This window comes from Agelaius tricolor, unplaced genomic scaffold (genome assembly GCF_023055355.1).
Source record: "Agelaius tricolor isolate 1412-34295 unplaced genomic scaffold, bAgeTri1.0.p SCAF_9, whole genome shotgun sequence".
NCBI lineage: Eukaryota > Metazoa > Chordata > Aves > Passeriformes > Icteridae > Agelaius > Agelaius tricolor.
Window position 1 is genome coordinate 6,087,555 of NW_027269269.1, and position 66,894 is coordinate 6,154,448.

The 66,894-nt window shown below is 41.5% G+C and overlaps 1 protein-coding gene across 6 annotated transcripts; it reads right to left on the reverse strand.

Moving 5' to 3' along the window:
* Window positions 1-29,368: 29,368 nt before the first annotated feature.
* CUNH11orf87 (chromosome unknown C11orf87 homolog) lies at window positions 29,369-57,691 on the reverse strand. Of its 6 annotated transcripts, XR_011680256.1 has the most exons (5): window positions 57,351-57,691; window positions 52,116-56,598; window positions 50,492-50,561; window positions 48,646-48,744; window positions 36,980-47,988 (listed from the first exon to the last, which is right to left on the reverse strand). XR_011680256.1 is itself a non-coding variant. In XM_071434131.1 (2 exons), exon 2 carries the CDS (start codon window positions 35,093-35,095, stop codon window positions 34,619-34,621), a length of 477 nt encoding a protein of 158 aa, XP_071290232.1. In that variant the 5' UTR covers window positions 35,096-35,243; window positions 57,351-57,590; the 3' UTR covers window positions 29,369-34,618. The 6 variants fall into 6 exon arrangements, 4 of the variants coding, with proteins under 4 accessions (XP_071290232.1, XP_071290233.1, XP_071290234.1 ...); XR_011680257.1 differs by lacking the exon at window positions 52,116-56,598; XM_071434131.1 differs by lacking the exons at window positions 36,980-47,988; window positions 48,646-48,744; window positions 50,492-50,561; window positions 52,116-56,598 and adding an exon at window positions 29,369-35,243 and having other exon boundaries at window positions 57,351-57,590.
* Between the last annotated feature and the right edge of the window lie 9,203 nt (window positions 57,692-66,894).

The window sequence follows — 66,894 nt, forward strand, 5'->3', positions numbered from 1 at the left end:
GAATAAAAGGAAACCTTTATTACTGTCCAGGGGAGATGAGCCCATTACACAGTGTTAAAAGCAGAGAAGTACTCAGAGAAGCTTTGCCAGTGTTTGCTGGCAGATCCATACCCATTTGCAGGTGTACCTTCCCCATCTCCCCACTGGAGAGGCTTCAAGTTCCCCTTTGGACCACAGAAGTAATTTCTTTGGTTATGTTCATGCAGAAGCACAGCTGGGCCGTGCAAACCATCCCCTACACCTGTGCATGTCCCCAGATCAGCCCCAGGCAGGACACACAGCCTTTTGACACTGCTCTGGTTCATGACTGACTGCAAAGCCTACTCAGCATAAAGAGGGCTGCAGGCCCCTTCATCTTCAATTTTAACCTCTTTCTCATCATGCCTACTGTGTCCAAGCATCCAACACCAAGGGACCCACTCACAGCCACTGTGTGTTCAGGAGGTGTGCCAAGCAGAGAGCACGTGGGGCACAGAGACCAGATACACCTTCCTCTGCTCCTGCTTCATTTCTGCACTCAAGGAAAGGAGAGCTCCCTCCTTACCTGGCTGCTTCACCCAGTTTGCTCCAAAAACAGCCCCAGAAATAGTTTTGGCTCTGTCTAATCTCCCCCCTTGTTATAGTAGCCTCTTTGAGCTAGGTCTAATAAGCTCTCAGAGGTCTATAACACACCTAAGATAGCTTAGCTACCCTTGGAGGCATAAAAATCAGCAGGATGGCTTCTGTTGTAGTGTTGGAAACAAAAAGGTTTAATAAAAGGCAAAATAACAAACAGAGAAAAACCAAGCAAGGTGTTAGAGGTTCTTGCTCTTGATAAAACACTTTACAAAAGCAATTAATGTCTTTGTTCACTTCTTTTTCTAGTAAATTGCCCAGGTTGGACTTTTTGGCTTCTGTCCAATTAGCTATCCTTAAGTTTGAGGTGAAGTTCCCTAGGCCTATGAGGTGGCTTTTTCACCTAATCAATGAGAGAAACTTCTGGGCTTCTTTCCTTTTTGAGGGGACAAAGGATAGTTTTGTCACTCCGTCAACAGGGGGGACATTCCTATACCCCCTGTTCATTAGCAGGGTTTAGTGGGAAACACCAATGCCACAAACACACCCCTTCACAGCCAGCACAAGGAGCAGCACCTGGAGCCTTCAGGGCTGAGCACACACCACAGCACCCCCTGCCCCACCTGTTCAGCCCTGTGAAAAGGTACAGGCACAGGCCCCTCTCCCTGCCAGCGAGGGGGATTCGCCTTCCTCTGCTGTGGCTACACATTTAGCCAACACTTTGCACACACAAACAGTCGGCCCACGAGCACAGATGGTGCATGATTCACTCTGGGGCTCTGATCACTGGCTGCTGCTGCTGCTGCTGCTGCTGCCTTGGATCAGCCCCACAGCACCAGGAAATCACTGCAAGCAGTTGTGCAGCCAAAGGCTCCAGCTGCCCTTCCTTGAGTGGCAGCTTGGAACAAGGAGACCAGTACAGGACAATAGGACTTCAAACATCTCCTTACTTCGGGCAGTACCAAAAGTGAAAGAAAATGCCCAAGCTGTGAAGGGCTACATGCTGGATCACTGCTGCCATCCTTCAGCCCTCCTGGTGCCTGTGGTCCTGCTGGCACTTGGTACATCCCACTGGATCCAGGGACAGGCTGGTAGAAGCAGCCAGGTCAGCAGCTGGGACACTGGCCCGTCTGCTCCTGGAAATGCTCAGCATAATTAATTGAGGGACAGATGCAGCTGGATGATTTACCTATACCACAGCCAGTTGGAATTTGTGCCTTAGCATGTAGATGCTTTTCCCTGTTATTATTAACAACTCTAGGAGAAGGTTGCTTTCTTTAAACACCTATAAAATACTGCAAATCCTGAGTCATCCCTCCAGATGGGATGCCCAGACTATCACAGGTCAGATTTTGTGAGTGTGTTGTCATGGCCACTCAGTGACATGTATTTATAGGTGTCTGTAGGGATGTTATCCTGACACTGACTTTTGAGAACAAACTTTTAGGTAGCAAAAGGGGTACAAACAAACACCTCTCTTTTGGTGACACATGGCCCCAGGGCCTTTTCAGGACTTTGCAGACAGAGCATTTGGCTTAGTTCTGAAGACCCTCACCCAAAGGCCATCAGTCAGCATTGCAGGTGGAGGACACCCTTTACCACACCAAAAGTGCTGCCTCTGTGCTGCCTAAATATATCTCCATGGACCAAGGAAGATCATTGATTTAGGAATGACCAGGCACTTCCCTTTGCATGTGTTGGCACAGTCCTTCAGACTTCTCTTTGTTCATGAAACCAAAATAATTAAATGCAAAACCAAAACAGCTGGGAAACTGCAGTGGACATCACTGACCTAAGAGCAACCAGCATATGGACAGCACTGGGGGACACATTCCCTTAGATTAATGTGCCAGCTTGGTGTTGTGAAAAAGCTTCCCCGATACTTTTTTTTTTGTTTGTAAATAATTACAAATATTTTGCCCAGATGGTGTTTACATAACTGCCTAAAACACTCAGTATTAACATAATTTCAAATTTAAAAACAATTGTGACAAATACTAGTAATTTCAAGATAGCTACCTCTAGGTACTAGTTCAGAGCCTAACTCTATGAAGCATTGTTACAAATAGATTTGTATGGGAACTTTTTAAAATAAAATTTTAAGGTAGATAGCAGTTTAAAAGGTTACCCCTTTTTAGTTTTACTTGCTTAAAATGGAAATCATTAACTAACAAAATCAGTGGCTCTTATTCCATGGACACTGGTGGGATCAGAGTTGTGCCTGCATTGTTATATAGATAGTTAAACTGTATTATTTAGCCTTTAATTAAAATTTCTACAATAATCTGGAGGTCAAGAAATATTTGTCATTTCCAAATTGTGAGAAGAAGGAAGAATATTTACTGAACAAATTTTTTGAATGTTGATTTACAGACTGTAGGGATACTAATTTAATTTTAAAATAAGCTTTCTAGATGTGTTTTTCCATTAAAAAACCCAAACACTTTTTCATCTCATTTGACTGTCTTAACACGTCCTTAAAATAATGAATACACAGTTATGCCTACACACACAAAATAAACAGTGCATGCAGAATAGCTGTGTGTTGTGAACCTTGTTGTTTATTAAAGAAAGCACTTGCTTATCTTTGTAAAAAAACTGGAGAAAACAAAAAGTTATTCACTCTATAAAAAGTCTGTGTAATAAGTCACTGAAGTGCAAGACGACAGATTTATTTCAATGTATTTTTATGTTTTGAAGCAAACAGTAAAAACATAAATTTCACATGTTTAAAAAGATATCTTCACTGTACTTACTAACAGTCAAACACAGACCACTTGTGGCAAAGCAACTGCTGATTACAAGATAGGAGCAGAGCTGGGCTTTGTGTTTATTACAGGCAGAAACCAAGGCTTTTTGAGAAGGTAGTGTTAGCAGTGTCACAGCATAGGTTGGAGGTGACTGGGTTGGAAGGGACTTCAGGAGGTAATACAGGTCTGTCTCCAGTTCCAAGCAAATGCAGGTCAAGTATGGAATACAACAGGCATGTGTTTTCAAGAATTTGAGTCAAGGAAAGAAGCAATAGTAGCTGAGAAGGAGAATAGCCCAATCAAAGCCAAGTTTCTGTAGTGTCCTGACGTGAATCAAGCACTTCTAGATTGTACAGGAGGAAACATCTTTCTTTTAAAGACTAGCATCCATGACTTGGTTCATGTTTTGGCCAGGCAGAAGAAGTTTGGAGACACCCCACGTGAGCTGCCCCCCCGCAAAGATGAGTTGCTATCTCTGACTGTCAGCTGGGCACTGTTCATACAGCAGCTGCTGCTGAGGCCATATTTTTTGCAGCCCAACCATTTCATCCCAAATAATCAGCTGTAATGCCATAGCTAGAGATATCTCCTACAAGGAAATAACAGAACTATGCTGTAAATTGCACATGCAACACCCATCATTTAGGTTTCCATTCTGGGGATTTCACATTTTGTTTTTTTTCTGCCTTCATCGAGTCTCCTGAAAACTAGAAAAGAATGCATATCCTTGTGTGCAGTGTGCTGTATGTAATGTGAGCATTTTCTGTACACAAATTGAAAAAAACCAGCCACGGATGACATCTTTCTGGGATGGGCACTACCACTCTCCATTCCAAGAACTTTGCAACAAACTCGCTGCTCAGAAAGGGGAATGGATTCTTTTCAGGCCACTATACCACTTCCCTGTCATACCTGGCCCTACTGCAGGCTAGGAATGATTCAAGAATGACCTTCATTTGTACCCAGCTACTATACAAAATTAATTGAACTACTTAAATTCAACCAGCTGTGCTTACCCAAAGCTCAGTAAAGTTCAAGAAACTGATAAAACCTCAGAAAAAATATGCAATAAAAATCTGGAATTAAACAGTGAACTCTAGACACAGAAATAAGAAAGGAGCAATTGAGACAGTTATTCACTCTAAGATATGCTGAAGACAGCAGCTGTTCATCTAAAGACAATAAGGGCAGAATATATTTTAATTCCTAAAGAGATTAAATAGGGAACTTGAATGTCTGAATATCAACTGAGCAATTTGCATGTAGTCACTGGTGCTGCTAGGTCAGTCTGGTGGGGAGCTCAGCATGTGAAAAGCTCATTAAATGCTGTTTGGGGCTGCACAAGGCTTTCTGATCCAAAAGGTCCTGTTCCTTCATGAGGCTTGGTTATGTTCTCTACTATATTTGTTCTCCTCCTACTCTATCTTTTCCTTAAGAGACACAATGCACTTCAACATGGAGCTACTGAGAGCCAGAAGGCTTCTCCAGGAAGGTGCAGCATCCATTAGAAGCCTGTACTAATTGCTACTCCCAGACACCCTTTCCAGATCTGTAAAAGAAGCAAACTGATCCCAAGACAATACTGAGCATTTTACAGTCTCATGCAGTAAAGAAGGGATAGCAGAGAACAGTCACTGTGTTAAAATAGAAATTCATTGTTTTGTAGGGTCAGTGGTATTTTATGGGACTTTTCATGCCAGGAACAATTTAAAGACAGATTGCCATATTTATTCCTTACCATTTTCAAGTTTACGATCAATTGCCTCATCTTTTCAGGCCAGCAGCGTTTGCCATATACATGAAAAAAGATGTACAGGGGCAGCCAGAACCCTTGATATGTACTTAGAGGCTGAGGGTGGTTCTGTTGTAACTATGTGATGGAATTATCCATCACATAAAGTGAGTAAAGGTATCCCTAACACACAACCCTGATCTGCAGCCACATTTGTGCAAGGCAGTATAAACACACTGCAGCCATTGTCCTGACAATTTATATCAATAAGAGGAAATGTAGACTTTAAAAGCAAAGGGAGAATGAACACACAGAGCAATTGCTTTTTGGATATTTGGGCCTAATTCTTGCTGAATTAACTTCACCACTCCATAAGCTCTGCTATTGTCAGATGTATAAAGTCACTTCAGTGATAGCAAAGAGATTTTAATTTCTGCTGAATTACTGTAATTTCTTGAGCTCACTTTACAGACAATGTTTTGAGGCACACAAAACTCACCTTTGCAAAAACATGTCTAGTCAAGTTGGGGGATGAGAAGCACAATCTGAGAGGCTTTCTCCATCCCTGTCTTCCTGCCTCTCTGGGGAGACTCTGCCTCAATCCCTTCCGTGTCCCAGTGTGGGTACTTTGGTGCAATGTTTTTGAGAGATAACGACACCAAAGTCGATTTTAGGAAACAGAGAATCAAAAATATAGGATTCTGTGAATCCTGTGACATATTTCATTTCTGATTCAACTATGTGGCTAATCCCAGTGAAGCCTCTGGAAGTCAGTATATACAGGCAGCTGTGATATACTGAGCACAGAGGTCCTGCATCTAACACGCCCTCTAACAGCAATGCACAGCTGAAATTTTTGGTGAGTCAAAATCTTGGGACTTCAGGCAAATAATGTGCATTAATCATGCACATTATTCATCTTTATCAATTGAATCAGCTAAAGGTGAGCTTGAAGCAGTCCTAAAATTAGTGGAGAAGGGAGGTAAAGAAAATTTATTGATATTATTCTCCGGGTCATATAAATAAATTAAATTAGATTTGTGATCTTTTTTGCTGTTTCTTAACATTCAGGCCATACCCAAAATGCACTTGAATCAAGGGTGGATTACCCTGACATGTTTTCCCAGCAGTATCACATGACAGTTGCTAGCGGGGAAAGGAAAGAGAAGCTAGAAGGAATTGCAAAATGTTTGAGAGCAGGCTTAGAGGAAAGGCTGACTTTCCCACACTGCAGATATCCAGCCATTCTAGAGCTGCTGACTACAAATTCCCCTGTTAATCACAGTCCCTTGTGTTGTTACAGACTCCCTTGCTGAGATTAGCAACTGTTATTTATCTTTGCTGAGTTAACTTGTACATTAAAAAAGGAAAGGATAAACTAAAGTTAAATAATGAAGGCAGGATTTGCCCTAAATTAACAGATAAAAATTAGATCAACAAAACTTCACAAAAACAAACAAACAAACAAAACCAAACAAAAAACCCCCCGAACACTTATTTTCCATGGAGATTTGGCTTTTAAGATTGTTACAGCTTAGTGTAGTGTAAGCTGCACAAACATCACAGCATTTTGTGTTGCATCATCCTTCAACACCAAGTGCAGCCTAAGGCTGCCATAAACTAGCAGGCATGACCAGCTGTTCATTGTCTTGGATCAATCATTTCAGTGGAGAATGCAGGATGTTCTGCTGGCACAAGGACCATTACCTTCAGTACAATTAAGGGTGACTTGGCTGTCCTCTGGGAGAACCCTGCTCCAGTGCTTATAGTAATTTAGAATCACATAAAGCAACCATGGTCATTGTCAGCCGAGCAAAGTGTTTTATATAGGTCATTTTCCCAAATTTAAATGGCTTAAAATTGAAAAAAGAAGAAATCCAAGGTTGCCAAAATTAGTTGTTTGTACTGGGATGTAGCCCTGATGTCAAGAGTCACTAACAGGAGTGAGTTCCACTGGTGGAAATAAGGCTTTTCCATGACTCTGCTCTAGGATTGTACCAGACATTATCAGTAGGCCACCCACTGCTGAAAGTGGGGTTAATTTTTACTGTTGAAAAGGCCTTAGGGGGTCCTTCTTTCACTGATTTCCTCTCTCTGGAAGTAAACCCCACTGCCTTTTATTCTCTTTAGAGAGAGAACATAAAAGACAGCACTCTGTCTTCTCCTCTACAACTGTATTTTCCATACTTGAAGACTACTGTCATATCATCTCCTTGCATTTTCTTTTCTGGCATAAACTATAGCAATTCATTCATCTGTCATTCTTAGGCCACATCATTCAGAAGCCTTTTGCAATTCCTCCACATCTTTCTCAAAATACAGCTTCCCAAACTAAACACTATATCCATTCTGAATAGGAAGATTATTTCCAGGGATCCCTTTTTATGTCCCAACCAAATGCTTGGTTTTCTTATTGTCATAGCTTAAAAATATTGACTTGTGGTTATTTTAGAAACCATAGTAAACCCCAAGTCCCTTTTTTTTGTAAACAGTATTTAATCCGTGTTTTCCCCATTCAATTTTTATGCAACAGATTTTTCCTTTCTGAATACAGACACTCCATCAGCTTCAAGAACTTTTCTCAGTTTTCTCCAAAAAATTCCAAATTCCATTTCCAATTTGCATGCACTTTCACAAGTCTTTGTCATATGAGAGTTTAACAAGCACATTCTCCACCTCATCTTCCTATTACCGTTTCACACAGATCTAGAACCCAGGACCAGTCTTCAAAGATATTGCTCTTATCTTGGCAGCAAACCTCAGGTAGCTACTGTTGGAGTGCAATTGGCTGTAGCTCACTGTCTCTCTGGATGTTCTCATTTATTTAACCCAAGTGCAAGGCCCTTGGGGAAAGGTTCATGATATGAACTTCTCAGTTTTATGAATCTCCATGGCCACACTGTCTTCTTTTAAAAGGGTAACACTTCACACAATCCAAAACAACAAGGCCTACATATAGTTGTATTCACACCAGGCTTATGGAACTATCCTTGCCATTTCTTTGTTGGTCCTACACATATTTATTTCCACATTAATAGGCTGGCTTGAGCACAAGGCCTTCTATTTCATAAATGAACATAAAATCTACAGGACAGAGCCATGACAAAGAATAGCTCATTGCTGACATGCTCACTTTTTCAAACAGCAATTAAATCAGTTAGCATATCTACCAAACCAATGATAAGCCTTGACATTTCCCCATGTGAGTGGCACCCTCACAGAATATTTAAACGTACACAGCTAGAATTATAACATCAGCAATAAGTTTGACTCAGTATTATTAAACAGAATAAGGATAATCTCTGTGTCAGAAAGTGTATAACTGTGTATATACTAGACAGGATTCAATAAGAAATGTCAAATGAGAATAAGGAGATGTTTTTCAACCCACATCATTATCAAAATCACCTCACAGTCCTATTTTCCTTCTCTCAGACACTGCCATGAACACAGGATGCTGCCTGAAGCCCAGGTGTTACCAAGGTGTCCAGGTGTCAACTTTCCATAAATCAATCTAGTTTTGGCTGTGTATTACTGAAATACTTTGGGAAACAAACCTGCACCAATATGGGTCATTTCCTGGCAGGGGAACTGGAGGACAAGGTCAAGGAAACCAAAATGATCTGTAAGATGAGAGTTTGGTTTTCAGCACATGATGAACAGAAATGCCCTTGACGATTTCCCAAGATGGACCTCTCTCCAAACCACATGATCATTTTTATTGCTAATAGTTCAGTGTATTAAATAGGAAACATCAACAGTTTTTTTGTCAAGATCTGATAAATTCCCTCAGTCTGTTGGGGTTATTTTCTGTCCATTGCTTCCATAAGAAATTAGAGTCATCTGCCTTGCCACACTGGCTGTGGCACTCCAGCTGGACTTCAGGCTTGTTTATGCTATGTACATTTAAAACAAACTTGGCAGATGGAACAGTGGGTTCTTCCAACATACACCTGCCTCAGGTCTCCCGAGCTGTGACATATGGCCTGTAGGTAATTGACTGCCTCAGAAAATGATCCCACGCAAGCAACAACTTGGCCTTGAATAGGCCCAAATTTTTTACCAGTATTTCAAAAAGCTTGTGTAGGAAAATGGCATCTTTCCTATTTCAAAAAACAAACACGCCAGAGACACTTTCATCAGATGCTTTTAAATTTGCCATTCACAGTCAAACCCTGCTGCATTTGGGCAGAGGCTAGTTTTCCACATCAGGTGGCCATAAATGCTAGCTAGAATTAAGAAAGATAGTGCAGGAACTCTGGCCTTGATTCATCACTTTGTGATCCATTTAATACCAGACAAATTTCATCAGCGCTCTACAATAACCTGCCAGGAATTAGTGATGGGTAATATTAAAGTGAAAACTGAGCCTTGTAAAATTAATCAGTAATTCATTCATGTGTTGCCAGAGGAGGGGGGAACCATAAAAATTTTAATAATAAGCCTAAATTTGAAAGATGCCCCATTGTTAAAATGCTAATGCAAGCACTGATTTTCCAGTTCCCCCTGGATTATTACAATTCCACGAGCTGATGACCAGTGCAGAAGCTGGTGGCAGGTTACAGCTCTGCTGGCTACTCCTACTGATGCATGTGCCACGAAGTGGGCACACTCCCAAGGACCAGAAGAGGGCCAGAAAGGCAACCCAGCATAGCCCCTGAGGAGAAGCAGAGACAATGTCCTGGTCTTGCATGGCTGAGCAGCCTCTGTGCAGCTTTTGCAGTGTGCTCAGCATGAGGTGCTGTGGGACATCACCCTGTGCCTCCACAGACCCACACTGCACCTCTGCTCTACACAGTTTATTGCTAAACAAATATTTTCTAACAGCTCAGTGCTCGGATTTGGTGTGTGACTTTGGGGTGTTCTTCTCTAAAGTTATCTTTTTCTAACAGCAATCAATTCATCTGCATCAGCTTCATAACAAGACTCATTCTTATTTTCAGAAGGTCTTGTGTTATTACTGTATGTACTACATGGACTGTGGCAACACACAGATATTCTAAAGGGGTTGTAAATTGAAGACTTTGCTTAATAAACCTTTACCCATAGCACAGAACTGATATGAAATGGCCTAGTCCTTTTTTTTTTTTTCCCCTGGAACTATTTCATGTCTCCACAGCCCCAGCTGACATAGTGATTGGGAATGACCCTTCTTTACTCACCGCATCAATTCACTGTCACCACTTCTGTTGCTTTGTTATTTTCCCCTTAGCTGTTTGTCTTTTCTAGTCCTTTAGTTCACTCATGTGAAAGTACTGGGGCATTCATTCCAAAAGAGAAATGGAAAGCTGTAATCAAAATGAGTGGGATGTAATTTATCTATCACATAGATTGTCATCAGTGGTTTTGTGCAAGGAATCCACAAAAAAAGAGCTTGTGCTGATACACACAGATTTCTCAATTCTAAGACAGTAATGATTATTGGGTTTTGACCTCAATTTGGATTTTCATTTTCCTCTTGAGGAAAAAAGCCCTCTTCATTTTGTTTCCAACATACTCCCTGCCTTGCTCATGAGGAGGAAGGCTGAAAATGTAAATATGTTCAGTTTGCTTGTTCTTGAAGGTTTGATGTTAGAAAAAACTTGCTCATTAATGTTCTTCTTCTCCAAGTATTTTAGATGAGTCTCACCTGCAATGCTAGAAAGCAGTGTTTGGAAAGCTTCATAAGCCATATAAAAGATTGGCTTCTAATGATGCAGAATGAGGCTTTTTTAGCTTTCTGAAGGACCACATGTGTTTGACCTTCCTGAAACAAATTACTGCCTATGTCCTTTGATGCCACCTTTCTGGAAAAAAGATAGCTCAGCTGTGTAAGGAGGTCCTTGGTGTCAACAGAGATGGCTGATTGGCATTCCCAAATGACCCTAATGTGCAGTTTTCTCCCCTTTTTCGACCTGAAAAATGCAACTGAGTGACAGGAATACTCACAAGCAAAACTGTGGCTCACATACATGGACATATAGATACATATACAGACATCTATAAACATATACATATTTATTGCCAGGGGCTGATGAATCAAGGAGCTCAGTAGAGGTGAGGCTGCTGCAGCCCCATGTCCCCAGAATACACAGTCCCTGGACCAAGAAAATAGAAATAAGGAAAGGAGTTTAATGAGAAGTCAGCCAGACAGTGCTGCCCAGGAGCAGGGCACAGCCAGACAAGTGTGCTGACAGCCACTGTTCACACAGAAACAGCTCCTTTTGCCTTCACCTTTGCACATTTGTTCCTGCCCAGACCACCTTGATCCTTACCATTCCTCACCTCCCTGAACAGCCCATAAAAAGTCCTGCACCATCTCCTAATGTACTTCCTCAGCATCACACAGTGTGTGATACCCACCCCTCCGACAGCGAGCCTGTCAGTCTGAAGAGTGCTTTTGAGAGCCTCCTCCTTTGGCTGTTTATCAGCCCCTGGGGCTGAGAACTCCCTGTGGCAGCCTGGGAGGGCTCATATCTCTCACTGGTTTACTGGGACTCCCTCCTCTGCCATTTTGCCCAAGGACACTAACACAGTGCACATCTATAGATTTACCTGCTTTTCCTGTAGGCTGCTGCTGCCACTCAGACCATGTGCAGTACAGGAAGAGCAGTCCAGATCTTCCTAGTATCAGGAGAACTGAATAAAATTTGTAGTGAGAGAAGTCAGCATTCTCTGATTCTGCACCTCCTTTAGAAGCTTACCTAAACCAAATTTTCAGAGTTTTAAGTTAGTTCTATGATAGCAAATAAACCTTAGCAACAGTAAGTTCACCTTCACTTTGCTTCACTTATGATGTGCTTATCTTCTTTTCTGAAATAAACTTTTAATTAGCAGAGTGACCTTGTCTAGGTCACTTCATCTCTCTGTGTTTCTCTTCTCCCTTTTGCTCAATTAAGACAATAAAACAATGCACCCACATGGGTATTGTGAAACTTAATTAACTGATGTGTGCGGGACGCTCTGAGGTTCTGCAAAGGAGAGCACCGTAAGCATAGAAAATTAATGTTAGGATGAGTGTTGCATAATAACCTGACACAGCATCTGTAAGTGAACAATTTTTAAAAAATCACTTCAGATTTTCTTATGCATTGAAATAAGTTCTGCTGCAGGGCCTTCAGTGTTAAGTGGCCAAAAGTATAAAAGAGGGGAGTAACTTGCAGTCCCAGGTTAACTGCTCAATTAAACAGAATAGCTTATAGTTGGACTTGGTGATCTTGAGGCTGTTTTCTATTCTAAATGAGTCTATGACAAGTTCCACTCAGTTTAATGCTTAGGTTATGTATTCTCGCTTAATATTCATATAAATCTTCACATTCTTCTCAGCACCACTACTGGAACAGCAGCTGGAAATTGACCCTAAAATCTGAGCAAAACAGAGCATCAAACAACCTGGAAAGTTTTTTAAAACTGGTTTCTTTTACAAATCTGGTCAAGGTATAGGTGATGATCTAGGTACACCTGCTAGATTTCCATTTCAGGAGTACCCCTGCCACAGCTTCTGTCAATGCACTTTGTTCTCAGTTCTTGTCTCGTGCAAAGCTTGGGTGAAGCTCAGTAGGTGCAGACATAAGAAAGAAATTAAATTCCACACCACTCAGAGAAAGAATGGAGTTCTACATAGTAAAATCAGAAAAAGAGTGTGTGAAATTTCCGTATTTTAAAATAAGTTCATTTTATAGTTTACTACATGTGTTCTATATTATTTTTTACAATATTTTAAATGACTTTAGCATGACTATCTAGCTGTGTAGTTGAGTAACTTCCCTGATTATGACAAAAAAAATCACAACCAGGAAATGAAGTTCAGCTTTTCAACGTAAGGCATAGCAGATGCCAGGATTCTAGTGATGCCATGGTCCTTAGAAGCCAGGTGATGCACAGTTAATTTTTAGACAGTTACCAGGCAACAGTTGGGACTAACAGAAGGCCACAAACAACTCCCTAATTTTCTTTCCTGAATCTGAGCTGCTGGATTTATTTTTCAACTATTTTTCCATCAGAAGACTTAGCCATTGAAAAAAGATCATGCAGTACATTGGTTAGATTAGATAAGTGATTTTCTTTAGCAGGTCTAAGTACTCAATAAATCTGCTCCTTTGTAAGTATAATATAAAATTGCTCTTTCAATTTTCATGTGCTTAGAGCTAAGAAATTCTACCTGAAAGAAAGAAGTGAAGAAAAATCTCAGAGCCATTCTGTGATATTGCAGAAAATATAAGCCTGCGATTTTGCTTTTTGTTTGGATTTTCTTTTACCTGTCATTTCTGTTTTGACAGGTTTCCCAAACTGCTGCTATCAACCTTTCTAATAATTAAACATTAAAACTTGAATGATGGTTTAACACACAATGAAACATTTAGCTATGCTACAGTTTTTCCTAACTCTCCCCCTTGCTTTCACCAACAAACAACTGAGTTTGATATGCTTACAAAAGAGAAAAAATTGCATATTTGTGTGGAGTAGGAGAGAACTCAACTTGAGGATCAAGATGTACTTTCCTCTATTATTGTTCTATAGTAGCACTAATTTGTCAAACTGTCTTTTGCATGCCAAAAACCACACTTCACACTCCAAGTCATCCAGAGTCTGAGCTCAACATACAGAAGAAAAAATTAAATAGGAACAAATGGAGGTTTCCTTCTATTTTAGCATTTCATGATTTTAAAAAATGGTATTTTGTGCAATCTAATCGCTCTTGCACTTTTAGTATATAATCATCATCACAATATCTGTCTCACAGTACAGTCAACAACTGCAGCTCCTCACCTGACGAGGTTTCTATATCCAGCACTGTGATCTCATCTCTAAGAGGAACCGCATTAAACCACTGCCACAAAACAAGGTGAGCCCAGTGTTTCAGAGATGAAAGACATGAAAATCCGTATCATTGTTCCTCTTGAGAAAAATGGAAGATAGGAATAAGGAAAGGCTCTAACTTCCCTACTTTACATACTGTGTATTACCACTCTGCTACGTGCCACTGTCTGCAGGTCCTCAGTACTGTGAGTTTATTTCTACTGTTATCTATGACTGTTACTGCACTGGCTTCTACGCATAAGCTATCCTGTTCAATTGCAAACCCAGCGTGTTCAGCACTGCAGGAACACAAAATATCACGTTGTCAACTTGTGGGGTTGAGTCATTGCAAAGGACTTTGAGAGCCTGTACCTACCTCCCAGAGGTTCTTTTGAATGTTTCTGTCATTAGTGTCACTGTAAAGCCTAACCCACTGTACAACACGTGGGTTGCTTGAAAGGCTTGAGTGCTACAATACATAAGAATTGCATGCTTTGCTAGGCATCTTATTCAAAGCTAAGCTGAGATGGTGCCTCTTACTCCAGTTTTCTGTAGCATCTGGCATTTTACAAACACTGATCAACTATGCCTAACATTTCTTTTATATAGGGACGTATTAGTAACCCCACAATGTGTGGGGCAAAACTGAAATAGGCAGTGGTTGAAAAAATTATTTTACTGCCTGGAAGTCAACATCCATGAAGCTGATGGTGAGTCCTTGAAGATCAAGCTCTGGCTTCATAACTGGTTTGAGCTGACCTAAATCTGGGCTCTGTGATTTAAAGGGATAGCTCTACCTTCTGCTCTCTGGCCCCAGCCACATTTTCTCACTAGTGCCAATACAAGATCTTGTGTGGATGCACAGAAGGTTGGAGCAGGTAATTTACCTAACTGAAAATACAGAAAAGAAACAACCGGGCAGATGGTTTAGTCGCATCAAATGGACCATGGAACTGAACCCTCAGGTTCAATGCCCCTGCATTCCACTTTGGAAGAGCTGCACTTGAGGTAGCAGGAGGAGAAAAAAAAATGAAAGGACTCTTAGCTGTGCTGTGCCTGTTCAAAATGGGTTGGATGAGCAAAACCCTTACTGTGCACAGAGGGCTTGGGCTGTCCCTGCCAGAGTGGCCCAGAGCTCACAAACAGTGCACTCTGGAGAGTTCCCTTGTGCACTCTCAGCAGGAGCACAGGCTCAAACTTGGCTAACAGCAGCTGTAAAGGAGGCACTGGTTGCATGTTGAAGTGGGGGAGAGTGGGGGTAAGTAGCCCTCCATCTTGGCTGGAATGGCAAAGAGACCCTTTTGCCTGCTCTGCTCTTCCTCCTGCTCTGTGAGATGGTGTTCTCCCACTTCTGCTTCAGTCTATCAGCACTGAGGTGATACTCTGTCTTCCCTCCTCAAATAATCCATACTTCCTACCACTCCCCACCTTCCTTTCTCTGGTACAAGTAATACAGGTGTTCTCCTTTGCCACAAATATCCCCTAAGCTTCCACCACTTCACCCCTTCTTACCAAGGCCCCCCAAGCTTCTGTGCCTGGGGATGCTCAGCCTTCTCCACCTCCAGACTGTATTTTTGAACTGCCAAACTCAGTCAGGGCAAATCCAGAGCACCTTCCAAATTTTTCTATCTATGTTGACTTGAATGTGCTCAAAATGCTTGCCAACATTTTGACTCAAACTCTAAATGACCACCCAAGAATGGAAGGGCTTCAGCCCCCCCAATAAGTCACAAAGGAAAGATGACAACTTGAATAAAACTTCTGTGGAAAAAATTGCTTTGCCCTATTAAAGCAGATTTCAACTAATTGGAAACAATACACTGCAGGGTTTTTAAAATAGCTTAACCAAAATGTTCCCCTTTGGCTATGTTTATCATTGAAACACTGCCATTTTATGAAATAAAGACAGCACTTGCCCTGGTTTGCAGCCAAATGCTGAAGGCTTCAGAAACAGTTTTATCATCATTTAAATCAAATGACAATGCTGAACATTTTAAGAAAACAAAGGGGAACTATGTAGGACCCTTTTGGTAGGTGAGTCCTCTGACCAGTTCACAAAAATTTTATGCTCAAGTGGATCTGAACTAGTTGGTTGTTTCCTTTATTCTTATACTACTAAGGAAGATCAGCTTGAGGGGGAAAAAAAGGATGTCATCAATCTTCAAATTTTTTTTCTCTTACTCGTATAGAATGTCAATGAATATATTTCATTTCTACCAGTCTTTAACACTCTATTGTGATAAGCATCTATTAGTTTTTGGAAGTGGTCATCCCTCTCTTCACAGTGCAGAGGTGCAAAACATCCTTCTTAGGACAGAGGCCAGATTCACCTTTCCTAAATTGTAACATTTACTTAAGTTGCCTCCCATCTGAGCCTGAATCTGAATTCTGATGGTTATCTCCTTCCATTAACTACAAAGAAAACACAGGTCAAAAGCAATCAAAACAGACATCTCACTGCAGCACTTCCTCAGGTAGGAGGCACCAATGTCTGTGGGTTCTCTCTTCAGGATTTGTGCTCTTGTTTTTGTGTGCTTGTGTTAGGTAGACTAAACCTTGGAATTTGATGGTAAAATGGCAAAGTCTGAGTTGGGGAAATCATGAGAACCTAAGGGGTCTGGGAAATTATTTTCCAGCAGAAAAATGTTTTTTAAAATGTACTTGATGTTTATTCAACTTCAGAAGCTTTGGAAGGCATTCAGCATCACCTACACACTGGGAAAGGATCTTATTCTTTTATTCCCAGTTTTAGCACTGATCATTTGTGTGACCTTGGACATATTACTTCCCAATTCCATGTCCTGAGCCCCTGTTCACCTTTTAACTCTTCTGTCTGTTTAGATTATGAACTTTCTGCTACAAGGACTGCAGTGTTATATGGTAATAAAATGTGACAAGACAAATCTGTGTCATGAAAACCAGGGTTCTTCAGAGGAATTGCCCTTTGCCAAGGCTCTTCCTGTAGAGAATGTAGACAGAGAGAGTTGGTTGGGAATGTTCTCAGCAGAAACAGAACAAGAGTTAGAAGGAATTCAAGAGTGAAAGCTCTCTGTGGCCCGAAGGTGACTTGGAGGCAAGGCAAGCTTTGGGTAAAGGTACTGCAGAGGCTTAGGGGCATGTATTGCACAACATCCCATGTAGTCCCAATGGAACCTATACTACAGGATTGGGAAGCAATGAATACCCACTGATTTGCAGAGAAAAAGTCAAAAAATGAGGACTTCAGAAGCCTTCAGATTCAGTTAATGCTTTTAGAGCCTACCATGGGACACATTAAGAAACCACACGTGTGCTCTGTGTGTGTCATGCACAGGCGGAGGCATCACACCTGATCAGAGAAATTCCATTTACATTAAGTCTCTACACCTGTAGCATTACCCATTAAAGCAACACAAATCCAACTTTCAGTCCAGTCCCCTGAAATCTGAATAGTCTTAGTGTCAATGGTTTTGGAGACCTAAATGTCAGTCCCCACCCCTTATAATCTACAAAAGTGAGATGATGCCACCAGCTGTCCTTCCCCTTCCCCTCCAAAGCTATGCAAAATCTATCACTTTTCTGGTGAATTTCCAGACTTTGGAAATTCAGAAACTGAAATGAGAAATAATATTTAAACCCTTCCTATCAGGAGCTGTACTGATCCCAGACTACAATAGGAAAGTCTTACAGCTGTGTTGACCAGCTCTGACAAGAGCCTGTAACACTTTACTCTGAAATTGGTTTCAATTCCCCAGGGACAATTCCGTAAAAGCTAAGTGCCGTTTGCAAACACAGACTGTTGCATTGTCCTTGAAAAAGGCACATGGAAATACACCTCAAAACTTTATGAAGCACTACAGTTTGCTCACAATAATTTTTGAAAAATTTATGCATGGCATAAGAATGACCAAATGTGATGATATGTGATCGGTGGTTAATGAACTGCTCACCAATGAAAGACGGGTTCTTCATTCTGGTACAGCAGAAGTCAGGGACACAGGCTTGATGAGTTAATGATATTTCTTCCAGATCTGTTTTCTATTACTGCATGGTTATAATACTGTATCATATATGGAAAACTCATGCATACAGAAAAATTCTATGAGCATTCACCCTCATAACAGTTGTCCTTTTAAAACATTTTTTTAAGTGCCTGAAACAAGTTAACTTGTTTATCACTCAGATTTTAAATTTGGCAGTGTCTTAATTTTACAGCTTGTCTACATGAATAAGTTAATTTCATGATCATCCAGAACAGTAGCTGCATTAACATTGCAGCACTGAAATTCAGCAACTCGAGTTCTTGTCTTTTAGATTAGATTTCCTGTAAAAATGATCTAAAAATCTCCTTGAATATGTTTCCTCCATTAACTGCCCACAATTCAAAAAAGACAGTACAAAATACTTGAATTTTAAACTGTCCAGTTAATTTAATAGAAAAGCATGCTATTTCCTATTAATATTCTACATGCCTACCTTCTCTAATAAGCAATCCAAAGCACTGCAGGGGCAGTTAGGAAGAAGAAGCCTCAGTACACTGGATCCTTTGAAATGAGCAGATTATTCTGACATGCTCAAATTTTACATGATGCACTTAAAAGCTTGTTTGTAAGAAGCTTTCAGCACAGTGCTCAGTGAAACAGAAAAATTGTCATCAAAATTAGAGTAAAACAGTAGTATTTAGCATTACATAAGAAACCATTATTATTGCATCAGCTTCTGGTTTTAATTATAATGTCTTTGCTAGAAGAAGCTTGTTGGCCATTTGCTCAACCTACCTGCATTTCTTCCAATCCCCATCTCTACTGAGACTACCTTCTCTCTCTCCCTCCCTCTTCTTTCAGGCACATGATTCCATGGTGGCACGGATGCCACATGGCTAAAGCTTGCCCAAGCACTCCAGCATGCAAAGATATGCAAGTCAAGGAATGAACTTGAACTTTAACCTATGAAAAGAGCAAGGTGTTCTCTGAAATTGTTATTATATAATTTTTCCTAACATTGCTTCAATCACTAATTGCTGGGGATGACCAAGTGAAGTAGCAAGGAACAAAGGAAACAGGATCAGGGTGAAAAAATATGGCCTTGACACATTGGGTCCCATCTCTTCAACCCCTTATAACCACACAGTAATTATCCAGGTCAAAAGCAAGTACCAGTACCAATCTCCTCTCCGTGGCACAGATCCCAGAGTACTCTCTACCACATAGTGAGCCTTAAGCTGCAGTTACTCAGAAGAGCAAGTATGTCACCAGTGACATAGAATAATTAGGGGGTAGGGGGGGAAGGGGAAAGATTTGCTAGTGGCTACATGGAACTGCTAGACAGGCTTTAACAGCTGTGCTGAGTAGAACAAGGACAAAGAACTCTGACAATGCGATGGTCTCACCTAGAAAAAAATTCCTCTCTGACCCCAATCTGGTAATCATTTTATTCACAAGTGCAGGACACGGTATGCCGAAAGAATGCCACAGGAGATCAGTTCCCCTTGGACATAAATCCTGCTTATAGCTATGATCAATGTCAAATGCATTAGAGAGAGACAAAAAGATTCTTTAAAGCCCAAATAGGCATCAAAGGAGAAACCTGGTGGTTCTTATGGAGTGCAGATAAGCATTAGAAGTTCTAACATGGATTGATACAGCAGAAATGTATCACAAACACAGAGCCCACCCGTTCAGTTTCAGATCCCTCAGATGTCTCCAGAGCCACTAGATCAGTAGAATATCTCCAGCAACCTCTCACAAACCTGATAGTGTCCCTCATATTTTACTTCATACTTGCCTTACGGGAGCTGTGTTAATAATTAACATCTCTGACTGTGGTTACTCACAGACATTTTGCAAGGGACACCCAATGCTTCACTTCAGCCCAGGTAAATAAAGCCCCCCACATTCTACCCGCCTAGCATAACCCATTATCTCTCAGAAGAAGTTGCACTGAAAAGAGAGCAGGACTCATGCAAACAATAAAATACTCTGCTTGGATTTCCATTCCAGGTCAGAAAAGATGAAATTAATCCATGCAAGATACGGAACTATCAGTCAAGAAAAGCTGATAAAAGACCATCCCAGCACGGCATTAGGCATGATTGTTATTTTTCTGACTGGATGGTTAATATTACAATAGACTGGGGAAGAATTTAAACTCAACTGTCCAACATCTGAGGATTCTTTTCCACTGTCCAAGGCTGATGAATCTCTTCCAACATCTAAGGAGAAGCCCATGCTTGTGAGTCCCAGGCACAAAAAAGTCATCAAGTCCCCGAGGACTTTGGCTTAGGTTAAATAATTGGTTTTACCTAGCTTTAAACTCTTCTTATTAACTGCAATTAAATAGCTTGGGAAATCTCAACCAGCCCAACAGCTCTTACAGCACCCATTCTCATGCCTGTCAACATTCTGCCAGGTGACCAATGCTAAAACAAGAGGCCAAATAGAGCAGTACCAGAGCTTAAGGACTCAGTGGTGCTAGACCTCCACAGCTGATTCCAGACCAGGGCAACAGTGGGTGCAGAGGATTTTGGGGAGGTGAATCTCAGAGATAAATGAGAAATCTGGAAGCCCAAACTGGCCTTAAGCAGAATATCTGTACTTTTTCTTCACCCACACAAATGAGTCTCCTGGTACGGTACCAGATGTGCTGGCAGCTGGTTTCCAGCTAAAATATGCAGCAGCCAAAGTGAACTGACCAGAGACTTCAGTCCCCTGAGTTGTGAATGCATATCATCTGCATTCAGTTCACACTAAAATGTGCAGGCTTTTTACATTTATTAGTGATTTACAGGCCAGTGTCACCATTACTCTGTGTCTTGGAGAACAACACATCGTGTATTTCTACATCCAAGTACAGAATAGTTTTGCCACTGCTGGTACCTCTGCAGCAGACATACAGCTTGTAAACTGTGTCATTTCTGAGCAGTGACAAAATTGAGGTCACTCTCATTATAGAAAGGAATCTTTAAAAGAGCATATCATTGTCCCATGGATGATGACATTTACAAGTGTTTTGCTGTTTCTAGTGAGCAAAAATCATCACATATACTGGTAATATCGTAGTGGAAATACACTGCTGCTGGAAGAGCAAAATCCAAGACAATACAACCTCTTCCATGAGGCTAACAGCAATATGTCATCACACATGAGTTTCATGCCCAATAAATCCACTGGAAATTAAACACAGCTGACAGTATTTCAACAAGTGTTCTAATTCTCTCATAATCAAGCACATTAACAGCACACCATATTCATTTTCAGTGGCTTCAGCTTCTCAGCCTCGCATATTAGAACAATTCAACACATCTGGGACTGAATTAATGTCACAAACAATTCCATACACTTAGAATGATCTTCTCACTTTGCATTACATAGAAGACAGTTCTCAGAGCCAATGGTCCGTATTACAACAGCCAGGGGCTCTGCCACTTAGACCATGGGATTCACTTGAAGAAACCTGGTCCTGGGGACTGGTGGGGTCCATCTGTTGGAGAAGGGGAAGAGCCTCTTCAGTCATAGACTTGCCAAGCTGGTGAAGAAGGCTTTAAATCAAGGTTAGAGGTCCCTTCCAAAGTTAGTTATTCTATGAGTACTTATGGAATATTAATCCAAATATTTCCGTTGGGACGTGCCTGGGCTCGTCTGACCCTTGCTGCTGGGCCAAAGGCGGCAGCTGTGGTGTTTCACCCCAGAGATACTTTTGGGTGGCTGGATGCTGCAGCTGGGCACTCAGAACAAATCCAGACAAAGTAGGAACTCAGTTTACCTCTGGTGGAAAAGGTTCAGGCAACGGTGAAGAGAGAAAGGAGAGGATTCTGCCGTAGAGTTTTAATCCAGAGTTTTATTCCAGGATGACAGACCTCTGAATCTTGTAACAGCTCCCAGCAGAATCCAGACCGCATGGTCCCGTCTCCTTTTAAGCCCCAGGGACAGGGAGAGGGGAAGGGACAGGTGAGGCACCAACCAGGTGGGAGGAGGGGAAGGCTCAAGGGATAGAGACACTTGGACAGGCCAATGAGCCCGGACCTGAGGGGCATCTTTTGAATTTCTGCCAACCACACCACGACCCTGCTGGAATGTTAAGATTGATGGACAGCTCTCAGCAGGAAGGCAACGGGGGAGGGAAAAGGAGAGGTTGGCACACCTGGGGGTTTGGGATAGGTGAAACAGGAAATGGCATCACACTGCAACATCTACTCTCTCCCTTGTTTCAGTTACCCTTAAAATTGAAAAGAGTTTTTATTCATTATAGGCATATCCTTTGTGTTTTTACAGCATCGTTTTTGTGCCTGCTGTATGTGAACATAATCACTACTCCACAGAGCTGATAGTTTAAATTGTGCAGATAGCAGACCACGTCTTCATAAAATTATTATAGATATTAATAGGAAAAAAAGGCAGAGCAAGACAAAACCGTGGGGAGTAAATACATCTGTTTTGCAATGGAATCTGGGATAGGATATGGGGCTATGCAAGGCTAGAACTGCTCTTTTAGTAAGTGTATCAGCTGTAATACAGAACTGGATGGGGGTGGAGACAGTTTTCACTAGATCAGATTCTGTGGAGATATATATAAAGCTACTTCCAGTAAAAGATCTGGACGCTGCAACTTTTGAGCCTTGCCCCCTAGTGCATTAGTTAGGCTTCATCCAACAGAGGATTTATGTGGCTAAAGCAGGCAATGGTCCCAAAGGTAGACCCACATTCCCACACTGAGTTGCTGCTTAACCCTAGACAAATTGAGGAATCAAGATGATGCCTTATGTTTCCTAAATACCCAGAGTTTGCTGCTCCTTCTTTCTTCCCATACCCATGAGACACTACCAGTGGCTCAGAGTTCATCAGGAAAGCAAAGCCTGGAAGAAGTTTCCCCACCATTTTTGCTTTTATTGTTCATTTCACAACTTCCTTCCTACTTATCACTACGCCCGCACTGCACAAAGGCTTTGACTATTTCAGTAACTTCTACTTTTCCTCCAAAATGCAAGTGCTTTACCTGTTTGAACCTGACCTGCACCCCTCAGGAGTTAGGAAGCAATTTCTGTATCCATCCATGAGGTTACCTGGTGGAGCAGATATTGCAAGAGTACTTAATGCCTTTCTTCAGACTACTGAATTTCATTCCCATGAATCTATATATATTAACAAGTCACACTTCTAGAGCAGGTGACCATTTTCCTCCAGTATGATGCTGGTTAATATCTTTTTCTCTCTGTACAGCAAGCATGTAAATGAAGAATACAGATTCCTTGGGCTCATACAATTGTCAGGACAATCACATTTAAACTTCAGGCTGTACACGTACACATCCTGCTGCTCTGTGACATTGCCAAGAGCACACAGAGAGTGCCACTAGAGGACTTTTTAGAACACAACTATCCTGTTTCTACCCAGTAATTTGTTAAGTTTGGTCTCTGATCTATAGAAATGTTGTTTGTGAATCTCACAATATTTTTAGCTTATCACCAACCTTAATTATAGTTTAAAACGCTGAGTTAATCCACTGATATTCTCTTTCCCGAAATTACCTTCTTTACTCACTTCTTAACCTTTCAGTTGATCTCTTCAAATGAAGTATGCAGGTGAGGAGACTGAAGTACTTCTTGAGACAGCCTGTAGCATTATGCAGCAACAGCTCTTGTCAAGTGTATTGCAAGACTTCTGTCAGTCAAATGTGTCATGCAGTAGTGAAGGTGTGCTATGAGAAAGCAAAGAGAAGCCCTCACCTCTGGGAAATGCTAGCCTTGTAACAAAAGTATGGAAATGCTTTTCTTTCAGTTGTCAGTTTCTGTGCAATATATCTGCAAAATAATATTTTCCTTTACAAAAAATATATATTTCATGGCAAAAAATTTATTTTGCAGATCAATAGATTGAAGCCTAAAGGAAAGTGATAAAATCATCTTGTCCAATCTCCTGTAGAAATCCAGCTCAGGAATGTCATTAACCAAAAATCTTTGTGTCAACCTTATAACTTCTTTAAAAGTAATGACATCTCAAAGTAACAGTTTGAATGATAAGAATCTGCCACAGTTCAATTATCTCTACGATCCATATTATACAGCATCAGCTACTGCACTGTCACATCAGAATATTCTATTCCATTCTGACCAATTAGTTCCCATGAAAAACATCTTTCCCATGTAGGATTGTGCACAAATCACCTTTCAGATTTTTCTTGGGTAAACAGAACAGATTGAGCTTTTCAGGTTCTCACTAGAAGGCATATTCTCAGCCACTATCCTGTGGCTGCTTTGTGAATTATTTATCAACTGAAAAAATATGCCAACTTGCTTCAGTACTTTGCCTTGTTACTATCTGCATAGCCTAGGAAACACTCATTGATAAGCATGAATGCTATTGTCTTTCTCTTAGGGCAAACCAAAATGAAAATTCCTTCTGAGATGGGGCTGGAAGATAATTGTTTTGGTCCCACTTCCTTATGTTCTTATAAATATCCACAAGTTTCAATAACTGATGATACTTTTTTTACTAACACAAATGAAGCAGTTAGAAAAGAACAAATAACCCCAAACTTTTATGAAAGCCTCATTAACTTGAAAGTTAAATGTTGGGCTTCAAGAAGAGTCATCAGACCAAAATCTGTGTGAGAGAATTTGTATATGAATTATAAACAAACATACACATACATCTATATCTATCTATATCTTTATATAAACACAAAAAAATGGAGACCATATTTGCCCTCTGTCTTTTTATGCAGCTCACTAAGGAGCTCTCTGGTGGAGACATTAGAACAGAGAAATATCTGGAGGCAGTGCAGAAGATTTTTTTGTTGCTGTTGTTCTTTGTTAAAGAGATATTGGAGTAAGGGAGAAACGGTGAAGGGAGGGAAGGATAAAACTGTAAAAATAGAGTGGGGGACTTTTTGTGAGGCAAAATTCCATAGTGACTACCAACATCTCATTTATTTCAGCTGACACCTTCTGAGTAGGTACATGGTCGCATATGTAACACTTCCTCATAGTTTTCCCCCAGGACACAGTTTTGTTTGCACTCCCAGTGCTGTGAATTTATAACTGAGGCATCATTTGGGTTATTGCATGTCATAGGAACTGTATTTTCACAGATGGCTCACCTTTCTTGCCAGATTTCTGTTTTTTACAGTGTCCTAATAACTACTGCATATGCTAACTTCATTCTCTATATTACAAAATATTGCCTTTAAGGGACAAATCTTGCATTTTTTGTCTATTTTTGTAATTACTGAAAAAACTTACAAAAGCATGAATTGGATTCAGCACTTGCAAGCTGGAAATCAGCTACCACTCCTAAAAAAATGAATGCTTCTGAGCCACTGGACCTGAAGCAGTAGAGGAGGCAGGCAGGAGATGTGAATTACTGGATTAAAATCCTGTTTATGACAGACTGTAGATAATTTTGCAGCTATATGCCTCCAGATCCCATTTTAGTCTTAGAAATCTATGATTCACCTTCTGAGCAACTTTCACACCAACATCACAATTATCAAACAAACCCTTAATTTATTGCTTCAAAAGATTACAGTCTGGAAAACCAAAGGAAACAGACAATGCCTGGGGGGCTGAAGAAAGAGCGTGTAAACAGCACAGATGGGCTTCAGAGATATTGTTGAGCAGCACTGCCAAATCCAAACATTTCAAAACTCTGAGTCAGGCACCAAAAAAGTCTTGAAATTTACTTACAATTCACGAGATGTGAAAAATAACTTCTTTCACTAACGCCTGCATCATAGTGCAGGCATATTCCCTGTCCAAGCGCTGTCAGTTGTCCTCCCCCAGCAGTTTTTGGGTCCATTGGCTAATATCAACTATGCTTGAGGGAAGAGCTGAGAGCTGAATGCTGTTGGCTCCTTAGAATATAGGTGGACTGGGCTGGGGATCAAGGAGAGGAAGGCAAGGATAACAGGGCTTTGTTGGCACTGGCCAAATTGCCCTTACCTTGCAGCTCTGTGCATCCCACCTGCAAGCCAGGCAGGTCAGCATGGGAGATATAGACCTTGTGTGGAACTGGACATATAGAGGAGCAAGGGGATATTCGGGGAAATATGAAGGATCTCATTCAAGAGGCAGAGGAAGGCTGCGAGCCAATGCAGTTTTATACCACAGGGTATGAAGGAAGCTGAGGGCATTGTGGCAGTGAGGTGTGCCAGAGCCCAAGAGCCAGCTGGAGCTCCACAGCCACAGAAGGCTTTCAACATTTTAGTCCCAGATGTCCATGACAGGGATCAAAGCACGTGGTCTCATTAGCCCTTCCTTACACAACTGTTCTGAAGGGTTTAGTGCCCCTGCACCCTTTTTCAGGCTGTTAGGAGCCTCCTCCACAGCACACTCAGGGGCTGTTGCTGCCTTGTGATTCACTAGCTCATTTGCACACATTCCTGCAGCTGTACCAAAACTTGCTTCAGGGTAGAATAAGTTAGTGAAGGTGAAGTGGTCTGGAAGAGTGGTAGAAGAAGGCAGGAGACAGGGAGGCAAATGGAAACCTCCTCATGCTGAGATGTTACTTGAGCCAAGGTACCATGAAGTAAATCCTGGCGATATTCCTTAACAAATCTAACCAGCAAATTCTAACCCAGAAAAATTTTTGTTTCTGAAACTTGTGTTTTCCCCATGCCTTCTGTGATGGGAGGTGAGTGTTTTCATTTTCCTGCTGACAGCTCATGCCATCACAAGTTCACCAGCTCCATCAGCCTGAGGAAATCTGAATTCCTCCTCCTGGCCCCCCACAGCAACAACCGGTGCACATCAGCAGAGAAGAAACACGGTTCTCTGGTGGTGAAGTCCCCAGGCTATGAGCACATAAAGATTTGTCAGCCTGGTGTCTTTCAGCAGCACACCTTTCTCACATGGATTACAGCATCCTGTCGCTTACTTTATTTTGACATACATTTTGAGTTTCTGTTTTCCAGAGCATTCGAAATTTATTTTGTTTTTAAAGAAACAAAAGAGGCCTAATTGGAACATAGCAATCTCAAGAGCTTCTCTGGAAGCTGTAAAAAATTTTCACTTATAAAAGGCATTGGGTACTGATCTGATACCAAGAGTTGTGTAATGCTGTTGTTTTCTCACTTGCAAGCATAGGGGCTGAGGAATCTGCCCTTAGACCTGCAGTATGGCTACAGTGCTATGCAAACAGTCCTACTAACACCCGTCTGTCACACATCACCCACCTTTTCCACTCCTACACCAGGCTCATCCTTGTCCCTTTATCTCAGGGAGACCTCACCTCAGAGAAGCTCTGTCAGATAGGTAATGGCTCATAGTCAGCTCAGCTCCAGCAGCAGTACATAAATCCAAAATAACTCGAGCTGAGATGTTTGCTTCATTGTAGACAGGTAAAAAGTCGTGGCCATCCAAGGATTTAATAGGTATCTTGCCTTCAGTTTGGATGCAATCATGGTTTACAGATTTTGCAGTGACCCCCTATGATCATCTGGACTGTTGTCCTCCTTTATGCATCATGTTTATCAGATTGAACAAGCTCTAAGAAGTGTGCTGGAAGTGAAGGCTCCCCTATGCTACTGCTGAGGCCTGTTCAAAGGATGATTTAATAGAAATGCTATTTCTATAATGAAAACAAATAGACTTTAAAGAGTTTAACTGGAGTTCATAAACAAGTACAGGCTCACTGACAGCAGCAAAGTAAAAGGATGTATCTAAAAGCATTCAAGACCACATGTAATAGGATGGATTGTGATAATCTGATTTAAAAGTGAGTGGCTTACTGAGTGGCTAGCCATTATTAGACATTCAGTTGATCTTGTCTGTCTCACAGGTTTTACATGTTTGTATATTAATACTCATAATCATATCCCCTCCCTTATTTTGTCTCCTTTCTACAGTAACTGATGCTTTTCCTTACAGTAGTGTTGCTTTAAATGATAGAAAGATAGAAATTATAGATATAAAAGAATGATGATTTCTCAGCAGTTCCAGCCTGTGGTATTGGGTTGGCAGCTTAATCAGGAAATGTGATGCTGTTCCGATGCCAGTAGACTATGCTGGGAATTGTGCTGGTATTTCTCAGGCTATTTTGAAATCTAGCACTTTCTCAAAAACTTGTGTCTTGCTGCAGAGTGGTTGGGCTGTGGGCAATCCAAATGTGACAAGCTGGACCAAGATGATCGCAAAGTCCTACAGGATCTTTGCAGAAATCAAACCAGCTGATGACTTACAGTGAGGAACTTCCTAATGTCAGACATAGGCTGAGATTACCCATTAGGAGGAAGGGACAAGCTGGCCAACATAGCCTATCCCTAGTGGAAAGGGCAGACAGACAGGCTCTCTAGTGGAAAGTCAGATAGCAGGAGGCAACAAAAGCAAAAGAAAAGTGAGCAAAAACATGTCACATGTAGGTAATCCCATGTGATCCTTCACTGTATGGATGGTGAGTGAAAAAACAGGAGAAATCCATGCGACCTAGAAATACTAAGTAAGAGTCTGATGACACTGGCAAGGAACAGTCAGCCAGCAGAGACTGAGATCTGGTATTTTCTTGGGCATAGTTGAGGCCCCACTGTATTCAAGGATGTTGTGCCATGAATTTCATTAGCGATGGGTTCACTCCCAAGAATTACCTTTTCCTATATTCCTATTACCTTAGTCAGCACTCTGTTTAAAACCATACAAGGCTGCTTTCTGCATTGAGAAAAGAAGTGCCATGTGTGATGAAATGCTAAAATAAACATTAGTTTTCTTGGCTCTCCTCCATAATATGTATTCCACTTCAAATTAAAAATTAAATGGAGCCTCTCGGTGTGCCTGTTGGAGCATCTTGCCCAGCCATCCGTCTCCCAGCTGCGCAGTGTGCCACTTGCATCTTGCTGCCAAGTGTAAGCACTTGAACAATCCAAGCCAGGTGATTACAGCATAAAGACTCTTCTAATTTGTATTATGCTCCAAGTATTCTTTTATGTAGATGATGCTCAATTTATTCATTTCAGGGCTGTGTATTTGCAGGCTCCAACTCTGTTTAATAGATTAGTTACATTATTATATAAAGAGCTTGGAAGCCAAGAGGCTCACAATGTGAGTGACAGAGCCAGGAACAAAATTAAGGCACTCCTTTAGAATCCCAAATTCACCCCACAGCCTTCCTGCCTTTACTGTATTATAGAGCTAATATTTTCACCTTAGAACCTACTATACTGGCCCCTTGTTTACAGCACTCATAATCCCCTGGGATACCGTTTGAAAAGTTTTAACCTCTACTTGGTCACTGACTGTGTAGTAAGGAAAGGTAAAACCATAAAAGCAAAGCATGTGTTTTATGTAAGTTCTTTCTAAGATTTTAGATTAAAATTTTCTTTGATTGGAGGTGGTATGAAAAACAGAGGTCAAAGAATGACTGCAAAACAACAAAAACAAAAGTCTACATGATTTCATTCTGCTATACAATGTCAAAATTTTTCCTGTTTATATATCTGTATTTTGCAGTACTTGCTTTAAAGTCTTTGTCCTCTTGGAAAAGTAAGATAATGAACAGATTATATTGCTACATTTCAAGGAAGGAAACAACAAAGAAAAGTCAACTGGAACACCGGATTACATAAATAAAGGCAATCTTTACTGACAGGGTTCTGATCCAAATATTTATTTATTTCCTAACTCATACAAAATTGATGCTTGTAGAGGTATTAGGTTAAAAGGGTTGGAAAATTAATTCTTCTAATTATCCACAGAGAACATATAGTACCGATGAAGCAATGAAAACCTCTTTGACTTGAATAAGAAATACATTACACATAATTTACAGAAATAAGATCTAGTGTCATAGAGAAAATGACATTTTAGAGCAACAGGATCAGCAAGGACATCGATACTTGTCTCTGCTGTGGCTGGAATGGGTCGCCCTTCACCCAGGTCCATCCAGTGGAAGGGGAGGCTTCCCTTCCACAATCCCACACAGGAAAGCCAACTATTTCCATTGCCAGGTATTTCACCTGTTTGCCTGCCAGTCACCTCTCTCCTCAAGGCTTGTACACCATCCAGTTCTTGCAAGATTGTAACACATTTTCTACACTAATGAGCTTGGCTGGATTCAGATCAGAGACCTACATGTAAAAGGCTAAAAACAGAAGGAGGCTCTGTTCTACTAGAAATTTATTTTGCAATCAGATGGAAAACTTCTGATCTAAAAGCTTAGGGGAAAAAATGTTGGATACCTGAAAGAGATGAGTAAGTCAATCCTGGATAAAAGTAGTACTAACTTTTAACATAAATGAAAGTGCTATTAAAGGTTTGTATATGTGTCATGCCAAATTCTACAGAGATGAGAAATGTAATGAAACAGTATCTAAGTCATTATAAATTTTGCTATTTACACGAAAGAGGAAAAAGAATATTTCCTACATAATTTGTCATGGTTCCCTTCATATCTTGCATACTTATTAAAATGTAGGGTTTCAAGTACCCATAGAAAACATATGAACGTGCAGAGAGAATAACCACAAGAAAGGAAAAAAAGCAACCAAATTCTATAACTGGATTTAAAATAATTCAGTCCTGTATAAAGAGTCAAATCCTGTTCTTTTTTCCTCCCTATATTAAAGTTGCACTCATATTCATAACAACAGAAGAAAAAAAGCACAGTTGCTTCATAACACTGGACACGGCTCTCCAGAAACAAGATAGCAATTACTCAGAAATGCTATGGAAAACATTAATCACAGAGTAACTTGCTATTTACATTAAAGATACAGCCTCTAAAATTAATTTTAAAATAAAAAAAAAGCTTTTTTTTTGTCATAGGACAGTTTTGTCAGTAACGTGAAGTCTCTGTTCTTTGCTTTCTGTCCAGCATTTCCTTTGAGATATATATCTATAAACTTACAGATATACATCTGAGAGAGATGTATCAAAAGTTAAAACATGTCTGGATGGAGAGCCCGGCAAATTTTATCTGAAGCTACATTTGCAGTAGACAAACCCCCAAAGAAAAAATGCCGGAATGATAGATTTGAATGAAATTACATTCCCTGTCCGTGATCCACATAGGAACCGAAGTGCCTCAGTCCACAGAAGCAGAGCTAACGGCAGCAGAGCCGGCTCCCCAGTGCCACCAGGCTGAAGGACCCAGCCCTCGTGGGAGGCAGTGGTTTCCATCCCCGTGGAGACTGCTAGGACAGGAGCAGAGCAGGGTCAGCGGCGGTGATGTGGAGAGCTGTCACCCTCCGTGCAGCCTCCAGATGGGATCCCAGTCCCTTGGCAGTCAGTGCAAGCACTCCTGCTGATGCCAGTGGGAGCTGGATGAATCCCCAGGGCAGCAGCAGGCTCTGAGGACAGGAGTGCAGCATGAGGCATCACTGATGCTCCAATGCAGTCCCATCATGTTGCTCATCAGCTCTGTTCTCACTAGGCTCTACAAAAGGAGTCACTGCTGTCGTGCTTCTTCCAGGGAACAACGGCTGAACCGGAGAGGAACTATTGAGCCCCACAGCACTTCTTATTCTTACACATGCGGGATGCTAGTGGCCAACCAGCTCCAATTCAGAACCAGGAAAATCCAGCCGCAGGATTTGCCCCCTAACAGAGCGAAGACAGTCTGTGCTTCCATCAGTCAGCACTCAGCTGCCCAGTCGTCATTGTCACTCATCAAAACCAGTGCAAATTCACAGGAAAAAGAACGTCCGCATCAAGAGGGTAAAAATCCTTCCTCGTGTTCGAGAAAGGTACAAGCATTTACCCAGCATCTCTATCAAATATCGTAGAAAAGGTTACACAAAAATATTTAAATATATGGATACAGATACATAGATATTACACTTGCATAAAATATGTATATTCAAAACCCTTTGGGCAGTTTCATATTTAGCTGAAAATGTATGCTTTAGAAATATGAACAATTTTCTACTCTTTTCTAGTTTAAGTAGGAGGGGAAAGAAGCATCAGCCTTATTAATACTGAATGCTAAGTGCAGAAGTTTAGCTGTAGCTGTAGGGTTTTGAAGCAATTGATTTGACAGAACCTCCAAGCATAAACTCTGTTTTAAAAATCCACATCTATTCCCTAGATTGCTTATTGTTTCATGAAAATGAAAACCTACGTGTCCTGCTTGTATCAGCTAGATCTCCTGAGACCGTTCAATTAAACCTCATAAGCTTGCTATACCTCAAGATAGGGCTGTGTACAGGGAATATGCATGAACCTTATTGCAGTAATTCTTTGTGATAATAGGAATTTACAACTTCTCATATCTTGTCTAATTTAACTTTAGAAATAAAAAACCTTAGATGACACCACAAGAAGCTCACAGTTCTGCAAAAATTAAAGTCAGTATGAAATTTTACTAATAGACCATATAATTTACACAGATTTACATAAATACAGAGATATTAAAATATTAAATCAAAGCTAATTAACAAAGGATAGAGTTACATGATAATATTTTAACTCTAGTCACACTTTCGCAACTACTTTCAGTGGCATGAGATTATATAAATAATACATATACCTGTATATCCATAATATATATATAAAGATATATATATCTATCTCTCCATCCTTCTTTTTTTCTTCAAAAATAGGGCAATTTTATAACTGCAATGAGATGTGACAAGCAGTACACTTCTGGTGAATTATTGCATGCCTTGAGTGCATAAGGCAGAAGGAAGAGTATCTGACTTCAGACACTAAAGAAGTGGAATCATCAACCAGAAACGCACTGGAGTGACTTGGAACATCTTATTGCTTTTATAAAACTCGAAATTATACACTGTTGGTTTGGGATGGCGTGGGGGGTGGTTTAAAGGCACAAAAGAAAGGGGAAAGTAATACCTCTTTGTTTAGTGGAGATCAACAGTCAGGAAGCTCCATTAGTGCTCACTGAACACTCCTCATTGTCCTAAATCTATTCCCTGTGGTGCAATACTGTGCTGCAGTTGCATAAGGAAGTTAAACACAAAAGTTCATGCATCCTTTATTAGGGGGAAACAAAACAAAGCCAATTTCCTTGCCCAGCAACAACGAAGTAGCCATTATCAGCAAGAGCCAGCCGTAAACACCCCTCGCTCAGTGGCACACATGGCAGCTCTCCACACCAACCTCAGCAGGTGGAGCGGCTCCTTGGGCTCCCTGGTACAGCTCTTCCCTACAACGATGGAGGCACAGATCCAAACTTAACAGCAATTTCCCATCACACCAGGAAAGATCAGGAAGCGAGAAAACTGGGTGACAGAAATACTGCCCTGAAATCTCTGCATTTTGGGGGTATTATAAGGGGTATTATCGAGGACTTTTGCCATTCTCTTTCCCAGTTTTAAACTGGTTAACGACATTCACCCACAGATTACAGCTCCAGACCTCCTGGTCTATGTGTCTGGGATTTTTTCAGTCAGATACCCTGGCAGACAGAGCATGTACAAGAAGAAATACAAAGGATACAGAATATTAAAAACTGTGGGCTATTACTATATCCTCAAATCACTTTAAATGATGGAACAGAAAGAAAAAAAAAGAATAAATCCCTCGGGATCACTTTTTCTCTGCTGCAATTTTTAGATGTTAGTATGCACAGTAGAGGGCTGCCCTGCCTCTGCTACCATATCACACTATATGTTTCAAAGTTTGGATACGGCACGCTGTTAAGGCACCTTCAAGTAATGGTCATTGATTTGATCACTAAGCAAAGACGCATTTTCTGTAAACCACACTGCATCCTCCATTACACACAGTACCAGCAGCCACTCACACCCGCCAGCCAGAAACAACAAAACTCTCTCTGCTTGCTAGGGATAAACTACACCACTTCACAGCAGCCACTTCAAAAATAAATATCTGCCAGGGTTTGGGAGTGGATGTTTTCAACTACATTATTTGTTTCCTAAGAGAGAACATATGATAAAATTAAGTGTTGTCTGTCGCTAATTGTCTACAAGATTAGGAGGGTTGAAAATACACATCAGCCTAAAAAAGTAGAAGCAAGATCTGTACTGCTGCAGGATTCCTCGCTGGGAGACAAAGCTGTAAACGTAGGCATTCAGTGCAGGGTGCCTGGTGCAGAACTGGATTGTTTCAGGACCAACAGGAGGTACAAAGACAACCTCCCCCGGGAGGGCACAGGCAAGTTTCTGCACCTTACCCCTCCCTCCCACACAGAACAGTACTGGGTTTGGGTTTCACGGGTCATGGCATGGGGAAGGGGGTGCTTTTCAAGATCAAGGGAGCTGATGGGAGAGGAAAGCTCAGGCACCACTCTATGGAGACAGCTGACTCCATCCTCCAGATAGTGAGTGGGTCACTCAGTGCAGCAGCTGGGGGCACAGGGCTGTGGGGTCAGAGGGTGCTTGCAGTTAAGCCCAACTAGGGGTGGCCATTTCTACACCAAGCAATATCCAGTTCTGGAAAGGAGTGAGAGGGGTGGGACAGGGGCATAGATCCCAGCACAAAAGGAGAGACCAGAGTGTACCATCAGTCTGCTCCAACAGAAGGGTCCCAAAGGCACCCACCAGACCTGCCTCTCCCCCCACACCCCAACCCACACCATGTAACAATGACACAGGGCACAGTGGGAATCCCAAGAGCAGTGGGACACCCAATTATCCCTGTACTTGGGGTAATAATGTCCAGAGAAAAGGGACCCCCTACCCCTGACCCTCTTGTGCAGGTGGATGACTTGATATTGAATAGCTCTGTGCAGCTCCTTCTCCAGTAAAAAGATGCATCCTTTCTCACACAGTCAATGAGAAACGCAATGTGATCTGTCGTGCGCTTGGATCATGGGCTTGTTCGTTCATCTGAATTAGCAATGTTTTCTTCTTCGGGGACTAGAGTAATCACTCAGATATTTACAACATCAATCAGTGCCTTCACGAGGTCTCCCCCAAACCATCATGACAAAATCACCGTCTGCAGGAGCCCCACGCCAGCTGTGTCCAAACAAGCCTGTGCTTGCTGAGAGCTGGGGGCTGCCGAGGGAGAGGAGCGCTGGATCTCCGAGTCCTGGGGGGATCTTCCCAGTCGGCTGTCTCTTCCTTGGGGTGCCTCTCCCTGCACCACTGTCCCAGGGTGCTGGCTGCTGCTATTGCTGCTGCGGGCACAGTGGTCCCGTTCATACTCCTCCTGAGCCTTTTGCATTTTCCGCTTCTTCATCTTCCTCTTGTGGATGTGGAAGGTGGTGAGGGAGAGGAGGATCAGGCAGAAGATGAGGGTGACCAGGACAATTAAAACCAGGGTGGATGAGAAGGACTGAAAGAGTTGACCCACTTGCGTGATGCAGGTGCTGCTGGTATTTAAGGTGGCAGATGTCCTGTTCAGAAGACAAGGCGGCAGGGACAGCCTCAACTCTTTGGAGAGCTTGGCACTCATTGAGGAGGCTACGGAAGATGAGGATCTTCCTCTCCACTCCGAAGACGTCTAAATTTCAGTCGGTGTCGGGCTGCTGGCGGGCGCTTGCTGGAAATGCCCGGGATGCTGTCGGCTCAGCCTCTCGCTCGCTCTGAAGTGCCCGAGCAGCCTGCAAAGGGAGCCGGACACATCAGCGCCCCGAGGCACCCACCCTGCGCAGCTCCCCCGCCCCAAACCCGGCTGCGGCAGCCTGCGCCCCGCACCCCGCTCCGAGCGGCCCCGGCTTCCTGCCGGGACGGGGCACCGCGCCGCCGCTCCAACTTCGCCAATTCCTCGGCACCGCGGGCAGCACCGCCCGGCCGCTCCCCCAACTAGTTGCCGCGGGAGAGGCAGCGAGGGAGCGGCGGCCGGGTGCCAGAGCCCCGCGCCGCGGCGGCTCCGGGCTGCCGGAGCCGAGCGGGTCCTGCCCCGCCGAGCCGGAGCCGCCGCCCGCCCCGGAGCCCCCCTTACCTGCGCGGCGAGGGAGCCGCGGGCGCTGGGGGCTGCGGCAGCGCGGAGTGAGCGCAGGAGCGGAGGCACCGCCGCTTCGGGGAGCGCCGCCCGCAGCCGCAGCCGCCCCGGCCGCTGACGTCAGGGCCCGGCCCGCCGGCCGCCGCCCCGCACGGCCCCTCACGGCGGCGGCACCGCCCGCGCCCCCGGCCCGCCGCACCCCGCGCCCCCGGCCCGCCGCCGCTGCCGCACCCCGCGGTCCCGGCCCGCCGCCGCACCCCGCGCCCCTTACCGCCCGCAGCGCCCGGGGCTGCGCAACCCCCGCCCTCGCTGCTCAGCTCCGCCGCCACGCTGAGCGCGGCCCGCAGCCCCGTCCCCACACCAGCCGGACGTACCGGTGCCAGAGGCACCGACTGCAGCCAGCCCCGCCGTCCCGGCCCCAGCCACGCAGAGGCGCCGCGGCCAGAGCGCCCGCACCGAGGCACTCCGGAGCCTTCACCCCGCGGCTGCCGTGTGCCCGCCCGCCAGCCGCGCTCGCACCGCACCGCACCCGGTGCCGAGCCCCCGCCCGTACCAACACCCCGTCCCTCCGCACCAGTCCTTGCTCGGGCAGGCTGGTGTCAATCGGTGGGAGCGAAGCAGTGCCAGGGACTCCTGGTGGGAATGTGTGTGAAAACTTGCCTTACGAAGGCTAAGTGCATCGCAGGCGCTTTAGTCAAGAAGGCTAAGTGTATCGCAGGCGCTTTAGTCAAGAACAAACAGATATGAGCTGTCCATTAGTGCACTTAAACCAAAAATGGGATGATTTCTAAACACAAGAAAATCTATTATTTGAGAAGTTCTTTCAGAAGTACTAACAGGGCAGAAAAAATAATTACCATTAGGATGGAGCTCTTCACATTTCCAAAAGGAACAAACTGATGTGGTAGTGTCTGGAAGCATAGGACAACAAGGGCCATTGGTTTCATGTTGTGTGCTCTAGACTAACCCCATATGCTGGAAGGAGAGCTGCTATAAAGCTCTGGTGTAAGTTACAGGACTATAAGGAGAAACAGAAGATATCCATCCTTTCTAGTGGCTAAAAAGCCTGGAGGAAAATCTGTACAGGGTAAGCTGTGACATGAGTTGGAAAAATCTTCAGTCAAGAACAAAGATACGTTAGATCTGCTGACCCTGATAGCCAAGAACCTTTCACAGGGGTGGACAGAAGCTGGCTAGCTGAGCATTTAAGCACTTTGCTGCTTCAAGGCAGATTTCTTTTGTACTGTCTTTTGTCTCTGATAAGTGAATGCACCACAGCTTGTGAAATTTGGCCAGGCACTATTAACTCTGTGATTGTTCTGGAGAAAGATTTACACCACACAGAATGAACTACATTGAAGACGTACACAGAAGAACTACATTGGGATTATCCCAAACACTTCCAGCTTAATGCTTCTGTTAGCATTCAGAAACACATAATCACATAAGCGATTATATGCAGGTGCTTTTATTAAGAGCTCTGGGAATCAGGGGTGTTTTCCACCAAATCTGACTCCGACCATACATTCGAGATGATCGTGTTTTTATATTCTATTGTTATATAACTTTCATGTTAATTATTAAACTTATATTGTTCTATTGTATACATAGATTTCAGCTAAGCATAGCCCCCCTTAAATTTCCAACATAGTTTCTCATGATTCTTCTTATGATTATATAATAATTATATTTAATTACTAAACAATCATCACATCTAACAATTATATCATTTATCATACTGCTTACGCAGATGCAGTGATCTGAGAAAACACAAAGCCTAACATTTCCAAAGTCTATCTTTAACATTTTCCAGGGCTCCACTATCACTTCCTCTAAAACCAGAGGAATAGGAGTTTCCATTACTCCTTCTCCTCCCCAGAATAGTACAGCTTGATGCTGGAGGGGTGCTGCACAGAGAGGAAAGACGTTCAGTCCAGTGCTGAGAGACAAGCCCTTGCCCACTGCTCCTCTCACTCAGCTCCCTCAGAGGGGTGCATAGCTGGTGCCATTGCTAAAACACCCCTCCTCATGCAGTGGGGTTGGACTCAGTGAGTGTTAAAGTCCATTCCAACCCAAATTATTATATGATTCTCTGATTCTCAGCCCAGCATTCCTTGCATTCGTGTCCAACCCCTCTCACACACACACGTCCATAACCTCACTGGCTTTCTGCCTGCACATTTTTTCTTCTTCCTTGCCTTCCTCCAATGTGTGTATCTGAAGTCTGCATTAACCAGTGCTCTGTACTCGCTGCCTTAGAGGAGAAAACAACCACCACACGCTGAAACAGCACATCAATCCTCAGGCTATTCCCTCTTTCTTCCCACTATTCTTTGCAAAGCTGCAGCTGAATGGGGGGGCTGCAAAACAGGGTGAGGGGCATGGGGACCACTCATCATGGCCTGTGCCACTGGAGAACGCTTCTGATCCCACACAGAAACAACCAAGGTATAGAGTGGTAGTGCTGTGCTCCCTGACCAGGCTCCACTGAATCCTCTGGCCTAAACTGAAAGTGGGAAAAGGATAGCATTTAATCCCAGAAGCATGTGCGACTTTGTGAAGGTGCAGACTGCTGATTAGAAGTTGCTAGATGACTAGAAATAATTCATTTTAAAAACCCAAACAACACCATAAGAATGGCCTTTTGCACAGAAAACAGTATTAGGAGATATAATAAAGGTATGAGGATACCTTAGAATGTTAGCCCTGTTTATGGCAGAAATAATCAAATTGGGGATTGGATAAAGTTCAAAACCAAGAATTTACTAACTTGAGATGTGTTTATTGCAAAAGCGAATAGCTAGGACTACTTATTTATTGTGTCACTAGAATATATAACTGTCTTCAGGTTTTACGTGTTGGGAGAGGCAACACAAAGCTACTGCAAGTTAAATTACCTTAAACAAATTAAAAATCTTTTGTGTATTAATTTTACCTGTTGTCCATTGCCTTCAATTATTGACATTATACCTTGCTTTTAGGATTAGAAAATAGTGAAAATATGTCCTGTGTATTAGTATCATAATTATTTCCAAGGTTTTTCCTAAACTGTAGAGAGTAAAAAAGGGATTCAGGGAGGGGACAGTAGTATAGACGTCAGCAAATGTTTAACTCCTTCCCTACTGTCCCAGCCCCTTCTCTGTGTGTTCATGTACAATCTTGCAATATTTCTGCTTTAGCTAAAATGAATGAAAAGCAGAGACTGTTCTTGCTCTTTCTAGCAAGTAACTTTACAATGTTTAACAAGAGAGTCAGAAGAGAAGCATTGTAAACTAAAAGGGAAATAACACATACCTTGGTATTCTGGTTCACATTGGCTGTGAGCCAACCAAATGGAATACCCATGAGCAGAATACAGAAAGTTTCAGAAATCAGGGGGGAAAAAATCTGTGTTGTTATTGTGCATTAGTCCTTCGCTCTGATTAACTATTATAATTATATTTGAATATATAAATAAAAAATATGGATGATGTGGTCATGAAAAACCCTTACTTTGTCTGGCATGAAAATAAAGGACACGATATCTTCAAGAGTGCCCTCTTTCAAGAATAAATTGGTCATTAGTTATAGTGAATTCAAGCATACCATATAAACAGTATGACATTTATGGGGATTAGGTTTCTGGCTCAAACATGATTGGCCACTGTGTGATAGAGGACATTATATTAAAGGGATAGATTTTGAATTTTACAACAAGGTTTGTACTCATTAGAACCTTGATAGCTCCCAGTTTTCTCTTGATTCCCATTGTTAAGAAGCAGACAGCATACATACTTCTAAATCCCACAAATGGACTTTCATACATGAAATTTTTTAGTCTATAATTAGAAGACTTGTTCTTGCAGATACTAATTCCTCAATCCCTGTAGTACAAGGCCCTTTTTTCAGTAAGGCAGTTGCCTAATGAGATAACCTCTATGAGCAGAGGCTGTTCATGTAAGTAAAGGTTTGATGGTTCAGGCCCTTGCCTATTAATGACCCTTCTTGCAAAAAAATTTATTGTCCCACCAGTGTTTAAATTTAGCACTTGATTGCATGTAGAATAATGCATGATCCCTTTTTCACCAAGATTGATGTCATCATTTGCCTGCCAGACCAAGCACTGCATGAATGCCAATAACCCTGGCAATAATCTGCTATCTCCCCATGGGATTAAGGCCATCTGTGTGGAAGTCTTCCAGGACTTTACATAGTCCCACTACAATAGGTGAAACCCAGTGATTTAAACATGGTTTGAAAACCTAGGACTGTAGATAGAATGGATTTTACCACCAAAATAAAATAAATTTTTGTTTTCTATGCACTGGAGGTCAGTTAAGATCCTGCAAAGATACTAGAGGTGTCCTTCAGAGATTCTGAGCTGGAATACCTTTACTATGGCTGACAGTTCTGCTTCCCAGGCTACCCAGCTCAGAAGCAGATATTCTTTTTCTTTCTTTCTCCCACACCTTTTAGAAGAAGGTAATCTGGGTGATACGGACTCACAATTTTTTTCAGTTTCAGGAGATGATTCTTTACGAAGCTTAAGGACAATTTTACATATTCATTTTCTATTCTTACTTTTGAAAAATATTCTTTTCTTGTTCTGGTAAAGAAACCTCCCACATGTGATGGTGAGAATTTAAAAAAAGAAAAAAAAAAGGATGCATGTGATGCCGACCAAGGAAGGTTACTAGGCTTTTGCAGAATTCAACAGGGTGTTAAATGGTTCTAGGAGTAGAACATAGATCCAGACTATGAAGAAATAAGTAGACAACCTTGAGCTTGCCTGACCAAATACGCAGATCTAATTATAACATCAGAATTCTAAAACTGCACATGCATACATCTACTAATGCAAAGTGGATCTGAGTAAATTTATTGCAAAGGGAGGAAAGAAGGACAATATTTTAACTGTAACTATGCACTAAAAATTCACTAAAATTTACTTTATTCATTAGCCAATACATTTTAGAACAGCAGGGTCAGAGTAATGACCTTCCACATTTAATATTTTTGCTTTTCTTAATAGTTTACAGAGTTTTCAGGGAATTTGGAGGAGCAGACTTTATTTTTAAATAGAGAACATGGCTAGTGGTTGGTGAAACATCAACTAACTGTAGCAGGTCATCCCATGGGCCAAAGGCAGGACAGCCCTCTCAAATGTTCATGTGATCCATCTGTAAGTGTACAGAGTGTAGAACAGCAATTCTATGAAAGGGACACTGAGGGTTACAGCCTGGCAGCTGCTGTCTGCAGCCAGAAGGCTGGGAGTGAAGGGACTTGAATTTGGGACTTTCAGCTCCAGGCAGCACGTCTCAGCCTGAGACAGGAGATTTTTCTTGTTCATTCCATGCACATAACAACCCTCCCTCTCCCCATAATATCCTGGCTTTGTTCCAGGGAGGAAATCTAAGAAAGCTGGGAAAGTGTAATGGATGACAAAGCCATTTACCTCTAGCTCTACTAGAAAAAAAAATCCATGCTCAGTCAACTCCAGCACACTGTGCTGTTCATCAGCAACACACATAGTTCAAATTTTGCCCAGGGCCTTTTATATATATATATATATATATATATATATATGTAAATTTTTTTTTTTTGGTCAACTACTGTGTGATGAAGGAAGTTAGCAGCACTCATTATTATTCTGCTCTGCTGTTATCATCTCCTGGACCCTGAACATCCAAGGGATCTTGGTTTTATCCCCACTTTTCCACTATTGCAACAGTAAAAGAAATCTTGATACCAGCTGCTGGAAATGCATTTTTCTTGCATTGTTGCACAGCTGAAAGTCTTTGGATAGCCTTGTTCTTTCAATTTTTCTGTCACCTTGCTTGTAGCCAGGATTTTAACCACTTCTCTAACAGAATTTTGAATTAAGTTTAGAAATTTTATTTAAAAATAAAATTAATTTTTACTAGCTTTGTAGCACTTCAGCTTTTTTTTTCTGAGGCTGTAGTTTGAGATGGGGAGTGAGAATATTAATTTTTTAATTAGAGTATCATCCCAAAACTTCATAAGCACAAAATTTCTTCATGCCCATACCTTCTAAACCAGGACCAGAAATGTGAAGGTCCTATTCTATGAGGTGCTGTGCCCTGTAGTCAAATCCAGCCCAGGATACAAGCACCTGCTAATGGGAAGGGTAAAATTAAGTACATCGTTATTAACTGCCTGTTGGATTGGATGGAGCACCTTGCAGCAGCAGCCCCTCACAGGTGCTCCTTTCCCTCCTTCCCAAAAACTCATGTGGCAAACAGAGCTGCCCAAGATGCAAATGCCTCTCCCATTGCAAGAGCCCTCCATTCTCTGAGCTGCATGATCACCTTGTGAAACAAAAAAGGCTCTGACACAGTGATGAGCTCAAGGTTTTCCCTCCATTGTTCCTAGCATTTAGCTGCTATCATGGACAATGTGCTTGTGAATAATCCTTTTGTACAAAAATAGCATTGTTTCAGAAGTGCTTATTTTACCAGTGGTAATCAGCAAGAAAGCAGTTGTTTACTGAGATTTCATTTTATACTTGCTTCCTTCACCACTGTGTTTATTAGACTCTGCTGGAGAACCATGTAATCTTTTATTACTGGGCTCTTCGGTTTTCTCTCTGTATCTTTCTGCTAAGTTTTATTATACTCTTTGCCATGTCAAGTCTGAAATTAGACTGAAAACACATTGGGAAAGCAACTGATTTTAATCAAGAGGTGCTCTGAGAGAACATAAAACTCTCTCCAAAATAAAATAAAACCAACTGGAGCATCTGGAAATAAGGAGAAAATATCAATGCAATAAACACTCAACAAAGTTGGCCAGTTTTTTTAAAGCTCTACAGGAACATGTTTGGATGTAGTAATGTCCTTGCATGATAGCAGGAGGCTGATTAGCTGTATTGATACCATAACTTTTCTTTGTGTGCTTAGGTAAGACTACACCAAGGAATCCTGTTTCCTACTTCTTCTGGCCTTCACACTTCAGCAGTTTAAAATTAGGTCTCTAAATAATTGCTATGATACAAATATTTTTCCTTGCTTTGAGGAGCCCAGGACCACAGCCTAGCTAATCTACTTCTCACCACCTTTGTGGGTCATGCTGGAGAAACATCAGTGTAAAAAGGAAAAGCTTGGAAAGCAAAGGGAAAACTGAGTTGACAGATCAGGGAAGGCTGAATTTACAGGCTGGGGGAAATCTGGCAAAAATTAACGTTTTTATAGTAGAATGCATTTTGTAGAACTAAGAAGTGCAGGTGGAACATAGGAGGTACAGCATAGAAGTGACAATCATAAATAGCTATTATTTGAGGAGCAACATATAACAGTTTGAAGAGAGATTTCAAGAAACTGAAATTGCATAACTGAAAATGATACAACATAAAAATATCATTTGTCATTTCAGTCACAGGCGTATGCAGACATAGTGCTATATGTGGTTTCAGCTGCTCTAGTTAGAGAAATATGTAATAATTCTTATAAGAATACACATTTAAAAATTCCATAAACTGTGATAGCATGAAAAAACAGAGAAATGTTAGAGTACTTCTCAGGTAGGCAGGTATCATCTGCCACTTTCAATCCTATGTCTGTCATTTTTATGCCACAAGTTTGAGGAAGAGAAGGACATTTGGCCACAAAGTGTGTGTTAAAGTAGGGAATAAACTCTCAGGAACAAGCATTAGGAGAATGGGATGTCCTCCTAATGAGGGGAAATGTAGAGACACAGCTGAGATGGGATAAAAAGCTGTATTATGTAAAGTCTTTTGGAAAATAATAAGAGGGGAAAAGAAGGGAAGGTTCGGGAAGGGAAGGGATAGGCTTTAACTTGTCTAATAAAGTGATTGGGAGACATGGAGATCTGGTTTATGAGCAAATGAATAGGTCATTAAAGAAGAATGAATTAAAGATCAGAGCGTAAAGTGCCGGCATGGTGCAGAACAAATGCAGGGAATTGTAACCTTGTTACTACAGAAAACTATGAAACAAATTGCACAACTAGTTTCTCTTCTCCATAGTTGTCAGGTATATAAAGACTGTGTACATGACTGCTGCATCCACAAAATACAGCATTCAAATCACCTTGAATGAGATCCTATTTGTTGAAACCAAGAAGCACTTTTTGTTCTATAATTGGGGCAAGTAGAAGGGAGCAAAGAGGGCTTTCTACTTTTATTTGAGGGATCTATTCCCTTTAAGGCAGTATGTATTGCTATGATAATTCACCAAAACCAAGTTTTGCACCTGTAGGCAAGCAGACCACTGATAGAGGACAAGACTTTTACAGTGTAGTTAAAGGAATGACAAAGATATCCCGTTATTTAAAAGAAGAAGGTGGATGAAAAGGAGAAGAATAATGAACAAGGAAGAAAAAAGGCAATCCACTATTTCTAAACAATCATGTTGTAATATTGAGTGTCTTACACTTCTCTTATGGGAGGACCATGCTTTCACTTCTCGGGGCATCTTCAGTTTCTCACAGGACTGCACCTTGTGGTCTTCTGAGTAACCACTCATGAAAATATTTATTTTTTTATTCTCTTTCTTATGACATTTGATGACAGAGAAACAAAGGAGTGGGGTGCTGTCAGTGGGATGTTTTGAAGCTAGGCTATTGTTTGAGCCAATGCAATGATTAGATTGCCTTTCCAGATTAAAACAGTCCTGGAAAATGAGAAAATAAGGTTAACTGTCTAGTTTCAACTGAACACATTTGTGTATTTTATACCAACTAAAATGTTCTGACTAAAAAAAAAAATAGACAAGTGGCTTTAACTTAATTTAGTAATTGCATATGGTATTTTCACATTAAAAGAAAAGACTAATTAATAACAACTGTCGTTTAAAACACAGCTACTTTACAAAAGTACATTTCTCCATAGATTTCCATCATGGTTTTTACTATGACTAGATTAGGACACAACATCAATACCTAAATACTTCATTGCTCAATAGACTAAGCTTCATTTGAGCTGTTCCAGTCTATTATTCAAATTGTATAATATTAAAACATATTGATAGGTATTTAATTGGAAGATGACAGCATCTCTTCTTAGCTACTTAAACCGAGACCAACAGCTGAAAAATATCAGCATGAAAGCCATACAAACAAAAATCTTTGCTGAGACCTTACACTGAACAAAATCACTTCAACCCACAAATAACAATCATGTTAGTGAGTAATTAAAGCAAGGGACAAAGTCAGGACTACAATATTCTATTCCCAATTCAGCTACTGACTCACAGTGTGATTTTGCTCATTTACCACCTATAAAATGGAAGATGAGATAATGATAATGACAGGGATAATAATGCCTACATAAAAGAAGTGCTAGGAGTCTTAATGCTTGAAAAGAGTTTTGAGATAGGGCTGCTATATAAACAGAGATTATAATTAACAAGGGACTGCAAGCTTGCACAATTGGTACGTTCCTTGGGCTTTCAGAAGCAAAGATAGGTGAACTCTGTATATCTCAGTCCACTATTGTAAGAGCTTATTTGGGAAATTATGTTTCACAGCTGCCATTACACTGTACTGGAGCCAAGCTTTTAAGAGGTCCTAACTATTTGCCAGTCATTAACACAAGAAACTTTAAAGGCAGTTCAAAATAATCTCATCACTGTGACTACTGGCTCCAGCTTGTCTTATTGTATTCTCTTCTTAGCAGAGATGTGTTACAATGCATTTGTATGAAAGACAGGAGAACATGAGCACATGAACCTGGAGAAGAGGTTCAGTGCCTTAGTGAATGCTGAGCGCCTGAGGCATAGGTGAGCTTGGAGATTTTCTTATACTATAAATCCATGCCACCAAAGTCTCTGAAAATGGTCAAACACAACCCCAACAATCATTTTCCTGATCAGTTCAGACATCTGCTCTGAGCACAATGATATTCTTCTGTTGTTGAAAGCCTTTGAAAATAATGGGTTGCATTAGAACAGAAACCTAGTAAAAATATGAAAAAGAAACTTTGGAAAGGTGAAGTCTCCCTTGCTGAAAGGCAAATCAAACAGTAGCTTTGGAAGGATAATATACTCAACAAAAGTTATAATAATAATGAGAAGCAGATGTATAGATTATAGAACTTTGTAGAGCACAGCACAGTATCACTCTGTAAAAAAGTCAAAGGCATCTGCAAAGGTACATTGGCCTCTTTTTCTTATATAATCAATTAGATGTTTTTAACAAACTAAATCAGCTAAGAAAAAGAACAGTCTGTAAGTAATCTTTGTGTGCAAAAAAATTTTTAGTGCAGAGGAGCAGCAAAAACATCTTTTAATAGCTTGTTTTGTAGGAAAAAAATTGTACAGGACTAGATTTGTGTAAGACTGGCAGACTGCAGGAACATGAAGAGATAATAAAGGAGTATTGTAGGTAGACATTTTTCTGAAAGATATTCCATAACATTACCAATCCATTTCTATTTCACCCCAAAAAATGAAAATCTCTCAGACCTTCATGAAATTAAAAATCTTCTAAGTAAAGGCTATAAGAAAATGGTTTGATTCTTCTCAGCTAGTAATGTTTTATTATCAATAATTAGGTTGCAATGTTAGAAGTCCCCATCGAGTCAATGTCATGATACTGAGGCATTAAAGAGGGATCATACTTTACAAGACCACAATTTGATTAAAGGTAACAACAAGGTAAAGTAATTTAGCTAAGGCCACAGAAAGAGTCAGTGGCAGAAGAAGAGCAGCCCCTAGACTGCAACATTTGCAATGTACATATGGAGCATAAAGACAATGCTTCCAGCATAAATTGGTAGGCCACTGCAAACCTGAAGAACTTAAAAAGCTGTAAATATCTTTCATCCAATCTAGCTGCCCTGCCATGTTAGCTTTCATTGCCCCACTTATCTCTGTTTGGCCGGGTCTCTGGAGCTGCATCCTCCTTATTTCATATCTCCATTTTGTTATTTACCATTTTGGAGCTGAAGAACAGTTAGCTGGTGACAGGAATAACCACAGGGAAAACCCAAGAAAAGTTATGGGGAAGAAAGAACAGGATGGGCACAAAGCATGTCACTTAGTGTTTCAAGATTTCTTACTGCTGAAAGAGTTCATTTTGTGACAAAAAGTCCAAAAAATGCTCACATTTCTGTGGAAGCAGAAAAACATAGAATGCTGCAGTTTTCCTCTAAAAAAAGATTGAATAAATGATCATGTGTCACTGAGTATGAAAGATTGGGATGAAATTCATGAAGATTCTCTTCTGTAGCTGCCTTTTAGTCTTTTCTGAACATCTATCTGAAACACTCAGCACCATTCTCAGCAATAGCCTAGATACTGCTTGTGTGAGGGTTGTTTTTCTGTCCTTAATTGAGCAGAAAGTATGATGCATCTCTGATTTGTTAGTCACATTACTGGGGAGCAGGATCTTGGGAGAGATTTCTGAGGACAGCAAGTGGGATAAACCCAGACAGAACTGACACAAAACATGAAATGTAAAACACAAAACTTCTGTGGATGGAAAAGAGCCATTTGTGCTGTTGTACTAAACACAATGTTAGCCAGGATTTTTGCCCATGGAACACTGAGAGGACCTCAAATCCACATTGATAAGAGCTACAATTCCCTTATTTACAATGAGGGTTCACATCATTTGCCCCTCAGAACCCCTTTGAACACTTTTGAAACACTTTTGTTTCTCTACATTAAAATAACTTTGATGGCCATTGCTTGCAATAAGAAGGAAATTGTTTCTTTTCTTTCAGAGATGTTCCAAAACCACAAAGAAGAGCTGCAATGATGGCTTTAGAGACTGTGGTTAGGCTGTGTCCAATGCTTGTTTCATGCTGTATTGATCCTGGCACTGCTCTTCTCAGCTTAGAAAGTGGTAGATTTCCTATTTTTCAGCCTCATTTTGCCATGACCCTCCTGAGGAAAGCCTTAGTAGGAGGCACAGAAGTGTGTGTCAATGGAGAGTGTTCATTTGTGAGGGTGGCTGGGCAGCATACAAATGAGCATATTTTATGATATTTTATATATTTTACTTTAAATATTTATAACATTTTAATTAAAAAGTCAATATTTTATTTTTAAAAGCCTTACAGAAGATTCACTGCCTCTTCTTTCTATCCAGACCAGGGCTCTCCTTTGCCTTACCACAGCTCAGTCATTAATACCTGTCTTGCTTTAAGCTTCATTCACTTTCTCTATATTTGTTTTCTTCAAGATTCATTCACATTCTTCCTAGCATCCTCAGCAGGCAGCTGGCCTGGTTCCATCCTCTTTTTCAGTGTCAGTATCCCCAGGAGTTTCCATGCCCTCTGTGATCCCAAGTCCCTGTAATGTGGATGGGCGAGCTTTGTAGGCTGGATGTGTCATGTGTCCATCACTGGATCTCACACACACTTCAGTGGTAATCTCTCCATTCTGGAAATTTTGTATCTGAAGCCTAGGACACACTTCTTCAGATTGGTAGAGGAATAAGATCTGTGGTTTCAAGACAGTGGAGTCAGGAGGTGGGGAACACAATTCATGTAAGTGGCATATATGCACTCAAGAGAATTTCTACAGCTGAACAATGCATATATGGTATTTTATATATGGTTTGGTGTAGGTGAAAAATGTCCTAAAGTTCAAGAAGAAGCACTGAAAGCATTAACTACACAATTTCAGATTCCCATGGTGGCTGGCTGAAATACATTCTTGGCTTCTTGTCGGGTATCAATGCCAGCTGCTTGGGGGGCTGCTGAGCCTCCAGTGCTGCTCTTGCACTTTTAATTACCATTGCCACCATGGAAAAACTGTTTGGCATACTACTGCATAAGTGACTAAGGACTCCAAGAGTGTTCACACATTTATTCTTCAAATTTAGCAACTTTCTTTATTGTGTGAAAACTAAAGCATTTCTCCTCTTTTTAGCTCTTTGCAAATGTGTCCTGGGGATCTATTCTGGCCTGGGCTTTCTTCCCTCAGTGACCCTCTCTGGCTTCTGAGTCATTGCCCTGCAACAATATCAAGATTTCAAATGAGCAAATGAGCACAGTTCTCACCACCATATTCTGGTTTCTCCATCTTTGGTTTGCACTGCCTGTTCATCTCTCATATCCTACACATAAGGCAGATTTCTCAGCATCTTCAACTTACTTCCTTTATGGATGGCATTTCTCAGGTTGTCAGTTCCACATCGTCTCCAAATCTGCACATCTTGTTCTACATTTCCTTCTGTAGGATAACCGCTACCTCCTATATATAGCAGAAACAGAACAGCTCAACATATTGCCACTCGTCACTCTTATCCCACTGTCTCTCTCTACCCCTCTGTCCCATTTGCCATCTCTGGTTTCTGTTAGCAAACCAACTGAGCATTTCATCACCACCAGTGTTCCTTCGTTAACCTTACAGATTACTCTCTCAGTGGGCACTGAAAGCTATCCAGAAGTCCTTGTGAAGGATGCCCACACATTCACCCTGTTTCATTCCCATTTTCTTCACTTGGGCAAGATGAGCCAACATGGCCAAGTTTGAACTTCTTTTTTTCTGCCTGTGCTGAAATTCTCTAACTAAACTATGCCTGTCCAAGTGTTCAATATTTGCCCTCACCAGCTTTGCTGAGTCTTAGAACAAAAGCCAGAAAAAGGTTGTGTAGTTACCATTTCTTTTGATTTTTTTTTTTTTTTTAATTTTAGAGGCCAAAGTAGACATCTGTTCTCTAAGTGCAATAGGCTCAATCTTCAGCTGGCATCAGATCAATAGAGCTACACAGTTTTTAGCCCAGCAGGAGTTCTCTGTGTCTTCAGCTTCTAGTACACCTATCACTGCATAATCTGAGATCTGTGAGCAGTTCATGTCACTTTAACAGGTACCACTTGTTACTGAGCACACACATGCTCACGGCTGAGCTGAAATCCAACAGGCACCAGCTTCAGTTCTGTGAAGGTGGTTTAAGTTAACACATTTTTCTCTTACAGCCAGGAAGGGCTAAGAGCATGCACCCACACACATAGAAAGCCTCAGCATATGAATGGTTATTTATTAAGTGATTGGGCAGGACCCAATCACTTTCACTTAGTGCTTATAATTTAGAAACAACTATTCTGTCTCTTCTATTTCCATTGGGAAGTTTAAGGTATGTACCAAAGTGCCCTCTTGGAGGTTTCTTTGACTCTGGCTGTGTTTCTAATCCTTCAGACTCTTACTACCCCAGGCTTCTTGAAGCACACATAGCAGACAGCATAAATCTTCTGTTCTGCTTTGTTTTAAATATGCTGCTCTCATAGTGCTTTCTCAGTAAAACTTTCTACTTTTGGGTACTGGAAGATACAAATGAACACCTCTCTCTGAAGTGTCAATGTCTATGCTTTACTGTGTTGCCAAGATGACAGGAACAGGACAGGTTTGTTTCCTTTTCTGTCAGAGATTCCACAGGCAATTGTCTATAGTGGAACTGCAGAACACACCCACTGTGTGTCCATAAACACATCTACTTAGATTATGTGGTTTTGCTTATTGTAGGTGAGCACTTACTCTGTCCCAATAAGAGAGAACAGGACAGCACAGGAGCCCTCTTTCTCTGCACCTGCTCCCCCAGCAAGTCTGGAGGAAACTGCTTGGGAAACATTTTGAGTGAACACATTTTGGATGCCCAGAGAATGTACTGGAAACAGGATCCTCTCCATGATGGAGAGGCAAATCAGACCATACCCCACGGCAGAGTGAGGCAGGGGGAAACTTTTTTTGGCCATTCAAAGTCTGACCTTGCTGGAGACAAAGTTGGTTTGATGCCTCTCAGTGTGAGACCTGTCCACTCAGAGCAGAGCCTGAGCACCACCTCCAGACAGAGCAGAGGGACGAATGGTTGAACAAGCACCAGCTCTGCTCAGATCTGCATTTCCAGCAAGCTTAAGCTGTGGAGCACTTCCTGTACACAGGAAGTGTAAAATCCTGCTACAGGATTTTCACCTTCCTTGTTCTGCTAGTAATGTTAACTCACCTGGTTAACTCTTGTCGATATTCTGATAGTAATTTTACCAGAAACCTTTTGTCCTTGTTCTAGTCATCAGCTAGGAAAAAAAATCTCTATTAGATTCCGAGGTTTGATGGGATTTATTAGGAAATACAATCATGTCAGGAGACCACGCTACCTTTCTTTCCCTAAAGAATTTTGGGATCTTCCCCTACACATGTACACATGTGATCTCACTTATCCACATTTAGATCAACTTCTGGAGGCTCTGTATTAACTCACAGTCCTCTAGCTGTTTTCTTAATTGTCTGAATCAGTGTCCATATTTGTGGAGACTGAAATATTTTTACCACTTTTGTTTTCACTTCTGAATATAATTTGGAAGTTATTTCCAAATGTTTCTTTTATAAGCTGTTCTTATACCCTCATCTTAAAACATATCCTGTTTTATGCATTCTTGTTTATAACCTCTTTGGAAGCTGAAACTTCAATATATTTGCTGTATGTATTTCTTTCTGATGGTAAAATACATATTGTTTTATGATGCTAGGATTACTGACATCTGTTGGGCTCTAAGCAACTTAGCAAGATCAAAGGAAGAATCAGATTCTTATTTGCACAACAAGTACAGCCAGGGCTGTAGCAGTTAATGCTAACAACATTAGCAGTATCTTAAATGTCATATCTTAAAACGATCTAGCTTTCCGAGATTAGAATGATATCAAAAGTGTGGGACATATAATCTGCCCACTGATAGCACTGATGTCTGAATCACATCTTCCTAGCTTTTGTGAGGATCCATCTAGTTTTTTCTCTGGAGAAAATAATACATGCAAAAACACAGAAGCAGGGTGAGCACTTCTGCTCTGGTTGCATTTGGTCCTCTACTCTGCAGCACAATCCACTTAGCTGCAAGTGGACAAATAGGAGCCAGAAAAAACTCCCCAGCAGACTTTCAGACTGAGGCAGGATCTGGGTATGACTCTGTATTTCACCTGTAAAATTATTTTGCAAGGGTGTCTGTGGTTAATATGCATTACGGTAGCAAAGAGAGTTTATTTCTGATTTGGAAGGAGCCCTTAGAACTGCAAATTGATAATGCAAAGGAAATGTTATAGCCAGTTAGTTAACTTCCTCCAACCTTCGTTTCAACGCAGGGGAACATATCTGTGTTTGATCAGCCAAAAATTACACACCCTGAGCTCAGATTCTGCTTTGATCTTCCTTTGATCATACACTTCCCAGGAAAAGGGAACTTGCTTGCATTTAGGGTTTGACTGCAGAACAAGGAAGCAGACACAATGAACAGGAGGCAGACAACACATTGTATTGATTCCAATTAGTAAGTAGTTCAGTTCAGATAAATATAAATATGTATTTATAAATGTGTGTATATATACATGTGTATACATATACACATACATATAAGTGGAAATAACATATTTGAAAGACCATGGACACAAAAAAGGGATATTTTCTAATATTTTTGAAATCCAGTGTTCTACTGTGCTTTGGTTTACAGTCAGTGGTATATTTAGAGAACATTGTTGCAGTGGTATTGGAGTTAGATCCCAATATTGCCAGATGGGACATGCCTGGGCTCGTCTGACCCTTGCTGCATGACCAAGGGCGGCAGCTGTGGTGGTCTCACCTCAGAGACACCTTTGGCTGGCTGGATGTTGCAGCTGGCGCTTGGGACAAGTCCAGGCAAGCAGGAACTCGGGTTTACCTCTGGTGAAAAGGCTTTAGGCGAAGTGAAGGAAAAAGGAGACGGGTCCTGCTGGAGGGTTTGATCCAGAGCTTTATTCCTGGCACACAGGCCTCTGAACGCAGCAACAGCTCCAACAGAACAAAAAACCGCGTGGTTGCTGTGTCTTTTAACTCCGGGGAGAGGGGAAGGGAAGGGGTAGGGGTCCCACCAACCAGGTAAGGGAGGGGAAGTCTCAGGGGACAAATGACACCTGGATAGCCCAATGTGCCCAGGGCTGAGAGGCATCTTTGGAACTCTGCCAATCAGACCATGCCCTTGCTGGAATGTTAAGATTGACGGACAGCACTTAGCAGGGGCAAGGGAGGGGAAGGGAGGGGTTATTGGTACACCTGGGTAAAGAACCAGGATACTGAGAAAAGCTAATACATCACACTGCAATGCAGTGGTTTCTTTCCTTAGTTGTATACCTCATCTTTCCCACATGAGGGTACAACTGAGCAACATGTAAATTCACTTGTGGATGATCAAACATTATAATGTGAAGTAAAGCCATCCCCTTCTCCATCCTAGATGAAGCCACTGTTAAATGTGGCTTCTCAGCCTGAAGTTGTCAGTGAGCTCAGTAGTGGCCAACTGAATTTTTTGCAGTTATAGTTCTTATTTTATGGAGCACTAGAAAGAAAAAATAATTTAGGAATACAACAGTGTCTTCCTGATTGGATGCTGAGGTAAATGAGAAGCCATGCTTCAGAGAACGTCTGCCATGTCTAGAACCCAAACAAAAACACAACATATTCACAGGCACAGAACCTCAGCAAAGCCCTTGTCCTTTCCCAGCTGCAGCTTGCACAGCTGTGGACACCAGTGCAAAGCTCTGCTCAGCACTGTGGAGCAAGAGCAGCAACATAATAGATGTCTAAGTTACTTATGCTGCAGGTCAGTGAATTAGATAAAAACCTAGTTTTTAAAAGTAAACCTTGATTTTTCAGGTGAATGCATAGATGAGTCCATAACACCTCACACTAGGAATCTAGGACATGTAGCTCTGGATGAACTTGCTCTCCAGGCAATATTCTAATATTTATTTCTCCTAGGAGAGAAAAAGGTGTACTTCGTCATGCACTAAAGTTCAAACCAGTCGAGGGAGTCAACTGTGCCCCTTAGATAACTCACTACCCTACCTCAGATAATTCACCTCCCTACCTCAAGGCAACCTAACTTTACTTTCTTAAATGTCTGGCTAATATCTTACACCAGAAATGAGATTGTGTTTGCTGATGTTTGGTAGTGGCCAAATGCACAGGAAAGCAGAGGAACGGAATGAGATGTGAGTATTGCTCTTGTGGAAATAAAACACAAAGTACTTTCAGAAACAAAATGTACCTTTCAAACTTAGACATAGCTGTAGAATTACTCAGGAAGAAATTATGGGGCAGATCTAGCAGTGTTTAAACCATGTATACCCTGATCATCTTCTGATACAGGCACATAGGCATAAAACAGTCACACTCTGGTAGCACATCCTTTGGGGACCTTTAATACTTCCTGACAAAAATCTATTGGCCATGAGAAACTGAAAAAAACAAACAAAAAAACCTAAGAAAACAAACATATGATACAACTCATTCTTCCTGGGTTCTCTTAAAGCTACTATAACATTCCTGACAAATTATCTTGCAAAATCTTGAGATTTAGAAGCAGCAGTGATGGCCACATTCCACCACATCTCCTGCACCATCAAGTGGTTAGAATCACACACCACAGGTGTGTGGAGGTGCTAAGAGGAGAAGGAGACAGCTATGCCTTTATCTATCCTCCCTCTGCCAATGCTAAACAGAAAAGCAAATGTGGCACTGTCTCAGCATTCATAAAAGAATGAAGAAATTCTTACTAATTACAGTGATCTACATTTAGCTTCTAGCACTGGAAAAAGACAAAAAAACAATAGAAAAGGTCTTCTTAAGAAATAGTCACTTCATTTGCAGAGAATAATGCAATGATGAGCAATAAGAGGCAGGATTTATAAAGAATAGATCTTGCCTGACAAAGACAATCCATTTTTAAGGAATTACCAAATCAACGGATGAGTGGAAGACAATAAATGTAATACTCCTGGATTTAAGCCATTTTTTAAACAATTGGTCTGATCATCCTCTGCCTCAAAGCTAGGTAGCTACACTGACATAAAACTGGAGAGCATGAGAATGGAAGATTGCCTCCAATGCTTCCCAAAATCATTCTTAAAAAGCTTGACTGAATTTGCTTGTGAAAAAAAATCTCATTTGGTCCGAAGTCTGGAATGAAGGACCTAAACAAGGCTAACAGACAAAGAAAATAACACCAGTTTATAGGGAGGACAGGTAAATATTTAAGGATCAGTGTTTGGTTTTGCCTGACGTAATACTTCCAGTAATCACAGAATTACAGAACAATCTGAGTTGGAATGAGCTAAAAGAGGCATAAACAACATATTAATAATATTCATAGGTGTTATGCTAAATTGAGAAAAGACAAGAAAACCAGAGAGGCCAACAACATGGGGCAGAGGGATTAATTTGTAACACAGGCCAAAATTAACAGAACAAGAATCACCTTGGAAAAATACCATAAAGGACAGGCACTAGAGAATGGAAAATTAGCTTGGAAGATGATTTCTATTAGAGGCAGGTTCTTTGATGAAAGAAACGTCATAAGGGCTAAGAGGATAAAACCCAGCAAGTTACTTTCAAGTGTCAGAGAAATGCAGTGGTAGGAAAGGTCAGTGTAGCTTTGAGTGTGTATGCAAAGATGCAGCAGCTGAGAGAAGCAAGAGTCATTCTCTGCAAGACTGAGGTGAAATGTGTGGGGAATATTGCTTCATTTCTAGGGAGATTTTCACAGACTACAGGGCTGTTTAAAGAACCACAGCACAAATAAGAGCATTGAGAGGAGCTGGTGCCTGAGGAGTGATTAAATTAGAAATGCATAGATTGAGCAGTGACCAAGCATGTGACATTAACACTGAAAAGGTGCAATTAGCAAGCAAGAAAATAATAGAAATAGAGGCAGCAATAGGAACAAAAAGTCAAAAAGAGCAGGTTTGCAAGAGAGACCCAGAGGACTTTTCTCTCTTTACTGATTTTACAATAGGTATAACTGACTTAACAGCTACACAGCCTGGGCTTGGCTAGAGATCCGTGCCAGACTCAATGTGCTGAGTCTTCTTATTTCCCTCACTCTTTTGCTTGTACCTTGGGCTCAGTTCTCAGTGTCCTGAGAGCCTCTTGCTCTGATTGCCCTGGCCTTGTTCCCAATCAGGTCTCTCTTGGCATTGAGCCAGATGTGCATATCCTTTGTTTGAGATACTATCCTATAACATGGAGGTCAGACCTCACTCCCATCAGGACAGGATATATTTCCACAGGACCTGGTTCCTTCCTACCGACATAGAATGGTTTCTGCATTGGTATTATTTCGAGATCTCAAGAGATTTATCTGGATATTTCTCATGTAGTCCTGAGATTGTCTCCAAGCCTATTCCCGGCACGAAAGAAGATGCAGAATTTGCAGGTAAAATTGTGTTCCTAATGAAATAAGGAATGAGAGTTTGGAGTGAAAGGAAAAGGGTGAAAAAGCAAAATTATATTAAAATCTCTCAGAGAATATGCTGGAGTAAAAGAGAAATTGTCCATAAGGAGACCACCTATGGAGTATTAGGCACAAGTCACTAAACATAAAGGCTGACACACTAGAGAAGACGACCAAAGCATCTAGATGGAGCCAAGGTTAAAGCAGACATTGAGAATTTTCCAAAGGGTTAGGTCTATCACTGGTAGGTCATGAAAAGAAAGATGAAGAAAATGCTTTCTGTTCATCCTAAAACACCCAAACATTGTCTTATCTTACTCCCTCTGTCTCAAGACACAGCCTTTATGGTCACAGTACACATGAAAGGTCAAAGATTTCTGCTGCAAAACCATAAGAAGCTTCTCTTAAACATTTTTTCACTGGAAATAGCTCCCTGCATCCACAATCCTCCTTTTATAGAATGAATTTTAATAGGTATCTTTTTTCTTTTGTTCCTCCTGACTGCTTCAGTTTTATTGTGGCTTTGCCTCTGTTTTCATTTTCATGCTCTTTCCCTTCTACTGCATTATGAATTCTCATTTTACTTGCTGAAAGTTAGAGCTACTGTACATATATTTAGAAGACATGGGGGTGTATGTGGATACAGATATTAATAGATACATAAGCATTACATAGCTCTCATTACTGTTCCAATATTATCAATTTTATTCACCATATGTCATGCTATGCAGTTCTCACCTTCACTAACTTTGTGTGGCTGTTTGCACATGGTCCATTAAAAACACATACAAATATCTAGTATTTCAGGATACCTTGTGGCTCATAAGTTTCTTGGCTCAAATGCGATACAAAGAACCTGGTAATAAAAGAATATCAGACTAATGTGACTGACATTTGCCCGGAAGAGGGAATTTTATGATAACTAAAGCAGCATCAGCATACAGCTTTTATCACATTTAAACAATGGGCAAAGACATCAGCATAGACAATCAGAAAACAGCTTACATCCTGTTCATCAAAGAGAATTCATGTTCATTTTCATTCCCCAGCATTTGTCCTCATTTTTACATCATAAGGCCAAGGAAAAAACCAGTCTAGTGCCAACCAGTACTTTATAAATCACAGCATTTGAATATTTTGTTCTATATGAATGGCTGATGTACCTAAAACTAGCACATCTTTTTGTATTTTATAACTTCATTTTGCATGAAGACACTGGACAGAACACAGCATACTGCCATAATAGGCAGGAACTGATGTTTTAAGAATTCAGCTCTGCAGGTAACAAGAAGTTAAAAAGCAGGAATAAATTCCCTTTTGATATAATTCAAAATCTCACAGCCAGATACTGTGTTTCATTTTGATCTCTATACACTGCACTTTCAGCTCCATTTTCTAAGGCATTATAATCATTCAGCCATTAATATTTCTCATCCCTTTCTAAACCTCACACCAGATAGAATCAGCCCCTGGGGAACATCTCCAGAAAAGGAGATGCTGTGTCAGCACAGAGCAAAGAGGTTTCCCCGGAGCACCATGCATGGTCCTAAAAGGAGGGAGGGACCAGCAGTTCTTAACCCACATCTTCCAGCAGCTGCATCCACGTACCTTGCTCTGCAGGATACAATCACAGCCATGCATCACCCCCATTAGGATCCAGACTGCATCTCTCTGATTGTCATGGAGACTGTTTCAAAGTCTTGCCGTGCTCCAGCAGCAGCAGCAGCAGCAGCAGAGGACAATAGCACTTGATCTTAAATGGCTGAAAAGAAAGCAACAAAGCACAGTGTAAAAGGAAGGACCTGTGGCTGAAATAGATATAAGTACAGTAAGACACTCTTCCCACTGCTGCAGAGGTCTAGAGGTGTAGGTTAGGGCAACCTTCCAGAGGTGTATAGCTGTGCCTTCAAGATAAGCAGAGGAAGAGTGTTCTCAAGGATAGCACATTTCTCCTCCTTCTTTCTCCCCCTCAAGCTAAGTTGCTGGGGTGTTTTAGATTAAATGTGTTAATTAGGAAACTATTTAGTTTACGAGGTCTTCTGCTTTTTCATTCCCGTGGGCACTGTAAACATACTGAGTTTTGGAGTAAGTGATATACAGTGTCTTGGAACGAGAGGCAGGCAGAGGCACAGGCAAGTGCAAGGAATTAATAGAGTTGGTCGTTTACAAGACCTGAGGCAAAGTGATTTTCAGAAGAGTGAGGCGGCAGTTTTGTGTCAAATAGCAAATTTGCTAAGAATTGCAATTTATGACCATCCATAAGCTATTTTTAAGTCAGGTCAGTTCTCAGAAGAGACAGGAGTAAAAGGTACAACTGAGCAACATAAAATGCAAGCAAACATAAAATGCAAAATTCAGATGCAAAACCAACTGGGTGTAATTCCATCTCAGAAAAAAAAATGTAAGACCAAACTGTCATTGTAAGTGTATTTAATAAAATAGAAGTATAAACCTCTGAAAAATTTTTTGGTGACCTACCTGTTAAGATGTTCATATTACCAAAAGAAAGGTCACAGAATGTCTCCAAGGACTGAGCAAAAGCATTATGGATAATTCTAATGTTTTGATCTTAGTCAGTTCTTTGAAAATGTGAAGGACACTAGGACTCACAAAAGGGGAGTAAAAGGTTACACTGAAATCAGAGAAATAGTAGAGCTAAAGATGCTTCCACAAGCTTCTTCCACTGCATTTAGAGCAAACTTGATGTAAGAAGCACATCTGCTGTGGAATAAACCAATACAGTGGAAAATCATGCTCAGAGTAAAAATGAAATATTTTCCTTTGGAAAATGAAAAAGATGAGTCTAATCAGCGTGTATGCAATCTCATGGTAATAAGCAAAGCAGGCTTCAAATCTCCTGGGAATATCCTAGGCAAAATTCTGCACCATGAAAACTTCACTGCTTGCTCTTACAAGGGTACAATTCTTTGGGGTGAGAAAATTCCTGTAAGAGATCCTTTCTGGAGGAAGACATGGAGGAACAGGAGCATGAGACAAAACAATTGCTAATATCTGCCAAAAGAAAAAACCTGCAGAAATTATGAGAGTGACACCAGAGTGACATTTCTAAGAAAAATGTTCAGATCAAGGCACCCTGCACAAACCCAACAGCTTTTCCACCTTGCTTGGAAAAGCAGTTGACTGTGAGCAAAGTAAAAGGAAAAAAGCTGGAGAAAATTAGTTTAGGTGCTATTTAGGAGTCTGGGAGCCACATGGGTTTAGGAGCTGTTTGGGGTGCTAGAACAGCCTGCAAAGCAATCACTTTGCTCCCAGGGGCCATCAGAACTGGCAGGACACCACCCACACCAGCACAAGTGTTAGGTGATAATGCTGTGCTGTTCCCGTGCTTATGTGGAATGCTTAATTCAGCTGAGAGAGGGAATTCCACCTAATGAACATGCAGCTCATGATTAAGGTCCACTGCCCTGAGCAGGAACACTCCAGCTGGTACCTGCAGACTTCTGCTGGTTGCAGGACTACTGTGTTTTATTTGCACACAGAGGAAGAGTGTGAAAATGTAGGTAAGAAGCAGTTATGGGGTGCTGAATTTTGCTCTCTGCATTTTCCTTTCTCTGTGCTAGGTCAAGCAGCTGAAAGTAGGTTGTCATGTTTGAAAATTCAAAAACTCACTTATTTACCACTCTGCTGTGCAGGTTTCCATCCCTGGGAGCAATGCCTGAGAGAAGACACTGCAGATCACAGAGTGTGATGGGCAGAAAAAAACACTATGTGAGAGGGTCAGGTTTTCCATGTGAGATATTTCATATAATTCTGAGATAGATTTCCCCTTGTGAGCCTCTTCCTAAGGATAATTTTATACATATAACAGAACACAAATTCTTCTAGTTTCTCCTGTATGTATGAGGTGTCCTGTAAAATAAATATCGGTTACACAGCAAATTGCCTTTACTATATTGTGCACAACTTCTTTTTTAATCCAGTCAATTACCTGGCTTCATGTAGAGAAAATTAGCAATAGAATAATTTCCTCTGTCTCTCATGGACAGAATTATACTGTCATTTACATGTCAGACACCTGTGGGGTGCCCAGGAATGCTGTGAGGCTTTCAATGCCTGTCTGTTCCCAAGCTTTTTGACCCAAGCACAGAGGTGCAGCCATTTTGTTCAGGAATAACACACCTCCCACATGGTCACAGCCTTCATTAAGGTGTAATTTATAATGTTTAAATAAAAAAATTATTAATTTTATTCTCTCTTCATAAAGCATAACTGCTCAGACAGAAGGAGATTATGTCAATAAACATTTTGGCACCTCTTCTTGGGGAAAGGTGAGAGAATTGGGATTGTTCAGCCTGGAGAAGAGAAGGCTTTGGGGTAGCTTGATTTGCCCTTCCAGTGCCTGAAGAGAGGCTGAAGAGGCTCTTCAGTGCCTGAAGAGAAGAAAGATGGACAGAGACTATTTCCAAGGGCACGTAGTGCCAGGACAAGGAGGGTAGGTTTAGATTAGATATTCGGAAGAAATTCTTTACTGTGAGGGTGAGGGTGGTGGGGCACTGGAACAGGTTGTCCAGAGAAGCTGTGGATGCCCCATCCCTGGAAGTGTTCAAGGCCAAGCCGGATGGAGCTCTGAGCAATGTCAGCTAGTGGAAGGTGTTGCTGTCCATGGGAGCAGGACTGGAACAAGGTGATCTTTAAGGTCCCTTCCAGTGCAAGCTATGCTATGATTCTATTAAATAAAAACTCTGAAGGGCAGCACAAGAGGGCTACTAGCCATCAAACAAATCCATGTGAAGCAAATGTCATCAGCAAGATACTGAAAAAGACAATATAAGCCGATCAAAATGAGATTTGCAGATAAGCAGTGTGATAATGTGATCAGATGCACAAAATACTGAAGATTGTATGGATTTTGCCTTGAATTTTTCTGAGAAAATCAGTCAGCAAGAAAATCAGTTTTCTTATGCATTAAAACCTGTATTTTTGCAGCCACCAGCAAGATCAAACCCCACTTAACTCTGAGATTTCCTCAGATGAGGATAATATATGTCACTCAGTCAAATTTCTAAGAAAAAAAAATCTTAGTTTTATCCCCAAAGTGAGCAGTTTAGAGCAAGACCTCTCCAGGGGTTTACACACATTGGAGGTGCCTCTGCAGCCTGAGCCAGGTCTGTGCAAGGGCTGCCTGCTCTTGGAGTTCTGGTGTGCTTACAGTGGCAAACACACACATTCCAGGAGAGGGAGATGACTGAATCAAGTGACAGGGATGCAGAAAGAGGTGCATTAATCTTCAGTCCAGAGAGATTCACAGACCATTGTTCCCAGAAATGGAAGAGCTTTTAGAAGTTTTTCAGCACTGAAGGCAATGATAATTACATTCCTACCTCCAGCATGGCTAGGAAAGGGTCTGATTCTCTGCTGTACGGCCTTGGGGTAATACAACAAGAGCAAATAAACTTGAAGAATTCTGCTTTTCCTTTTTAGCATGCACCACACACACTGGCTGCTCAGGACTCATAGTGGAAGGTCTGCTGACTGACTCAGGAATCAGTGTTTTGTCTCCATAAAATATCCATGGCAAGTAAATATCACTGTCCATGTGCAGCAGATGTGCAATATGAAGGCTGGCATAGTCACTGTAGTCAGCAAGGCTGGAGAAGGAAAGCAGAAACCCTCTCGAGCCAGGCCAAGCTGGGCACTGCTGCCTGGTGCTGGGGACAGATGTTCCCTCCCACTCCAGCCAGGCTGTCCCCAGCCCTTTCCCTTACCTGGCCACTGCTGTGGGAGTTGCCCATTCCCACCTTGGCTCTGACAGATTGATGGCTGCTTGCTTTTGATGAGCAGGTCTGGCAGAAGCAGACCTTAAGCAAAACTTAAGAGTTTGCAAAAGAGAAAAAGCAAGCAGAAAAACTGCTTTGCAAATTACACACAATGACTTTTTTTCTTTCTTTCTTTCTTTTTTTTTTTTAAGTTCTTGGCACATTTCACCCCTGTAACCTTTAATATTTTTAAAACCCAGAGCTTTTGCGATTTCACTGCACACACCAACCCTTAGCTTCTTCTCCCAAATAAACAGATTTATGATGAAACACAGCAGCTGTTAAAATGCTATGCACAATTAGTAATACTGGAAGCTTGTTTTCCACCATATTTCAAATCAATTGAGATACAGGGCAGGGCAGATTTCTAGGTTGTTAATAGCCTAGCTGCAGCACAAGGGGAAAAAATGTTATGATTGCGTAGATTTTTTTTTTTTTTTTAATTTGGTTTTGTAGTCTGATCATCAGTGAAAATAAGACGTGTGCTCTATGGTCGATGTAACCTAATGCCATTAAATAAAGCACTGGAGCATGTTTTCATTATAAACTACTTTCAACTCTGGTCAGCTTTAGCTTGAAAATCACACAGAAGGTGAACTGAATGACAGAAAAACAACAAAAGGATTAGAGTTAAGGAAATGTTTTGGGACTTTTTAATTTCTCTTGGGGAGAGATTAATAGTATCAGGACCTTGTGGGCAGCATTTCTGCTAGAGGCAACACATGGGAAGAGGCACTGCTGGTAGGCAGCCCACAGGCCACTTAGGATTTATTGCATAGGTCAAATCAAACTGTAAACACCAGGAGACTAATAAGGAGACAGCTTGGCTCTGTGCAGCACTGGGGTCTTGGTGTTGATTAGATTAATTCCTAAGTATTTGGGCTGCTGTTTTGAACCAATTTTTTTCCTAAGGTGGAAACCTGAAGAAAAAATTTTGAACACAGGGAAAAGGCATATGTACCAAAGCAAAAGAGGTGGTCACAAGGTGTAAACAGAGTGCAGATGCAAAGGCTGCAGCCTCCCTCATTCTATATAATCAGGCAAGGGACTGTGTCCCAGAGCTGAAGCACTGCTGACAACCAGCAGGATCCTTCTCCCCACCACACAGCTGGCAGACATCCCCATCCCCAGGGACACAGCAAGCTGAGCCATGGCCTGGGCTAGGGAGCTCTAATGTACACACCTTGATGGGGGGGTGAACAGTTTAAAGCAAGAAAACAAAGTCCCTTGGTATAGTAGACATCCACCCAAAGTATGAAGCATTTTTTGGTAGTAAATATTTTCACGATGTTTCAACTGGTGCCGAAACTGGAAGGAACTGGCATTGCGTGAGGGTGCTTAGATGTGGATGACAACTAGCAGGGGTTTCTGGGGTTTCTGGGGTTTCTGGGGTTTCTGCTAGCCAGGCAAAATCCCTGGAATCTCCATCATCACCAGCACTTGAAGGTAGCCACTGGGGCACCACACTGCCACAAGGCCATGCTGTTTAGGAGCATCTCTCACATTTTCCCATTTGTGTTTAATACCACAGCAGAGAGGATTGTTAGAGATGTGAAACATCTGTACAGCTCCCCAGCCCAAATGCATCACTGCTTCACTGAGCAGCAGGGCTGGCCAGTGCCCAGGGAAGGGGCCGAATTCAGACAAAGACAGATGCAAAGCTCTGATGGAACACCCAAACCTTGTACTTGAAAACATCAAATTCAAAGTTCAATCTCCTTTCTAAGCTTTCCTCCCAGTGCCTCTCTGGAAAAGCTCTCAGTCCATTGACAACTGTCTCTTAATTTACTTCAGTAATTGCATTGATGTTAATTTCCAGCATTTGCAGCTTCTTGTGGCCATTGCTAGCTGCTGGCTTCACAGATTATTTTTTTTTTCTCCCATTCATCTTTTTCCCTAGTTCCACTTCACAATCATCACAGTCTGGCAGGACTTGTCTTTTCCAGACTCTGCCTTCACTCCCATCTTGTTCTTTATTATTTCAAAGCATCACAAATCCTGCATTTGCATCTTGCAGGCAATGAGATTGTTATGGATAACTGGCTTTGCTGCTCCACAGGCAGAACTTCATTTAACTACTCTTTTCTCCTTTTGTTCTGCCATGCAGATGAGGTGGTTTTGAAGACTGTCCTTCTAGACTTCATGACTCGGAATAAGAAAACTCAAGTTTGAGTTTAGGATTACCATGGTGATGGCTTTTTTACTAACCCATTTGGATTCAGGTTATCCTGGCAATTTTTGGCCCATTTTAGTAAATCTATGCTGATGTTAATTCCTGTTTTGCTGGGATATGTTTGGAAGTACAGCAGCCACAGGGAAATAATGAAAATAATGTCCTTTTGTAGCAGCAAAAAATGCAGACTGGGATCTAGTTTTTAACAAATATGTTGCAGGGTGATCGAGCCATGGAGGCAGAAGTTCTGAGCTGAGTTGTGACACAAATTGTATGGACAAGATTTTTCTCTTTATATCCTAAATGTTGTACTTGAAATAGAGATGGTGCTGGCAGGATTATGATCTGGATTGTTAGCATTATCACACAGAAAACACCAGTATTATCACACTTCATATCACCTGATTTTTTCTTTATTGTGCCTCTCTTATATTCTGACAGCAGCAGGCCAAACATTTTAACATCCTCCTATTCAGTCAGCTGAGTCTTCATTTTACAAGAAGATTGGTTGATGCACTCTACAACTTCACACCAAAGAAGTGTAGAAGCTCTAGCCACATGATGCCCAGCCTGAGGCCAGAAATAATTTGTCAGCTCTTTTATGCAGCACTTTTGTGGGTGTGTGACAGTGTTCACAGGGGTTTTCAGGTGAGAGAAGAGACGAAAATGTTGACTCCATGTTCAGAAGGCTTAATTTATTATTTTATGATATATATATTACATTATAACTATAGTAAAAAGAATAGAAGGAGAAGTTTCATCTCAGAAGGTGAGCTAAGCTAAGAATAGAATGGCAAAGAATGCTAACAAAGGCAGCTGGCTCGGACAGAGCGCGAGAGCCAGCTCTGCCGTGACTGGTCAGTAAATCCAAACATCCACAGGAGACCAACCACAGACACACCTGATGCATTCCACAGCAGCAGATAACCATTGTTTACATTTTGTTCTTGGAGCCTCTCAGCTTCTCAGGAAGAAAAAATCCTAAGAAAAGGATTTTAATGAAAAGATGTCTGCAACATGGGTGCATGGAAATTCCCAGCTGATCCTCTGCTGTCTTATCCCTTATCTCATCTGTACCTGTCCCATTCCCCCTTGGGGGGGGCATTCACACCCATCTCTGGAAAGCAATGGTCCAAGGATGAGAGTATCACACTGTCCATCAGATTTAATGTCCCCATGGAGATGACTTACATTTGCATCTCCTCACATTATCTGAAACTGGACTCAGATGCCTGTTTCCCGCTGGCTTGTGCACCTTCTCCTCTGTCCACTGCTGAACAATTCAGCAAGTTTCCCCTCCTTATGCTGTGCCAGATGCAGTCACAGTTTACAAGCCTGCATTTACTCCAGAACAAAAAGACACTGTGGAATATTTTGAATTAGACACAAATATGCCTTTCCCTGAATGTTATTATCACCCTGAAGATATTTATCTTTGCCAATTACCTTTGTGCATTTTGCCCTTTGACTTAGGATGGTGGGGAAAAATATCCTCTGGGGTGAAATGAAAATAAATTGAAATAGTTTACAGATTTTTCTTTAACAGAATCTTAACAAGATCTTGCTTTACAAAATTTCTAAAGAGTCTTTCCATTATTTGATAATTGCAAGTATAGTATGGGGATTGATTAGTTGTAGAAAAATAATTATACACCCAATTAAAGCAAATTGAAATAGACTCAAAATGTTGGCACCTATTCCTGCTGTCTCCAGTTGTAAGAATTAATTTGACCAGGATGGTTATATTACAAAAATGCTTGACTTTAGATTAAAAAAACCATGTAATTCATTTTTTGGCATGGCAACAATGAATTTTCTTGAAAGACTTACTTGTGGGGCAGTGCTGACTGGGCAAAAAGCAATATATGATATCTGATTGCAAAAATCAATAGTTAAAAATAATACAGAATTGATAAATCCTCAGAAAGATCATTTGGCCCATTTGCATAGCTCAGAGATCTGCTGCTTAGATCGAGCAAGCAAGGCTGGACCTCAGGATGAAGCACACTTCTCTTCAGACCCCTAGAACAGGAAATCTTTATTAAAGGCATTGGCCCTCTAACAGAGCAGTAGTTTTATGCAGGTGTGGCTCAGGGCTGGCACAAGAGATGTTCAGTGCATTATAATTTGAACAGGAAATGTGTGGTCTGATCAAAGTGTGCAGGAATTAAAGAGAAAGATGCCAAAGAAATGTCAGTCAGACGACACACCCCCCAGTTCCAGACTGCAGAAGTACTGTGTATTAAATAGTAGCCCCTCTGACTGTGCAAGAACCTTCTATCAGTTATGTGCCAGATCAAAGGACAGGAAAAGCACAAAAGTAAAATCCTTAACCCTCTTCCTTCTGGTTCTTGCCTTCAGCCATTATAAAGTGTGATTCAATCTCATTGATATTCCCCATTGCAGATCACACTGGTGCTGGGGGACAGAGCACCCTGGGCACAGCTTTCCCATCCTGCTGACACCCAGAAGCCACACACACGTGACAGGTGTCTCTGAGCTGCATGAGGTAAGTGAAAAATACCCATTTCAGAGCTGGTATCTTTCAAAAGGAATCAGCATAAACCCCACCACTGCAGTGCAATCCAAAACGAGCTACACTCTGACTGCAAGGCAGAAGCAGCTTAAAATAAAGCAGTGGAGTGGTATGCAGAGCTTGCCTGATGCAAACACCAGCAGTGGGCTTCACATGGAGAACCTAAACCCCTTCTCTCCTACACAGAACTATGTGACAGCTGAAGCAGCTTTTTCCCCTTCCACCTTGCCATTTGCTACCAAAGACCACTATTTTCTCCCATTCTTATCTTAATAGAGAAATTAAGAATAAGGTCCCAGCTGCCACTTGCCTGTCACACCTCCAGCCCTCCTTCCAAATAAGTATACACACACTTGAGTCAAGCTTCCCTTTCTGTTAAACACCTTGGCAGAACTTAAAATACCCTGTTAGGAATATTCCTCTGGTTTACATTCTTCTCCTTCCATTATCAGATACAGAATCATGTAGCAGCTCTGCTACATGTTCCAGTTCAATAAATTTTAAAGGACTTTGAGAGTAATGGGTGATTTGGCCCCAGTGGCCTAACTAAACTACAGATGCATAAACAACAGCAGTGACCAAAGCACCAACAAAACAAGTGTATAATCAGTACTTTCTACACTAAAACCAAATGTTATTTCAGCTCTGGTTTATCAGCAATTAAAA

Excerpts from the sequence above, each read along its gene's own strand:
- CUNH11orf87 (XM_071434131.1), bottom strand. The coding sequence starts at position 35,095 with ATGAGTGCCAAGCTCTCCAAAGAGTTGAGGCTGTCCCTGCCGCCTTGT.